The sequence below is a fragment of the Delphinus delphis genome, chromosome 13, assembly GCF_949987515.2.
Source record: "Delphinus delphis chromosome 13, mDelDel1.2, whole genome shotgun sequence".
In the NCBI taxonomy this organism is placed as follows: Eukaryota; Metazoa; Chordata; class Mammalia; order Artiodactyla; family Delphinidae; genus Delphinus; species Delphinus delphis.
In genome coordinates, this window is record NC_082695.1 from 24,321,494 (window position 1) to 24,392,901 (window position 71,408).

General features: G+C 45.8%; 3 protein-coding genes and 1 non-coding gene across 5 annotated transcripts; 1 reads left to right on the forward strand and 3 right to left on the reverse strand.

Annotated features, from left to right (window-relative positions):
- Positions 1-12,596: 12,596 nt before the first annotated feature.
- LOC132436027 (zinc finger protein 280B) lies at positions 12,597-28,392 on the reverse strand. 2 transcript variants are annotated; one of them, XM_060028423.1, is made up of 3 exons: positions 28,342-28,392; positions 27,572-27,631; positions 12,597-16,297 (listed from the first exon to the last, which is right to left on the reverse strand). In XM_060028423.1, the coding sequence occupies exon 3, from the start codon at positions 16,226-16,228 to the stop codon at positions 14,594-14,596; it is 1,635 nt and encodes a 544-aa protein (XP_059884406.1). In that variant the 5' UTR covers positions 16,229-16,297; positions 27,572-27,631; positions 28,342-28,392; the 3' UTR covers positions 12,597-14,593. The 2 variants fall into 2 exon arrangements, with proteins under 2 accessions (XP_059884406.1, XP_059884407.1); XM_060028424.1 differs by lacking the exon at positions 28,342-28,392 and adding an exon at positions 27,728-27,909.
- Positions 26,289-26,361, forward strand: TRNAQ-CUG (transfer RNA glutamine (anticodon CUG)). The gene has a single exon. It is a non-coding gene; the product is annotated as a tRNA-Gln (tRNA).
- Positions 28,393-33,743: 5,351 nt separating the features above from the next.
- Positions 33,744-39,173, reverse strand: LOC132436537 (zinc finger protein 280A-like). Its single transcript, XM_060029458.1, has 2 exons — positions 39,047-39,173; positions 33,744-35,890 (listed from the first exon to the last, which is right to left on the reverse strand). The coding sequence occupies exon 2, from the start codon at positions 35,824-35,826 to the stop codon at positions 34,129-34,131; it is 1,698 nt and encodes a 565-aa protein (XP_059885441.1). The 5' UTR covers positions 35,827-35,890; positions 39,047-39,173; the 3' UTR covers positions 33,744-34,128.
- An 11,297-nt stretch (positions 39,174-50,470) lies between these two features.
- Positions 50,471-55,054, reverse strand: LOC132436538 (melanoma antigen preferentially expressed in tumors-like). The gene is made up of 4 exons (XM_060029459.1): positions 55,010-55,054; positions 53,481-53,800; positions 52,528-53,136; positions 50,471-51,047 (listed from the first exon to the last, which is right to left on the reverse strand). Exons 1-4 carry the CDS (start codon positions 55,052-55,054, stop codon positions 50,471-50,473), a joined length of 1,551 nt encoding a protein of 516 aa, XP_059885442.1.
- Positions 55,055-71,408: the final 16,354 nt, after the last annotated feature.

Consider the following 71,408-nt stretch of genomic DNA (forward strand, 5'->3'; position numbering starts at 1 on the left):
GTTTTCATGGAGTGAGTGGCCTCAGGCATGAACATCTGCTTGACCGGCTGGTTCCGCCCTCAGGGTATACCCATCAATTGTTCCATTTCAGTGGGCAGTTCTGCCCACGAGGGTGAAGAAAGAGTCCAGGACTAGGTGTGTGAATTCTGGGCCTAGGGAAGAATATTCGTTTTGTGCCACACTCAAAACATCTTACACCAACCAAGTCTTAAGAAGGCCTTATCAGACATGACAGTAGTCAGGGCCCATGAGTAGTTCCAAGTGTTTATTTCATTCCTTTAATCTTTCTGTATTTCTGTCACTGTCAGCAATAACAGTGTCAGCAATTTCTTTCATGGTGATAAAAATTTTTTGACAAAACTTTTTGTCAAAACAGAGATGGAGAGCACATTAGGGTTGCCAGGGGACAAGGATGGGAGGGGTGGGCAAATATAAAGGGGTAGCATGAGGTGATCCCCTTGTTATGCCGGAACAGTATCTTGACAGTGGGGATGGTTACACAAATGTAGACATGGGATAAAATTGCATAGAACTATACACATGCATACACACACACACACACACACACACACACACACACACAAATGAATGCATGTAAAATAGAGTGAAAACTGGATAAGGTCTGTAGTCTAGTTAACAATACTGTATCAATTTTGATATTGTTCTATAGATATAAGAGGTCACCATTGTGGGAAGCTGGATGAAGGGTACACAGGACTGTATGTACTATTTTTGCAACTTCCTGTGAGTCTGGTTGTTTTAAAATAATTTTTAAATAAGTATTTTTCAGGAAAATATAATCCAAAATTTGGAAATACAACAAAATATAATTGGATGATCCTGGAACATCACACTAGAGATTTTTTTAAATAGTCCCATCTGACCTTATCAGAATTTGTGACTTTGTTTGTCTAAGAATTGATTCCGGTCCAGATATTTTATAATGGGTGAATTTAGGTTAACATGTAGAAAACAGATTAGAAGTAAGTAGAAAAGATAGGCCCAAGGATTATAATTTTAGAATTTTTAACCAGCTTTGTACTTAATTTAGCAATCTACTTTACCTATCTTATTTCAACATAAGATAGCTGACTACATAAATCCTACTTCTTTACATCCTTATTGAATCAGCTTTGCCAGCCTGGTTTCTTGGGAACCTGGTTTAATGGGATACTTAAATTTGGCATGTGCCACTATTTATATGATAATTAGTTTTCAATAATATAGGAATTATGCTTTCATGGTACTTGGAGGTACCACTGAAATGTGCTCAACTCATGTTCATTCCAACTGGAATAGGCTCTATGTCAAGGAACAACATGATAAGCATACTTTCAGGATCCTTTATGTTTCCCTGAACATAAAAAATTCATGAAGTTTTTACTGAAACATAAAGAATAGTTTTCATTTTCAGAGCTTGTACATGTCTAAGACATATGCCCTAACATATACCTACTATTCAACAGAAATGTATTTATATATGCTCTCCCAGAAAGTGCCAGCTTCTGTTGTCACAGTTTAATGACTTATTGCTACATAAAAAGTAAAATTTATGTTACTAGAAACTTCCATCTTGAAAAACCATTAACATGTTACCAAGGAAAATCTATGAAATATTTTTATGTAAGGGACTAATTTCACCTAATATTCCTCAAGTTAAATCCTGAATTAAATCAGAGATTTAATTTTGGTTCCAAAAAATAGGGGGAGGGAGTATAAAAAATTAGAAAGGAAGAAATAAAAACTGTCTCAATGCTTTTAAGATATTAAATATTTCCAAATTAGTATAGACATTCAAACCAATCCCAATCAAAATTCCAGTGGGTTGGCAGAAATTACTAAATGATTTAAAGTTACTTAGAAATGTAATGCACCTAGAATAGCCCTAGTAATCTTGAAACTTTCTACAAAGCCACAGTAATTAAGACCATGTGGTACTGGTGTAAGGATAGAAAAATAAATCAGTGGAATATAATAAACAGTTCAAAAATAAACCAACATTTTATACTGTATATTTTAAATTTTCTAAGAGAGTAGATAAGTATTTTCACCACACACACACACACACACACACACACACACAAAGGACACTATGTGAGATGATGGATGTGTTAATGAACTTAATTCCGGTAATCATTTCACAGTGTATACATACAGCAAGTCATCATGAATACTGTACAATTTATTTTCTTTATTTTTTTGTTTTTGTATGTTTTAAATATATACAATTTTGTCAATTATACCTCACTAAAGCTGGAAAAAAAACCAAACACATTTATAGTCATTTGATTTTCAGCAAAGGTACCAATGAAAATCAATAGAGGAAAAAGTGCTTTTGATAAATGGTACTAGGACAACTTAATATTTATATTGGGGGAGAGCTCTGACTCCCTACCTCACACCACACACAAAATTAATTCAAGATGGTTATAGGGCTTCCCTGGTGGCGCAGTGGTTGAGAGTCCGCCTGCCAATGCAGCGGACATGGGTTCATGCCCCAGTCCGGGAGGATCTCACATGCCTCGGAGCGGCTGGGCCCGTGGGCCATGGCTGCTGGGGCTGTGCAGCCGGAGCCTGTGCTCCGCAATGGGAGGGGCGGCGGCGGTGAGAGGCCCGCGTACTGCAAAAAAAAAAAAAGCTCTATTTGGGCTTCCCTGGTGGCGCAGTGGTTGAGAATCTGCCTGCCAATGCAGGGACACGGGTTCGTGCCCCAGTCCGGGAAGATCCCACTTGCCGCGGAGCAGCTGGGCCCGTGAGCCACAATTACTGAGCCTGCGCGTCTGGAGCCTGTGCTCCGCAACAAGAGAGGCAGTGATAGTGAGAGGCCCGCGCACCGCGATGAAGAGTGGCCCCCGCTTGCCACAACTAGAGAAAGCCCTCGCACAGAAACGAAGACCCAACACAGCCATAAATTAATTAATTAATTAAATTTTAAAAAAAGATGGTTATAGAATCAGTGAAACCAAAACAAAGCTTCTAGAAAAAATAGCAATAAGAGAATAAAAATTAATAATATAATATTTCTATAATATTTGCATAGAAAAGGCACAAAAATACCAAGAATACAAGAAAAAAATTGATAAATTGGACTTCATATAATGTAAAAGCTTCTACTCATCAAAAGATACCAGTAAGAATGTGAAAGGCAAGCTACAAGTTGTAGGAAAAAATCAAAGGAATTAAAACAATATTTGTTAGTTGAATGAATGGATGATCACTCATTCTCACTAATCTCCCATTACCATTCACATTCTCTTGAAGAAGCCCCCACGAGGCACTATGCATTCCCTCAGAGGTGAGCACAGCCCGAAACAAACTCAACACTTCAAATTTAAGGGGCTCTGGACCCACTTGCTTCACCAGACAAACTTGTCTCCTGGCGAGGGAGCTGCTTTGAGAGCTGAGGACACGGTTGGGAGGAGAGTAAAGGGAGCAGATTTGCACAATGCACCACACACAGGAACTAAAGAGCCAACAGAGAGCTCAGCATCAGCTGTGGAGCCAGCAGATCCTTGGAGCATCTGCACCACGGCCTGGACCCCTCTCCTCCCACTGCTCACTCGCTACCCAGGTTCGTGGAGATTTCAGAGACTGGTCTTTGGAGTGATTCCTCTGCTTTTGTTCCTCATTCCTAAAATGGGTCTGTTTTTGGTTTCAGGGGCTAGTTCTCAGCCTCTGGTGACTCAGGAGCCCTCACTCTGGACAGTCACTCTCACCTGTGCCTCCAGCACTGGAGTGGTCCCCGGTGGTCACTATCCATTCTGGTTCCAGCAGAAACCTGGCCAAGTTCCCAGAACGCTGATTTAGGACACAAACAACAAACATAGATTCCCACCCGGTTCTCAGGCTCCCTCCGCGGGGGCAAAGCTGCCCTCACCCTCTCGCGGTCCCAGCCTATGGATGAGGTTGAGTACTACTGATGGCCGTACTAGTTAGTAGGTTTTTTATTATAAGTAGTATGAGTTAACAATTCTGAATCTATGTAATGTGCTTTCTAGAACTGAGCAAATAAGAAAATATATTGTAGTTAATAGGAGCTAGTGTTCTCACTAAAACAGAAGGGAGATATAATATGGAAAAGTAGTCTAGACTGAATCTAGGAGTGCTGGAATTAAACAGGAGGTATCAGTATAAACTCTTCCAATAGACAGGTATGGAAATACCATATGTATAGTATAACTAAAATATTGAATACAATTTAAATTTTAAAGATTAAAAATGTATATTATTCTCCAAAGTTCTATCAGTCAAAGAAGATTGAAGAAAATTATAGGTGAGAGTTGAACTGTTATAAAAAGGAAAACTTTAAGAGCAAAAGAAAGAAATAAATAATTCACAAACATTGCATATGTTTTCTCTCCTCTTATTTTGCTATTTTGCCAAATTTTAAAGATGCCTCCTATTTATTTGCTTTCTTATCTCATTTCCTTTTGCTTTTGAGTTCTAGATCTCATTATCACATGAAGCCCCTATCTTTAAATATTTTAACCACAAAGTATTAGGGGAAAATTAATAATTGTTTAATCTAATACCCTCATTTTACAAATATATGTCTTGGGCTCAAACTTTCATCCATCTATTCATCTGCCCATGCATCAATTCATTTACTCAACCATTTATTAAGGGCTACTCCTTATAAGGGCTAAACAATGTATTAGGTTGGTCTGGGAGGGTGTAAATACAAAGACAAATAAGACAGGTTTCCTTCTGTGAAGAAGATTACCCTCAAAGATATTAGAAATAAATTATAAACTCATATGCTAATTACTATTACAGAGAATTAGCTAGGATCTTTGAAACTCAACTGATAAAGCAACCACCCTTTTTCTGGACAAATCAAAGAAGAGTCCACTTAGGTAAGACATGTACGCAGGGTCTTAGAAGAGGATGGGTAGGTGAATGTCGAGAGAGTAAGGGAATCTTCAGCAGAGGGACTGTGTGATGGCTATAGAATGTATCTCTCCAAAAATTCCTATGTTGAACCCTAACCCCTAATGTGGTGGTGTTCGGAGATGGGGCCTTCAGTAAATAATTAGGCTTAGATGAGGGTAGAATCCCTATGATGGGATTAGTGTTCTTATAAGAAGAGAAAGTGACTAGAGCAAGTGCTCTCTCTCGCTCCCTCTGCCTGTGAGAGGATCCAGCCATGTGAGGCAGGCAGCCATCTGTAAGCAAGGAAGAGTGCCCTCACCAAGAACCAAATCTGCTGGCACCTTGATCTTGGAATTCCTAACCACCAGAACTATGAGAAATAAATGTCTGTTGTTTAAATCACTCATTCTATGGTAATCTGTTATAAGCAGCCCAAGTTAAGACAGAAATTGGTACCAAGAAGTGGATGCTGCTCTAACAAAGACCTAAAAATGTGTACGTAGCTTTGGAACTAGGTTATGAGTAGAGGCTGGAAGAGTTTTAAAATGCATGCTAGATGAAACAAATATTGACATGAAGGGACATGAAGCCCCTTTAGTGAGGGCTCAGAAAAAAAAATAGAGCAGCTATAGAGGAGGCTTCCATCTTCTTAGAAAATACATAAATAGCCATATACAGAATGTTGGTAGAAATATGACAGTAAAGGTCATTCTGATGAGGTCTCAGGGGAAAATGAGGAACATGTTAGTGGACAATGGAGAAAAGATAATCCTTGTTATCAAGTGCCAAAAAACCTGGCTGAATTGTGTTTGTGTTCCAGTATTTTGTGGAAGATAAAACTTGCAAGTGATGAAATTGGATATTTAGCTGAGGAGATTTCCAAGCAGAGTATTGAAGAAGTGGCTTGGCTCCTCCTGACTACTTAAGGTAAAATGAGAGAAAAGAGAAATAATTTCTTTTCTTTTGGCCACACCATGTTGCATGCGGGATCTTAGTTCCGTGACCAGGGATGAAACCCGCACACCCTGCAGTGTCTTAACCACTGGACCACCAGGGAAGCCATGGAAAGAGAAATAATTGAACAAAGAATTGTTAAGCAAAAAGGAAACAGAACTTAAAGATTTGGATAATTCTCAGTCTATCTATGTTGCAAAAAATGAGAAAGCATACTCCAGAGAACACTAAGGGTGCGGCCGAGCAAACATTTGATAAAATTGGTTATCACTGACTTAGTCAGCCACCCCAGCAGGAACACTGAAGGGTACGGAGATGGGACAGAATGAAGGTGCAGAAAACTTGTAATATAAATCAGTTATATTAAAAAGAGAGAGAAAAACACTAGAAATTATATAGAAGGCTAAAAAAGAACCTGAGAATGGTAGTTATAGTTTTTGATGTTTGAACAATGTGAATATATTATGTATTCCAAGTTTTAAAAATAATGTACGTACTTCTAAAAAAAAATCTCATCTCAGATTGACCAGTGTCAGCCACAATGGCAAACTGGAGAGTGGGAAAGTAACAGCATGACCATTAACTCATTTTTATCTGCATTCCTTGTAGATTCTGTGTCATATATATTTCTATGTTCCATTCTCCCTGTGGTAGCCTCAAGATGGCCTGCAAGGATTCCCCACCCTCTGGCATTCCTGCCCATATATGGTCAACTTCCATATTATATCAAGTTTGGTCTGTGTCACCGACAGTAAACAACAGAAGTGGTGGTATTTCACCTCTAAGGCGAGATTACGGCTTCTCCCATGCTCTCTCTTGGATTAGTCACTCTGCCACAGCCAGCTGACATGACACGAGAAGCACGTGACAAGGAACTGAGGCCTCCTGCCAACAGCCATGTAAATTTAGAAGTTGATTGTTTTATTCTGTTCAAGCTATTATAACAAAACACCACAGACTTGGTAGCTTGTAAACAACAGAAATTTATTGCTCTGGAGGTTGGAAGTCCAAGATCAGGGTGCCAGCATGGTCAAGTTAGGGCCTTCTCCCAGGTCACAGACTTCTTGTTGTATCCTTACATGGTGGAAGGAGCTAGGGAACTCTGTAGGAACTCTTTTATAAGAGCATTAATCCCTCTCCTGAGGGCTGCCCCCTCACAACCTAATCACCTTTCAAAGCCCCCACCTACTCAACACTATCACTTCTGGGAGATAGGATTTCAACATGAATCTGGGGGGACAAAACACTTAGACCACAGCACTGATCCTCAGCCCCAGTCAAGCCTTCAGATGACTGGAGCTCCATTTTAACATCTTAACTGTGACCTTATGAAAGAAGCTGAGCCAGAACCACTCAACTAAGCTAATTCCAAATTCCTGACTCTTGGAAACCATAAGATAATAAATGTTTGTTGTTTTAAACTGATAAGTTTGGGGTAAAATTTTATACAGCAATAGGTTACTTGGAAGGGGAGCACTGCTGTAACAAATACCTAAAATATGAGAGTGGCTTTCAAACTGGGCAGTGGACAAAAGCTGGAAGGACTTTGAGGAGAGTGTTAGTGCAAGCCTTAGTAAAAAAAACAAAAACCGAACAAAAAACCCTGGACTTTGAGAAGGCATGGGTTAAAAGGAAGTGAGGGACATGTTATTAGAAAACTGAGAAAGGGGGTATATAGCAGCAGAAAGTTTAGTAACACTACACATACAGTTCTATGACAAGTAGAAAATGTACCTACTGAGCTGAAAGGAGAAATTGTACCTAATTAAGTGAGTCATCTAGCTAAGGAGATTTCCAGCCAAACGGCTGAAAGTGCTGCCTGGTTTCTTGCTGACTATAATATAATATGAAGGGAAATAAAAAAGCTAAGGGAAAGACTATTAAACAAAAAAGGAGACAGAACTTGCTGATTTTGAAATGTTCCAGTCTTTTAAGATGGCAAAAGATGCTAAAATTAATGGCTACCAAGCAAAGATCATATCCAGGGCCCTGAAGAAAGGTGGTCTAAATATAATATTGTACATCAACTATACTTCAAATTTTTTAAATTTAAAAATTTTTAAAAAAGGTGGCCTAAAGATGAGTGTGACTGTAAAATTTTTTTTAAATTTATTTTATTTATTTTGGATCCTACTTGGCAGATGGAGAAACTGATGCTCAGAGAAGGGACTGACCTGCCCTGAGCTAGAGGCAGACTTGGAACCTGGGTATCCAGGCTCCTGCTGGCTTCACTTCCCACTGCTCACATTTGGGTTGTTTTAGGTCTTCGTTGCTGCACGCGGGCTTTCTCTAGTTGTGGAGAGTGGGGGCTACTCTTCGTTGCGGTGCACAGGCTTCTCATTGCGGTGGCTTCTCTTGTTGCAGAGCACGGGCTCTAGGTGCACGGGCTTCAGTAGTTGCGGCACATGGGCTTCAGTAGTTGTGGCGCATGGGCTTAGTTGCTCAGCAGCATGTGAGATCTTCCAGGACCAGGGATTGAACCCGTGTCCCCTGCATTGGCAGGAGGTTTCTTAACCACTGCACCACCAGGGAAGCCCAAAAATAGCTTTTAACCAGAGGAAAGGGAGCCTGGCCTTCTTGGAGGAATGGAAGGAGAAGCAGATGGCTGGAACAGAGGTTCAAGAGAGAAGGTGGGTTCTAAAATTCTTTGTTAAGCCTCAGAAAGATTGAAGGTGATGCTTCACAGCATCATTTAGTCAGGCCAAGGCCCTCCAAAGAGTTAGGGGTGTGACTCAGCGGTCATCTCAATCACACAATACGACTTCTACAAAGCTTAAGGGTGTTATCCCTCAGCTATCTCAGGAGAAAACTAAGATAGAGTAGGCCTTATCTTGAAGAGATGTGTGGTTGTGGCTTTGGAGTGGAGTTCTTTGGCATGAACACCAATAAGATTAACAGGAGAAACACCAAGTTTTTAAGAGAATATATTTAAGAAATGCCTCTAGCTTGTACTGAAAGGACCAGAAATAGTACAAAATAGAGAGCTTTGGACTTCTGCCTTCTACAAGCAGGAACCAGGCTAGGCAAAGACTATTTCACTGTAACCATGTATTACCTACCTTTCATAAAATGGAAGCATGTCAGAGGGCAGAATCAAGAATCCAGAGATTGAAGCCCAGAAAGTTTCCAGGTCTTGAATCCTAGTCAATGAACTGCCAACATGTACCTGGTGGGATTTCAGAATTGCTACTGACTATTGACTCCCATCTCCCCTCCCCTTTTGGAACAGGAGTATCTATGAAGGTTATCTATGCCATCCCACCACTGTATGTTGGCTGTGGAAGTGGACAGATTAACTCATCTCTTTTGTTCACAGGTCTTCAGATCTAAAGGAACTATACTTGAGATGCTGCACAACTGGACCCTGATCCATATCTGGACCTGATTTAGATAAGATTTTGGACTTCAAGTTGGAGTCTTTGGGGGGAAAATGGATTTTGCACATAGGAGGTATGTAAACAATTTGTGGCCAAGTGTGTACCCTGGTGGTTTTAAATTATGTCCACAAATTCTTTCCTTCAAGGGTGGGCTGGATTTAGTGGCTCACTTCTAATGAATAGAATATTGTAGAAATGACAGTGAAATGTCTGAGAGGCATAGGTCATAAAAGGCATTGCAGCCTCCTTGCTCACTCTCTCTAGAAGCCAGCTTACTCATATCTTGAGTAAGGTCATAAAAGGCATTGCAGCCTCCTTGCTCACTCTCTCTAGAAGCCAGCTTACTCATATCTTGAGAACACCCAGGTAGCCCACTAGAGAGGCCACAAAAGGCATTGCAGCCTCCTTGCTCACTCTCTCTAGAAGCCAGCTTACTCATATCTTGAGAACACCCAGGTAGCCCAGTAGAGAGGCCCACATGGAATTATGGAGGCTTTCTCCCAACAGCCAGCAAGGAAACTGGAGTTTCAACAGCTATGTAAGTAAGCCATCTTGGAGGGAAAGCCACCAGCCCCTGTCAAGCCTTCAGATGACTGCAACCTCATGAAACCCTGAGCCAGAACCACCCAGCTGAATTGCTCCTGGATTCACAACTCTCAGAACCAGTGTGAGATAATAGTTTTTAAGCTGTTAGTTTTGTAGTAATCTCTTATGCACCAATAGTTAATTAATACACTGCCAACTTTGGGCTATGTCTTTATCCAGGGGCTCTGCCCATTTAGTCCAATTTTAGTAAGAATCCTGCTGAGTTAGTCCAGGAAAAATCCCCCACCCTTGATCTGACCACCCTTGATATCAAATTCCTCTCCCCTCACCTAAATATCTCATCACCCTGGCCTGGCCTCAGCAATGATCCCATCAGTGGGTTTAGCTAGAATCCACCCTTACCCCTGATGCTTCCTCTCAGCAAGTTTCCAGGCACTGACACCCACTCTGATCCTTGGCTATAAATCCCAACTTTGTCCTTGCTGGAGTCAGAGTTAAGCTCAATCTCTCTCCCCTATTACAAAACCCCATTGTAGTAGTCTTCCCTTGAATAAAGGTTTTCTTACCACCTTTAATAGGGGTTATGAATAATTTTTAACATTTCCAAGTTTTGTTACTAGGAATTACTTTCAAATGAATATTTTCATGCCTTTACCTTTTATACTATATTCATTTAGGGGGAATAGATTTCTAGAATTAAAACATTTCACGTTTTTACCAAACAGAAAATATCTTTTTAAAAAATAACCCATATAGTAATCTGAAAAGGATGTGTATATAAACATGTCAGTGTACATACACACAAACACTCAGAGCTCCAAGGAAAACTTAATTCTCAGTAAACTATAAATTAAGACTAAAACATTCAGCCTGCAAATTCTGAAATCTTTGGAATTAACTTACAAAAAACATACAGAGAATGAAAATTTTAATAAAAAAAATATATATGCATCAAAATATTTGGGATTCAGACAAAACTGTTATTTAAATAAAGGTAGGTAAAGTCCTAATCCTTTATTAAATAAAAAAATACTCAATATCTTGTAATAACCTATAATGGAAAACTAAAAAAGGATATATACGCATAACTGAATCACTTTGATGTACACCTGGAACTAACACAACATTGTAAATCAATTTTCATAAAAATTTTTAAAAAGAAAAAAAGAAAGCTTTTAAAATGCAAGGTTATAAAAAAGAACAATCATAAAGAAAGTAGAAGGTATATAATGAATTGAGACAAAAATAGATTACAGATAAAACTTGTTGGGATAATAAAGCAAGGGTTGCTTCTTGGAAAAAGTAAATCAGAAACATTGATAAAACTGTGGCAAATCTAGTAAGGGGAAGAGGAAATTAATTCCAATACTAGAAATGAGAAATGGAATGAGATTCTGAGAGGATAATATTCAACCCCAAGTGGAATTATTTTTGTTTCACGAAAGAAAGTTTCTAATAGAAAAGTTGTGAATCCAGCCAAGCAAAACCTTGGGTTAGTGAAAGAAAGGAAAGAAAGGGAAGGAAAGAAAGGCAGGGAAGGAAAGGAAAAGAGGGAAGGGAAGGGAAGGGGAGGGGAGGGGAGGGAAGGAAGGAAGGAAAATGACTGTCTCAACGGATGTTGTAAACTATCCAATAAAACAATTCTCTTTAAATTTTAAAGATAGAAATAGAAATTCATTAAGCCATATACTCATTACCTCTGATGGTAAAGCATTTCTAATTAAACCAAGAAGAAGAAAGCCCATTTACACATCATTGTTTAGAAGTCCTGGCCAATGCAATAAGATTACAAATACAACTAAAAATATGCCACATTACTGGTGAAAAGACAACATAGTGAAAACACTTTTTCAAAAAAACATTTTATTTCTATAATTGCTAATTTTACTTACAATTTTTGGCAACATTAATAAAATAATAAATTTTATCTGAAAGAACAAGCAAAATAGACAAGGAAATTCACAAAGGGCAATAACAAAATAGTAATCTTGACAGATATTCAATATATTTGTAAACAAAACAAAGTGACATTCCTTAAAAAAATATAGAGGTATCAATAGAAAAACAGAGAAAGTTCTTCAAAGAACTCAACTCACTATTAATTGTCTTCTATTTGCAGGCACAGAAACTGACTCAAGCAAACTCAATTCTAAGAGAGAAGCAAAGCCCTTGATAATTATCTCTTCCCAGCTTTTTGTGAAAACCTAGGAAATTTAGACTGATAGGGAAGAAGAGTGTGGAGACTTAAAGTGCGTTTAAGAGGAGGAAAAAAAGGGGGGTGGGTTGGAGACTTCACTGTGTGATTGTAACAACACTGGTGAAGCTCAATATACCAAAGGAAGTGTCAAACAATTAAGCGAGGTAGCAAGCCATGCAGGCCTAGGGGAAGAGCATTCCAAGAAGGAGAACAGCAGTTACAAGTCTTTGGATCGAGAAGAAATGGAATTTGCTTGAGGAAAAGCAAGGCCAGTGTGTCAAAAATAGTGCACCAGTGGGGAAAATGGCAGAGTAGCACGACAGAGAATGGAAGAGAGGAGGTAGTCAGGGGCCATATCACCAGAACCTTAGTTGGCAATAAATAACAACTTGTACTCCTTAGGAGCATACTTTAGAGCAAACAACAGTAACAGGGTTGATAACACTGAGCAACCACAAACACAAAGAACTAAAACATTTCATATTTTTACCACAGAAACAGAATAAGGGAGATAAGTATGCAAAAGTATGCACATTTATTTATATATAGAAGTTTCCACCTGAGACCAGAACACACACACACACACACACACACACACTCTCTCTCTCTCTCTCTTTCTACACCTAACGAAAGGGGTTCAACCTGAAATTTTACCAAAGTGCTTTGGCCCAAGCAAACTAACTAGAAAGGCCTAGTAAAATATTCAAAGTGCAAATCAATCAATCAAGCATTGAGCAAATAAATACAACAGAATCTACAGTCAGGAAATTAAAATATGGATGATATACTCACAACAACTTTGTTATCTGTAGTCCTTCCTCCTCAATTCTAAGAGGGATGCTAACCCCTTGATGATTATACCTTTCCAGCATTTTGAGAAGGCTTAGAAAATTTAACTAGATTGAGGAGGGGGCAAAAGGAGTGGGGAGAGATAAAGTACCTTTAAAGAGGAGGAGAAAGCAACAGAAAAAGGGAGAGATTTCTCCTGGAACAGGTCTACAGCCAGGATCCCAGATTCCTTGAGTGGTGCACAGAGGCTGCTAGGTACCTGGGCTGGAGGTGGAGTGAGAAGGGATGGCACTTAAACATGCCTAGAGAGACTCAACTCCAGGAGCCCACAGAGGTAACCAAGGCTGCTGATGTTCAGGAACCAATACTTAGAGGGTACCCCAGTTCTGTGAAAGAGCCCTTGGAGATGGCAAGGAAAAAGGTTCCGGCAAGTATAATCACAGATTAGACAGCTGATAGATCAAATGAAGGATAATAACCCTATGACCTGATAATTACTGAAATAAATGAGACATTTCTGGCACATTGGAGTATGTCAAGTAAGACCCAAACTCAGTATTAGTTTAAAAAATGGGAAATTATACACACAAAGAATTAACTGTTAACTGTAATACATTCATGTCCAAGGCAAGATACAAAATTGCAAACTTCACATGTTCAATTAGGGTAAGACATATGTAATTGGAAATGTTAGGAAAAGTCCTATAATGGGTTTAATCACTCTTAACTATTTTTATCCACTATTCCTACTTTTCTTGGACAACCCCATTCCAGCTTAAGGGTAAGAGAACTAAACTTAGCTCAATTCATAAACTGGACAGATTCCATGTGTTTGGCCCTTTTCAGTTAAAACTATGGGTCCAGTACAGATCAAACTATGGATGTCAGGGATTTTTTTCCTTGGGAACGTTAACTTGCTTTACTGCTGTGACTGAGAGAGATATGGCTAGTTCATTCTGACTAAAGGCCAGCCAGATGGGAGAGGTGAGAGAACAAATTCCCCTTTTGATCAGTCAAAAGGAGGCCCCCTGGCACCAGGTCCCATTCTATTAATTATCTCTACTTCCCCATCTGAAGCCAATGATACACAGTACCTGCTTGATGCCTGCAGGGGCCCCTCACTAAACACAGGCATTTTATTTTAATGGTTTGGCTTCCTTGGATGTCCTTGGGCTAGGTAAGGACAGTCCGAGACAGTGTTCCTTCTGCCTTGGCTCCAAGCCTGGAGTGAATGTGTGCCCCTTCCTCAACTGGGACAAGCCACTGCTCTCCACTGACTGAATTCCCTGTTTCTGGTCCCCATTCACACCACAGGGTCTCCGTCAACTTCTCCACACCAAGGCTTTCAGAGCCAGGTTATTTTAGATCAGCACAACAGAGGCACTTCTGAGAGTTCAGCAGCAAACGGGACCATGCCATAACAAAGCCATTTCAGTCTGGCTATAGTTAATACTGAAATATTCAAGGCATGGAAAAAGTTGAAAATAAAATTAAGTTGTTAAAAAATTCTACAGATTATATGTATAGCAGAGCTTTCAAACTTACAAATAACACGAAATACCAAAATAATAGAGGTTTTCACTTTTCTCTTTCTCTCTCTTCCCCCCATTCACACACACACACACACCTTTTATGTAAGCCAGATAGTTATATGAAAATCAGGTAATATATTTTTTAATAATATCTCAAAATTCAGATCAAACAATATTGTACTTCATGAGTTTTTAGAAAAACCTCATAAATGATCCATTGGTTTCACTATATTTGATGTTATTGAATAATGTTATGATTTGGATTTTTTGTTTTTAGTGGGGTTTTTAACTTTGAAGTATTTGCTTCAGATTTACTGAAAGTAGAATTAATGGGGTCTTTTTGAAATTCTACTTTTAGACCTGGGGGGTGAAGGTTCAGAATCAGATGTGTTCACAGTAATGGATGCTAATTCCACTGATCCTGGTTTAAGAGGTCCCAGTGACACCTGGATAACAACTTTTGTTTCAGGAGGCAATCCTTCTAGTTGCTTAGGCTTCTTAAACATTTGATGACACTGGGTCTTGTGCTCCATTTTCTCCTTGAAAGTTAAAAACTGTAGCCGGCATTTGGAACACTGGTGAACATTCTTTTCCCAGTGTCCTCTATAATGACACATGTATGGTGTTGCAGTTTTGAAAATTTTGAGACAAAATGGGCAAAGCAAATTCTTAGTGTTTTTGTGGTATGTTCTGAAATGTGTTTCTACATCAGCAAAGGCTGACGATCTGTAATTGCAAACCTGGCACACATAGGGCATTTCGCCAGGCTTATGATTGTCCTTCATGTGCTGTAAGAGAACCTGATCTGTTTCAAAAGACAACTCACAGATTTTACAGACTGCAGAGGGCTCCTGGAAAGTATGGACACTTTCAATGTGACACTGCAGCTGGAAGGGGGTGGGAAACTGGCGGTGGCAGTGCTGGCAGGTAGTATGGTTTTTCCAGCTGTCACCCCTCTGCTTTTCAAGTTCCAAATGGTGCTTCATGTGATTCATAAACTTGACATTTTTTAGAACTTTCAAGCAGCTGAGGCATTTAAAGGCTGTGTGAGTCTTCTGTTCTGGCTGCCCATCTCCTGTATGCTGTCCATAGTAAAAGTCATGAAGTAACACGATCAGATTTCCTTTCGTGGGATCAACAGTCTTGTTTTGACTTGTTGGACTCGAAAAGTCTGTTTTTGCCAGTCCATTTTCCCCAAAAGGACTTATAGGCTTGCAATGAACACTGTCCTTTGGAAAAGCTGTTGGACAAGGTTCTCCATTCTGAACATGGCTTAATGAGGTATGAACACTGTCTGAGGGTGTGCTTTGCTGAGCTGTCATTGTATGAAAGATACCTGAAGGGGCCAGAGCTAAAGAGTGTCCCCCTATGATTCCATTACTGAGTTTAGGCCTTTGGGGATTTGTGCTATTTGTTTCAGAAGTGGAAAGTCGTTTTGTTACACGAGGACTTTTATTCATACCTCCTATAGAAAGTGCTGCTCCTACTGGATGCTGCAATGAACTTGTGAAGGTAATCAAAGGAGGAGAACATGACTCTGAAGAGCTAATAGGCACGACTTGTAGTAAATTATTTTTATAATCAGGTTTAGACAAAGGCTCAATAATAATAGGACTATCTGTTGATCTTGACTCAGAGTCAGAAACTGGTAAGACAGTCATTGCTTCTGATGTAGGCATCACATGACTTACAGGCCGCAATTTGTGAGCATTATCTTTTCTGACGTGACCAGACTGTCTTCTCCTTGAACACGAACCTGGGGTAACTCTATTCAATATGTTTGAAACGACTGGTTTTGAATTTGAGGTCATCCCAACAAAGATCAGCTCAGCATCTTCATTTACATGTTCCACCCCAACGAAGATCAGTTCAGCATCTTCATCGTCTACTTGTTTGGTTTCTTGTATGCTTTTCTGCGGTTCTGACTCTTGTTCTTCACATAACATACATGGTGGTTCCATTTTCTAAATTTTTTTATTCTTGAAGGGTGTGGCCACAGGTCCCAGTGCTTCCTTTATATAAACTGCCACCTAAGTATAAACATACCACACATCAGTTAAGTACAGAAAAATACGTTACTTATTTCTCTCCAGAACTCTAGGGTATTTATAAACATCCTTATTTTACAGATAAGGACACTGAGAGTTAAAGAGGATAAATGACAGCTTAAAAACCTATGATTACAAGTCTGTACGACTCTAGAATCATAGCTTTGCCCTATGCTGATTTTGATCTCTCCTATTAAAAAAAGAAAACCCAAAACTCCAACAACTAATCACTAGGTGAAATCACATGTAAAGTATGAGTATTTTTACAAAAGCACCATTGTGCAGTGTTTAGAAACATGGGGTCCGGAGTCAAAGAAGATTAAGCTGGAATTCTAACCAGCTACATTTTTTTTTTTTGTGGTATGCGGGCCTCTCACTGTTGTGGCCTCTCCCGTTGCGGAGCACAGGCTCCGGACGCGCAGGCTCAGCGGCCATGGCTCACGGGCCCAGCAGCTCCGCGGCATGTGGGATCTTCCCGGACCGGGGCACGAACCCGTGTCCCCTGCATCAGCAGGCAGACACTCAACCACTGCGCCACCAGGGAAGCCCAGCTACATCTTTTTTGGAAAATTTATAACTTTTAAATGTGTTTCTGTATCTTAAAGGCAAAAATCCTTATTTCTTAGACTTAAAGTAACAGCTCTTTTTAAAAAGCATCGGGACTTCCCTGGTGGCGCAGTGGTTAAGAATCCGCCTGCCAACGCAGGGGACACGGGTTCAAGCCCTGGTCCAGGAAGATCCCACATGCCGTGGAGCAACTAAGCCTGTGTGCCACAACTACTGAGCCTGTGCTCTAGAGCACGTGAGCCACAACTACTGAACCCACGTGTCACAACTACTGAAGCCCGTGTGCCTATGCTCTGCAACAAGAGAAGTTACCTCATTGAGAAGCCTGCACACCGCAACAAAGAGTAGCCCCCCTTGACGCAACTAGAGAAAGCCGCGCAACAAAGACCCAACGTAGCCAAAAAATAAATAAATAAATTTTAAAAAAAGAAAAAGCATCAAATATTCAATGGCATCTTGTTTTGTACTAGAATTGGAAGAAAATTTATATTAAATGCACATATATAAATTGATTCACACATACTGATTTCATATATGTTAATATAGAAAAGAAGTGTCAACTTCAAAGAATAGAATAAGAGTATCCACATATGGTCAACAAATAGCATAATTCAATGTCAAGCGCTTAGCACAGGCCTAGCAAATTGGGAATGAACTCTCTTGACAATCTCACCCCAACTCAACACTGATGTCTCCTAAATTTCTTCCTCTAATCCTGACTTCCCTACTAAACTTAAATCCAACAGTGCTTTGTGCCTCACTCCACCTGTCTCTTCACATAGCAGGCAAAGTAATGCTGTTCAAACAAATTAGACTGCATCACTGCTCAGCTCAAAACCTTCCAATGCCTTTCTGGTTCACTCAGTAAAAGGCCAAGTCCTTCCAATGCCTGTAAGACCACACTTCCAACCCTACATACTGTCCCCTGCAATTATCTCATACTCCTCTCCCCCATCCACTTCACTTTAACCACACTAACCTCCTTGCTATTTCTTGAACAAACTAAACACTTTACCTTACTTAGAGTCTTTATATTTGTTGTCCCTCTAATATGAATGCTCATCATTCAGATACCTACATGGCTGGCCCCTCACCACCTTCAGGGCTCTGTTCCAAGCCTTCTTCTCAGAGAGGTTCTCAAATACTCCAACCAACCTCTAATTCACATTCCCAATTTCTCTTCCCTTCTCTTCCACCTATAAGCATTTATCACCACCTAATATATTATAAACATTATTTATCTTGATTATTTTCTATTGTCTATCCAGTAAAATGTAAACTCCAAAGGGCAGGAATTGTCTTTTGTTGACTGCTGGATCACCAGCACAAAGAACATTGCCTAGCATAGCATGGGAGCTCAACAAATACAGAATTTGTTAAATGAATTAATAAATAGTAACTCTCATCAATATGAACCTTTATTTGTAGAGCAGAGTGTGCTCCATTAATTCCATGTTTTCTATCAATTTACTCTGAGAACCTTGTCTGAATCAGAAATTCACGTGTTGAAGCCCTAACCCCCAATGTGATGGTATTTGAAGATGGGGTTTTTGGGGGATAATTAGGTTTAGATAAGGTCATGAGGGCCCTCATGACTGGACTAGTGCCTAGAAGAGACATCACAGAGCTTGCTTCCTCTCTATTTCCCCCAACACCCCCCCAAATGTGAAGACACAGGAAGAAGGTGAAAGAGAGCCCTCAGTGGGGAACCAAATCAGCCAGCACCTTGATCTTGGACTTTCCAGCCTTCAAAACTGTGGGAATAAATTTGTTGTTTTTAAAAAATAAAAATAAACTGGGTTCCAATAACATTGTTGAACTTTCACCTAACTGATCTTCGTAGAATTTTTAGCTGTTGACCATACTGATTAACTTTTCATCCAACCAATCATCCGAGATGAAAAGTTAATTAAGAGTGGAGAAAGAATGATACATAAAACAAACAAGTTAACGAATGCGTTCATTTAGAACAAGAGTAACAACAGACCATGGGAATTTTCTTATCACTTCTCCTCTAGTGTCCTTATTTTCTACAATTACCAGAAACTTGAGAATTCGGGGTAGGGAGGTTGGACATGCCAAGACCTGCTAGATCTAAGGGATGAGTCCTCAAAAATCACTTCATTTCCCCCACCAACAAAGTTGCCAAGGGCTGTCCAAGGAGCCAATGAGAGGTTTCACTCCAAAAATAGCTGAGAGAACAGTGGGTGATGACCCACCTCCCAGGTTATTCCTGTGCATTTCAACAACGGCCCTTTAAATGGGTTTTGTTATAGCCACACAACAGATTTTTTCAGGCATCAGTCCCTCTTAAGTAACTTCCTGAGATTACACCACTAGGACTCCTCTGGTACCTACCCTCACCATTTTCCCTTGCCCGTGACTCTTTTCACCCATTACTGCTCCTCCAGATTCTTGTCCCAACCCTGTCACTCTCTCTCCACCACAGCACTCAAGTCCCTTCTCCACCACTCCTTCTTCCCGCTACTCCATTAACCCCACACAGTTGCTGCCTTAGAATTTAACATCCATTAAACACAGACCCTTGGGGGAAATGGGGGTTTCACAGGATCCTTAAAACTGCCATAAACATTTGGATTCTATCCTAGGGCAACTGAGCAAAACAAAAGTAATTTTTTCATAAATATTTTTTAACAAATATTTTTTCACAAATAAGCTCAGGATGATAAAGGAATGCAAAAATAGAGTCTAATCTAGCCTGGGAGTCGAGGAGGAGAACAACTATTAAGCCAAGGTTGTTCATGGTCAAAAAACAAGACTATTTCTATAGAATGGACTGAGAGAAAAAGTAAGGATTTACAGACTCTCACCACCACTTCCACTCTTCTTTTTTTACTTTATTTTTGAGGTCGCCCTGACATAAACCCCTTCCTTCGCCTGAGGGCTTCTCTCTTTCAAAAATTTTATTTATTTATGGCTGTGTTGGGTCTTCATTGCTGCACACAGGCTTTCTCTAGTTGCCGTGAGCGGGGGCTACTCTTCGTTGCGGTGCACATGCTCTTCATTGCGGTAGCTTCTCTTGTTGTGGAGCATGGGCTCTAGGAGCGCGGGCTTCAGTAGTTGTGGCATGCGGGCTCAGGAGTTGTGGCTCACGGGCTCTAGAGCACAGGCTCAGTAGTTGTGGCGCACAGGCTTAGTTGCTCCGTGGCATGTGGGATCTTCCCGAACCAGAGTTCGAACCCGTGTCCCCTGCATTGGCAGGTGGATTACTTAACCATTGTGCCACCAGGGAAGTCCCACCATTTCCACTCTTGCTACCTCTCTGACCTCTCCTCTCTCTACTCTAACATTCATTCACTCCAATCCAGCTACAGTGGCTTCCTTGCTGCTCCCTTCGAAGTCTCCACCTGAAATTCTTGTCTTCCAGATATCCCCATGGCTAACACTTCTACCTCCTTCAAGTCCATGTCCAAACCTACCTATTCCAAGAGACTTACTCTGACCACCTTATCTAAAATCACAACACTCCTACCTACCCAACATTCAATCCTATGACCCTACTCTATTATATTTTTCCTAATTTCATAACATCACCTTTTATTTCACAAGAGAATGTACATATTTATAATACTATCTTTCTTCTTCCACTGAACTGTTAGTTCCTTCCACGGGAGAAATTCTGTTTTGTTTTTTAGTTTGTTTTTGTCTGTTTTGTTCACTGATTTCTCCCAAGGGCCAAAAGCAGTCCTGGCATACAATAAGCACTCCAATATTCATTAAAAGAAAATAATTATCTCGAAGGGGATAAAAATAATTCAACAAAAGAAGGTAGGGTGATGGAAAAGGTAGGAAATGTTCAAACTTGGGATATAACCAATTTTCTTCAAGTCTGGGAGCCACTGAGGTGCACTGTTATACCAAATGTGAGAGCCCTGCAATCCTGGGATTCAGGAGGATGACTGGCCAGATCTCATCATGGGGACCAACAGTTTGGGGAAGCCTTTTCTTAGAACAGTATGGTTAGAGTACTACATTTCACCCAGGCAGGCAGGAGAGAAATTCAGCCACTTTCCCTTTTCCTTCCTTTCCTCCCAAGAGCAGCATCTTAGAAGAATCCACAAAGGAGATATGAGCAGGGTAGGAGTTCAACCTAAAAGTGGCCTGTTAGTTCTGAGGCAATTCCTTTCACTAAGACTAAGAATTTGGAGAGGGTTTGGAAGTATCAGGTGAGTGGAGAATGATATAAAGAGAGGGGCTGTGGAGGACCACAAAAAAGACACCTTAAAAAAAAATGGGGCTTCCCTGTTGGCGCAGTGGTTGAGAGTCCGCCTGTTGATGCAGGGGACACGGGTTCGTGCCCCAGTCCAGGAAGATCCCACGTGCCGTGGAGTGGCTGGGCCCGTGAGCCATGGCCGCTGAGCCTGCACGTCCGGAGCCTGTGCTCCGCAACGGGAGAGGCCACAACAGTGAGAGGCCCGTGTACCGCAAAAAAAAAAAAAAAAAAAAAAAAAAAGACATCTGCCTGCAGAAAAAGCATTTGACTAAATCTAGCACTTTTTCATGATGAAAAACAAACAAACAAAAAACCCTCAACAATTAGGAACAGAAGAGAACTTTCTCAAGCAAAGGGTACCTGTAAAACACCCACAGCTAGCATCATACTTAGTCGTGAAAGACTGAAAGCTTTCCCTCTAAGATTGGGAACAAGACAAGGATGTCTACTACTGCACTTTGAATCAATATTATACCTGAAGTTCTATAACCAGGACAATCAGGCAAGAAAAAGGAGTTAAAAAAAAAAAAAAAAAGAAGTAGCAGCATTCAGAATGGAAAAGGAAAAAGTAAAACTATATTGGAGATGACATGATTTTGTATATACAAAATCCTGAGGAATCCACATAACAAGTATTAGAATTAAAAGGTTGCAGAATACAAGATCAATATAAAAAAATCAATTATGTTTCTATATAGTAGCAATAAATGTTCTGAAAATGAACGTAAATAAACACTTCCATTTACACAGTTACAAAGAATACTTATCAGAAAGAGAAAGACAAATATCATTATGATATTACTTATATGTGGAATCTAAAATAAGACACAATTGAACTTATCTATGAAACAGAAACAGACTCACAGACACAGAAAACAGACTTGTGGTTGCCAAGGATTGTGGGGAGGGATGGATTGGGAGTTTGGGATTAGCAGATGCAAACTATTACATATAGAACGGATAAACAACAAGATCCTACTGTATAGCACAGGGAACTATATTCAATATCTTGTGATAAACCATAATGGAAAAGAATATGAAAAAGAATGTATATGTACAACTGAATCACTCTGCTGTACAGAGGAAATTAGCACAACACTGTAGATCAACTATACTTCAATAAAATAAATTTTTGAAAAAAGAATACTTAGGAATAAATTTAATAGAAATGCAGCACTTTTTTATTCTGAAAACATTGAATTATACTAAATACATTGTTGAAGCAATTAAAGACCTAAATAAATGTAAAGACATCCCACATTCATGGATCAGAAGATTTAATATTGTTAAAATGGCAAGACTCCCACAACTGATCTATCAAAATCTTGGCTAGCCTTCTCACAGAATTGAAACTCATATGAAAATTCAAGGAACTCAGAATAACCAAAACAATCTTGAAAAAGAAAAAACTGAAAGATTCAGACTTTCTGATTTCAAAACTTACTACAAAGCTATAGTAATCAAGAAATGTGGCACTGGCATAAGGATAGAAACAGATCAATGGAATAGATCAATGGAATAGAATTCAAGAGTCCAGAAAAAAACCCATGCATTAATGGTGAACTGATTTTCAGCAAGATTACCAAAATAATCAGTGGGGAACAGATAAATCTTTTCAACAAATGTTGATGGAACAACTGGACATCCATATGTCAAAGAATGAATGAAGTTGGGCCCCTGCTCACACCATACATATAAAAAATAACTCAAAATGGATTGTGAAACTAAAAGTACAGCTAAAACTAAAAAAAACTCTTTAAAGAAAATTGGAGTAAATGGTTTCTTAGAGAAGACACCAAAAGAATAAATGACAAAGGAAAAAATAACAGGACTTCATCAAATTGACAACTTTTGGACTTCAAAGGACACCGTCATGAAAGTAAAAAGATAACTCACAGAATGGGAGAAAAATATCTGTAAATCATATATGTGACTAGGAACACATATATATATGATACATATACATTGATATGTTACAAGGGACACATATAGATACTAACATATGTGATATAAGAATATATAAAGATCTTTTATAACAGAAGAATAAAAAAACAACTCAATTAAAAAATCAGCAGAGGACCTGAATAGATAATTCTCCAAAGATGATATAAAATGGCTAGCAAGTATATGAAAAGATGCTCAACATACTAATCATCAGAGAAATGTGAATGTAAACCACAGTGAAAGATCACCTAACACCCATCAGGATGGCTACTATAAGGAAGGAAGGAAGGAAGGAAGGAAGAAAGGGAGGGAAGGAGGGAAGGAAGGCAGGAGAAAGGAAGGGGAGGGGAGGGGAGGGAAACTGTTGGCAAGCATGTACACAAACTGTATCCTTGTGTGCTATGGATGGATTGTAAATAGTGCAAATGCTGTGGAAAACAGTATAAATGCTCCTCAAAAAGTTAAAAATAGAACTACCATATGATCCAGCAATTCCACTTTTGGATATAGATCCAAAAGAAATGAAAGTGGGGTCTCTAAGAGATATGTGCACATCCATGCTCACAGCAGCACTATTCACAATAACTAAGAGGTGGAAGCAACCTAAATGTCCATCAACTGATGAATGAATTTTTAAAATGTGATATACACATACAACGGAACATTATTTAGCCATAAAAAAGAAATTCTGCCACATGCTACAATATGCATGATCCTTGAAGACATCATACATCATGCTAAATGAAATAGCCAGTCATAAAGATAAGGTCATGAGGGCCCTCATGACTGGATTAGTGCCAAGAAGAGACATCACAGAGCTTGCTTACATACAAATACTGCATGCTTCCACTTATGTGAAGTATCCAAAGTAGTCAAAGCAATAGAAAAGAAACATAAAGGAGAATGGTGGATACTATGGTCTAGCAGGAGAGGGAAAAGTTTCTTGTTTAATGGGATGGGTAGTTTCAATTTTGCAAGATGAAAAAGTCTAGAGATCTAAAAGTCTAGAGATCATTTCAAAACAATGTAAATGGGGAATTCCCTGACGGTCCAGTTGTTAGGCGCTTTTACTGCAGGGAGCCTGGGTTCGATCCCTGGTCGGGAACTATCCTGCAAGCCGTGCAGCGTGGCAAAAACAAAAAAACAAAAAAGAAAAAAACAATGTGAATATACTTAACACTTAAAAATGGTTAAGATGGGGCTTCCCTGGTGGTGCAGTGGCTAAGAATCTGCCTGCCAATGCAGAAAACACGGTTCGAGCCCTGATCCGGGAAGATCCCACATGCCACAGAGCAACTAAGCCCGTGTGCCACAGCTACTGAGCCTGCGCTCTAAAGCCCGTGAGCCACAACTACTGAAGCCCACGTGCCTAGAGCCCGTGCTCCGCAACAAGAGAAGCCACTGCAGTGAGAAGCCCACACACCACAACAAAGAGTAGCCCCATTAGCTGCAACTAGAGAAAGCATGTGCCCAGCAACAAAGACCCAACGCAGCCAAAAATAAAATAAATGAATTTTTAAAAAATGGTTAAGATGGTAAAATTTATGTTATATGTTTTTTACAACAATAAAAAAACCTTTTTTAAACAGGCAAAGGATTCGAAGAGACATTTCACCAAAGAAGATGCTATACAAATGTCCAATAAGCACAGGAAATACTGCTTAACATGATTAGGAAAATGTAAATCAATCACAATGAGATACTCCTTCACACTCACTAGATTGGCTATAATCAAAAAGAGAAACAATAACAAGTGCTGCAGAGGATGTGGAGAAATTGGAATCCTCATATATTGCTGGTGCAATTGCTACAAAGTGCTACAACCACTTTGGAAAACAGTTTGGCAATACCTCAAAAATTAAATATAGAGTTACCATATGATCCAGCAACTTCACTCTTAGATATATACCCATAAAAACTGAAAACATTAAGTCCACGCAAGAACAATGTTAACAGCAGCATTCCTCACAATAGCCACAAAGAGCACACAATCCAAATGTCCACTAACTGATGAATGGATAAACAAAACTGTGGTGTATGCTTACAGTGGAATACTATTCAGCCATAAAAACAAAGCACTGCTGTGTATCTATGACATGGATGAACCTGAAAACATGCTAATTGAATAAAGCCAGACACCAAAGGTCACATATTGTATGTGAGAGAATTGTATGTAGAGGAGAATCAAGAAAGAGAAGCATCCTGTAATCTAAATGAAAATTTTTTTCAGGGAGGAGGAAATGAACTACTTTGATAAATGCTGCCAATAAATCAAATAAAATAAAAACTAAAAATTGACCATTGAGTTAAACATTGTGGAATTCATTAGTGACCTTGACAAGAGTGGATTTAAAAGAAAACAAGAGACTTGGAGATAACAAGTATGGCCAACTCTGTAGAAGTTTTCCTATAACTAGCAAGTATGAAATAAAACAAGCAGAAGGGGGATGTGCCATCAAAAGATGGATTTTTTAATGAGAGGTGACATTATAATCAGCCTGTCTGCTGATGGGAACCGTCCAGATAAACAGAAAACTTAATCTGAAGAAGAGACTTGCTAGAATATCCTTGAACAAACAGGAATTGATTGGATCTAGTATACAAGAAGTGTACACAAGCCAAATAATTCACTCATAGTAACAGACCTGACACCATATGAAGAAAGGCTGGCATGGTGGATTAATGAGTATGGTAGCCAGCCTCCAAGATGGCCCCAAATGAATCCCGCCTCCTGGTATTCCCAATCCTGTGTAGCTCTCCCTCACACTATCACAGGGTTGACTGTGAGACTAAGCAAAGACGGAAGTGAAGGTGTGTAACTTCTGAAAAAGACTCTGCACTTCATCTTAGGTGCAAATTCTCTCCTGAATCACTCGCTCTGGGGGAAGCCAGCAGCCATGACATGAGCAGCCCCATGGAGAGACTCAGAGAGGGAGGAACTGAGGCCCCTTGCTAACAGCCAAGTGAGTGAAGTTAGATTCAACAAAAGTCATGGAGAGACCCTGAGGCAAAACCACCCAGCTAAGCCACTCTTGGATTCTAGACCATGAGATAGTATGTTTTTTCAAGCTATTAAGTTGTGAGATAATGTGTACAACACAGATATTTCAAGTTACCATATCACTCACATGTCGTACTTGCAACTCTGAACTGTCATACACAGAATAGCTCTCTTATAAGTACAGCAAAATTTAAAAAACAAGCAAACGAAAAAAACAAAACAGGAATTCCCTGGCAGTCCAGTGGTTAGGACTTAGCACTCTGACTGCTGGCGCCCCAGGTTCAATCCCTGGTTGGGGAACTAAAATCCCATAAGCCACGCGGCGCAGCCAAAACAAAACAAAACATGGCAAAATTGACATGCCATGAAGCTTGTATAGTCAAATCAAACTTGTATAGTCAAGCCAAGGACTCAAAGTTGCACCAGCGACAGATAAGTAACTATACAACAGAGCTGTATGCACAAGTTGCTGGGCATAAAAACTTGTTTACTGACATGAAGTGAACACAGATACCCCGCCCATCCAGTCACATTCAATTACTTCATGAAATAAAACCCTTAAGGAAAAGGGTACAGAAATGAACAAACTAATCCCATGGAATCATGTTAAATCACAACACATTTACTCTGAATGAACCACTTTATTTATTTATTTATTTATTTGGCCGTGCCACGTGGCTTGTGGGATCCCAGTTCCTCGAACAGGGACTGAACCCGGGCTACTGCAGTGCAAGTCCAGAATCCTAACCCGGAGGCCACCAGGGGGCTCCCATCACTTTATTATTTTAATACATTAGCTGAAACCTTAGGCCACGTGCATCAGCCCACATTAGCCTCACTGCGTGGTAGAAGTCAGCTTTACACAACTTAAAAATCCATGGTGGTCTTACTTTTTTCCCTTTCAAAACAGCAGGTGAAAGCCGGCCCCCAGCCCCCTGCCCCTTTTTAAGGCCGCAACTTAGAGGTCTCCAGAATGAGCTGAACCAATGAGTGCCCTGAAGTCGTCACACACATTCTGGGTCGGCTCCCACCCGCGCAGGAGAACGCTCTCTGGGCAGCAACGTGTTAGCCCGGGAGAGAAGAAAAACGCTAAGGGTAAAAAAGATACCACTCTGGGGGCTTCTCTGGTGGTGCAGTGGTTAAGAATCCGCCTGCCAATGCAGGAGACACGGGTTCGAGCCCCGATCCAGGAAGATCCCACATGCCACGGAGCAACTATGCCCGTGCGCCACAGCTACTGAGTCTGTGCTCTAGGGCCCGAAAGCCACAGCTACTGAGCCCGTGCGCTGCAACTACTGAAGCCCGTGCACCCTAGAGCCCGTGCTCCACAACGAGAGGCCACCGCAATGAGAAGCCCGCGCACCATAACGAAGAGTAGCCCCCGCTCGCCACAACAAGAGAAGGCCCATGTGCAGCAACAAAGACCCAACACAGCCATAAATAGATAAATAGATAGATAGATAGATAGATACCACTCTGGTTCTCATTAGAAAGACGTCTGTCACCTTACCTCAGGCGCGCACTGAAAACCTGGGGGCTTGAGATTTTCCAGGCAGGAGCAGGTCGCATCCTAGAGACCAGCAGAGAAAAGGGTGAGGGTGAGTCACGTGTTACAGGATAATCCTATCCCCCAGGCCCTAGCCGGTCCTGCCCTGAGCATGTTTACCAGGCGTCTCACACTGAACCAGAGAACAGAATCGCGAACAAGCCTCCTCCTCCAACCTCCCCTCTCTCAGTAAAAACCACCTCATCTGCCACCTGCCCAAACCAAAAGCCTGGACCTCGGGCGCCCAGGAGGGCTCCCACAGGGGGCCCAGGCGCAGCGGCAGGGGAGAAGCCACCAGATCGATTTGTTTTTTGGTTTTTTTTTAGCTGCGCCCTCCTGACAGCGCCTGGACCCACGGCTCTCCAGAACCCCGCCGGGCCTGCGTCACAGAACTGCCCTGACGTTGGTTTGTGTTGTAACGTATTAGGAGACCTCGGCGGGGGCCGGGGGCCTGATACGCCCTTCCCCCGAGGCCAGCTCGGCCCACCCCTGGGGGAGGGAGGCTGACGGAGAGCGGCGCCCGCCCAGATTGGGGAAGGGAGAGGGTGAAAGGGATGTCAGGGCCTGGGCCTCACCCTCCCTCCTGAGGGCCCGCGGCCCCACACAGGCCGCCAGGGCCGTGCCAGGCTCGGCGCTCGTGAGAACCCGAGAAACCCTCCCCTCGGCCCTCAGGGACCGCTCCGGCCGCGCCACGGTCCCCGTCGACGGCGGGGCCAGAAAGTCCGGCGGCTCACCGGCCCCGAGGCGCTCCCCTGGCGAAGCCTGAGGCGACTACGCCTCCTCAGGCCCCGGGCGCCGCAGACGCCGCCAACGCCCACGCCCCGGCTCGCGCGCCCGCTGTCACCTGTGATTGGCTGCCAGGTGCCGGCGCGAGGTCGGGCGCTGTGGTCTGATTGGCAGCGAGTCCGGGTGGGCGCATGCGCGCTCTCTAGCGCCCAGGCAGTTGCAACCGTTGGGAGCGGGGTCAGGCTGAACCTGTGTCTCAAAGGTCTTGGGCTGGCAAGACGCCAGAGTTCGCCAGGGCTCAGGGTAAAGAGCGGGCTCCCAGTCCCTCAGGGGAGTCCAGCTCTTGCAATCCTCAGGTGTGATCCCTCTCCCATAAAAGCACTATCTGCCGGCCCCTTGCTTAAGGAACTTTGCAACTGGGTGTTGAAGCCCGTCTTCTTGGACTTGCATTTGGGGCCAATCCAGTGCAGCCTGCCTCCTGTTTTTGTACAGCCTGCAGCGAGCTAAAAAAAGAGCTTTACAATAAAAAAAAATTCTTTTTATTTTAGAGCTTTACATTTTTTAATGGCTGGGGAAAACCACAAAGAGAATATTATTTTGTGACAAGTGAAAATTATATGAAATTCAATTATCAGAGTCCTTAAAGTTGGAACAGGGACTTGCTTGTTCCTTTAGTTATCATCTATGGCTGCAAAGTAGATTAATTGCCAGAGATCATATTCTCAAGCCTAAAGTATTATTTGGTCCTTTACAGAATCTTTTTTTTGAAAATTAATTTATTTATGGCTGTATTGGGTCTTCGTTTCTGTGCGAGGGCTTTCTCTAGTTGTGGCAAGCGGAAGCCACTCTTCATCGCGGTGCGCGGGCCTCTCACTATCGCGGCCTCTCTTGTTGCGGAGCACAGGCTCCAGACGCGCAGGCTCAGTAATTGTGGCTCACGGGCCCAGTTGCTCCGCGGCATATGGGATCTTCCCAGACCAGGGCTCGCACCCGTGTCCACTGCATTGGCAGGCAGATTCTCAACCACTGTGCCACCAGGGAAGCCCCTACAGAATCTTTTTTAAGTGCCCTGTTTTGCTGGAATCTCCTAGTAATCGTTTGAAAAAAAAAAAAAGTTTTTGGTTTAATCTATAATGCTATATTCTTCTCTATTATATTCATTTTCCATTCTTTATTATTTCCTTCCTTCTTATTACTATAGGTTTGTTCTGTTGCTCTCCTTTACAACTTTTTGAGATAAATGCCTAACTCATTTATTTGTAACTGATTTCTCTTGTATGTAATGCTATAAATTTACCTTAATTTACTAAAGTACAGATTTAACTGTGTCCCACAATTTTTGCTTAATAATGTGTTTGTTCATTATCATTCACTTCCAAGTATATCCTAATTTCCATGTATATCCTAATATCCTAATATTCTCTTCTTAAAACAAGGATTATGTATTATATACTAATATATTTATTTTCCAAATCTATGGGATTTTAAAAGCTGTTTCTTTATGAATTTCTCATTTTGTTGCATTATGGTCAGATCACACAGTTTAAATATTATTGATCCTTTGAAGATTTCCATTCAGTGAAGTATACCATAGTCAAAATGAAGAGGATGTAATGTAGAGAAAATATTTGCAATGTCTAAAATGTGTATATGTGAAATGACCTCCTTTAGGCCTCACAATTACTCCAATACCTTTCAGTAAACTACCATCAACTAAGCTCCAGGCTTTATTCAAATTTCACTAGTTTTCCCACAAATGTCCTTTTTCTGTTCCAGATTGCCATATAGGATACCGAATCACATTTAATTGTAGCACCTCCTTAGCTTACTCTGGTCTATGGCAGTTTCTTAAACTTTCCTTGCTTTTCATGACTTTTGACAATTTTCAGGAATCCTTAAGTGTCGGGTATTTTGCCAAATGATTCTCGGTTTGAGTTTGATGTGTTTCTCCCGGTTACACGGGTTTATAGGTTTTTAGAACTATACCGCAGAGGTGAGGTATCCTTCTCATCACTTCCCATCAGGAATACATACTATCAATATGACTTACCACTAGTTTCTCCACTGTAAAGTTACTTTTCTCCCCCAGCCATATTCTATTCATTGGAAACAAGTCACTAAATCCAAACTACACTTAGGGAGGGGCAAGGAAGCTCATTGAGGGGAAACATCTATGAGAAACACAAATTATCAAGTACACAAATTAATTGGAACTCATTTGTAAGGAAGATCTGTTTCTTCTAGCTTTACCTTTTAATTTTAAATTAATCAAATTGAATAAAATTAAAAATTTAATATCTCAGTCTACACACTAGCTACATTTCACCAGCTCCGTAGTCACATGTGGCATATTGGACGGAGCAGATACAGAACATTTCCATCTGAAATTTCCAGTGGTTAGGACTCCACACTTCCACTGCAGGAAGTACAGATTCGATCCCTGGTCAGGGAGCTAAGATCCCACAAGCCTCGCAGCATGGCCAAAAAGAAAATTCTACAAGATGAATACTCCAACCAAAAAATGGGCAAATGATATGAACAGGTCACCTCACAGAAGAGAAAAATACACATTTATACATGTGAAAAGCTGATCATCCTTATTAGGAAATAAATGTTACATTACATTTTAGGAAATAAATGTAACAATAACATTAAAAAAAATTCCATCACTGCAGAAACTTCTGTGGACAGCACTGACTTAGATCATTCTTCTTTTAAAACATAATGCACTTAAACATACGAATTTCTTCTAAGAACTGCTTTAGCTCTGTCCCATAAATTTTGCTGTTTTCAATATCATTCAATTCAAATATTTTCATTTTTTCCATAGTGATTTCTCATAGGAGCTACAAGTTATTTAGAATCAGAACCAGGACTAGGGTGAGCCTCAGACCACAACATTAAAGAGGCTTGTGAAACACAGGCATGGCACGTTTGCGCTTTGGGCTCCTGGCAACACTTACTCTGGCCCCAGCCCTGTCTGCTTCATTATATTGCTTCATTTCAAAATTTTGGGGTTTTTTTCCTTAATTATCTTTCTGGTTGGTTTTTTTGTTTGTTGTTTTGTTTTGGTTTTGGCCATGCCTCAAGACTTTTGGGATCTTAGTTCCCTGACCAGGGATTGAACCCTAGCCCTCAGCAGTGAAAGTGCCAAGTCCTAACCACTGGACTGCCAGGAATTCCCATATCTTTCTGTTATTGATTTGCAGCTCAATCTTCCTGCAATCAGTGGGTAGTTACAAAAAGCCCTATAACTCATGTCACAATTGATGAACTACAGTACACAATGAACTACAGTGTCTTGAGAACAAGATAAGAATGTTCACTATAACCACTGCAGTACAACAAAACACCTGGAATAGCCAAGATAATTTCAACACCAAAGCTGGAGAACTTAAACTCCCAGATATCTGTGTTAGGGTTCTCCAGAGAAATGCAACCAATAGGATATATACATGAGGAGGTATGTTATGGGAATTGGCTTATGTTAAGTCCCACCATATGCTGCCTGCAAACTGGAGAACCAGGAAAGCCAGTGATATAACTCAGTTCCAATCTGAAAGCCCAAGAACCAGGAGCCTTGATGTCCAAAGGAGAGATGGATGTCCCTTCCTTCCCCTTTGTTCTCTTAGCAATGAACCCACATCCCATCTTAGGGATCATCCACATTCTCCTGGATGATGCCAACCCACATTGCTGAGGATTTATATTTTTACTCATTCTACTGATTCAAATGCTAATCTCTTCTGAAAACACCTCACAGATATACCCAGAAATAATGTTTCACTAGCTATCTGAGCATCCCTTAGCCCAATCAAGTCGATAAAAAAAATTAACCATCACACAAACTTAGGCAGAACCCCAGTAATTAAGAGCTATAATAATTGTGGCATTAGCACAAGACTAGAGCACTGGACAAATGGAATGGAGTCCAGAAATACATATACAGCCATCTCCCTGATTTACACAGAGCTTCCACCGCAATACAGTGGCATGGTCTTTTTAGTAAATGGTGGTTGATTTGAATACACATATGAAAAAACTAACATTGATACCTTGATTTATCACACCATAAATAAAAAAAAAATACATTTGAGCTAGATCAGACCTAACTGTGAAAAGCTATACCGTAAAATTTCCAGAAGAAAACATGAGAGGAATATGTCCTTGGCAGACAATTTCTTAAACAGAACATTCCATGAAGCACCACTCTTTGTACATATGTACACCCATGAAATCACCATCGAGGCCAAAATAAGGGACGTTTTCAGGGTCCCAAAAGTTCCCTAATGCCCTTCCCAGTTGACAGTCTATAGTTTTGTTTTGTTTTTTAAGAGGAGGAGCAAGACTTGAATAGGCACTTAATAAAAGAGAGTAATATTCGAGTGGACAATAAGCATGTGAAAAAAATTCTCAAAATCATTACTCATCAGGAAAATGCAGATGCAACTACAATGCGATACCACTACAACGTCAAGAGAATAGCACTAATTGTTCCTGAACAAAACTTGAGTCTGCTTTACCGAGCGCAGTAAAGCAAATCTACTAACACCATGTTGTGATGAAGGAAAGTACTGTGTTTATTGCAAGCCATCCAAAATGGGACCAAGCAAGAACAGGCAGCTCATGCTCAAAAGACCCAAACTCTGGGATGGCTTTCAGGGAAGGGTTTTTAAATACAACGTGAGGGAGAGGGTGGCAGGGTGTGTGATCGGCTCATGCACAATTATTATGACCATGGGTTGGTGGTGAGGTAACCAAGGTTGTATTTCAGGAGTCAACATCATCAACCTTCTGGTTCCAGCTGGTCTGGGGTCTACATGCTGGTGGGCAGCATACAGTTAACTTCTTCTGTCTTCTGGGGGTTTTAGTTTCTGCAAAACAACTCAAGGATATGGCTCAGGATATTATCTATAGCCCCTGAGGAGAAATTAAAGATCCTTGACTTTGTTTTATGGCTAAACTATTATTGTTTTGTCTTGCTTGCTTGATTGTTTTCTTTTGTTTCTGCATTTTCTCACTTCTCTAGTTAAATTCACTCTTTGGAACATGGGGAAGGCCTAGGACCTAAAGCTTTTCTACAAATAAGAGGCAGGGACATGGGGGTGGGGGGGGGGTCTGTCCCTGGGAAGGCCCTGCAGGGTCCTGCTCAGTTATATACTGAAAAGGACTGACAGTACCAAGTGTTGGAGCTGTAGAAATGGAATTCACAGTACTGTTGGTGGAAATACACATTGTTTCAATCACTTTGAAAAAGTGTTTGGCCAGAAAGCTAAATCTATGCAGTTTCAGAACTTCTCATATCTATATTTAGATGTATAGATATAGATATCCTAAAGAAATTACTATGAAAGACAGACACACGCTCATAGCAGCTTTATGCAAAATAGCAAAATTATGAGCCTCAAAGTTCAGGAACAATAAAATGGATACATAAACTCTGCCATATTCATTCAAGGGAATTCTACTCGGCAATGAAAAAGAATGTGCCACAGCGACACACAACAAGAATGTATCTCACTTATTTAAAAGAAAACAAAGACCAGACCAAAAAGAATCTATTGTGTGATTCTATTTACTTAAAATTTAGAAACAGGAAAACTAATCCCTGGTGGTTGAAGTCAGAAAAGTGGTTACTTTGGGAAGGAGAGGGTGGCTGGGAAGGAGCATGGAGACTTCGGAGTTACTTGACAGTGGAGAGATGAAGCAGGTACAACCTCAGTCACCGTAAAGCCAGACAGGCGCTGACACTGCTTGCTGGCATCTACGAGCCACTATGTACAGCTGGCCTAGCCTCAATTCAGCTTTTTGGGATTTCCGGAGGTGGGTAGAACATAATTTTTAGCCAGAACCCCTGCTGCAATACGTCTGGAATATCTAGTGTTCATAGCCACCCTCTTGGTAGTTTTTTCAGGTGACACTCGGGATTCAGTGCTGGTCACAATCATGGGTGCTGCCTCTCTTGGTCCTGGTTGAACTGAAGTTTGGATCTTGACCTCTGTTTCAGGAGGCAGCCCTTCCAGTTGCTCTGGTTTTTTAAATGGTTGATGATTCTTGGTTTGGTGCTCCATTTTCTCCTTCAAAGTCAAAAACTGTAGCCGGCACTTGGAACATTGAAAGACCCTCTTGTTCCAGTGCCTCCAAGCATGATTTACGTAGGATGTCGTCACTTTGAAAATTTTGAGGCAAAACAGACAAAGCAAACTGTTTGTGTTTTCATGCCATGTTCTGAAATGTGCTTCCACATCAGCAAAGGCTGACGATCTGTAATTGCAAACCTGGCACACGTAGGGCATTTCGCCAGGTTTATGATTGACCTTCATGTGCTGTAAGAGAACCTGATCTGTTTCGAAGGACAATTCACAGATTTTACAGACCACAGAGGGCTCCTGGGAAGTGTGGACACTTTCAATGTGACACTGCAGCTGGAAGGGGGTGGGAAACTGGCGGTGGCAGTGCCGGCAGGTGGTGTGGATTTCCCAGCCGTCATCCCTCTGCTTCTCAAATTCCAAATGGTTCTTCACGTGGGTCATAAACTTGATATTTTTGAGGACTTTTAAGCAGCTGAGGCATTTGAAGGCTGCGTGGGTCTTCCATTCTGGCTGCCTGTCTCCTGGATGCCGTCCGTAGTAAAAATCATCAAGTAACATGATCAGATTTCCTTTCTTGGGATCAACAGTCTTGTTTTGAGTTGCTAGACTCGAATAGTCTGTTTTTGCCAGCCTTTCCAAGCTACGTGCTCCATCTGGATCCATAACATGGTAACGTGCCTGGTTATATGCATGAGCCCATGGAAATGATGCCCCATTGTGAACATGGCTTGACGAGGTCGGGATACCTTCCGGGGTCATACTCGTGTTCTTTGTAGGAAGGATACCTGGAGAGGCCACAGCTAAGGCCTGTCCCCCTGGGATTCCATGGCTGACTTTAGGTCTTTTGGGATTCCCACTGTATATATCCATATCTGAAGTGGGACGTCGCTTTGAATCACGAGGACTTTTATCCTTGCCTCCTACCGAGAATGCAGCTCCAGGTAGACAATGAGGCCATGGAGAGAGCAACTCTGAGGAATTGTGAAGCACGACTTGCAGAGAGCTCATTTTATAATCAGGTTTAGACGAAGGCTCAAAAATAATAGGACTATCTGCGTCTCCCCATTCAGATTGAAAAGCCGGTGAAATGGCTGCTGCCTTTGACATCGGGGTCCTGCAATTTGAAGGCTGCAATGTGTAAGTCGTATCTTGACTCACGTGACCCTTCTTTCTTGTTGAGGATGAGTCCCTGGTCACTCTGTTCAAAATGTTAGAAATGACCGGCTTTGAATTTGAAATCACTCTGACAAAGAGGGTTTCAGCATCTTCATTGACATGCTCCACTCCAACAAAGATCACCTCAGCACTGTCATCGTCCTCGTCTCTGGGTCTGGACCCTCCCATCTTCTTCTTTGGTCGTTCTGGTGCTTGTGCTTCCTCACGCAGAAAGGCGTGTGCCATTTTACAACCGCTTTTTGCTTGAAGTGGTCCCTTCTTCTACTGCTTTCTTTTGGCAAACTCCCACCTAAAGGCAACCACATGACACGGTCAGTACAGTTGTCCCCCCAGATCCGAGTTTTCGCTCTCTGGGGTTTCAGTGAACTCTCGGTTGTTACCTGAAAATATTAAATGGAAAATTCCAGAAATAAATAACTCATAAGTTTTAAATTGCACACCATTCTGAGGAGTGTGATGGGAGTCTCGCACCGTCCTGCTTCCTCCCACCTGGGACACTCGGTTATCAGATTGTCAAGGTATCACAGTGCTCGTGTCCAAGTCATGCTTATTTTACTTAATAATGGCCCCAAAGCACAAGCAGAGTGATGCTGGCAATTCAAATATGACAGAGAGAATCCATAAAATGCTACCTTTAGGTAAAAAGGCAAAAGTTCTCAGTTTGATTAAAAAAAAAGAAGAAAAAATTGTACGCTGATGTTGCTAAGGTCTATGGTAAGAATGAATCTTCTATCTGGGAAATTGTGAAGAAGGAAACGTGCTCGTATTGCTGTCACATTTCAAACTGCAAAAGTTATGGCCTCAGTGCATGGTAAGTGCTTAGCTGAGATGGAAGAAACATCAAATTAGTACAATAATATTTTTGACACAGAGACCACATTCACAAAACTTTTATAACAGTGTATTGTTATAATTGTTCTATTTTATTCTTAGTTACTGTTGTCAATCTCTTACTGTGCTTTTTTTTTTTTTTTTTTTTTTTTTGCGGTACGCGGGCCTCTCACTGCTGTGGCCTCTCCCGCCGTGGAGCACAGGCTCCGGACACGCAGGCTCAGCGGCCATGGCTCACGGGCCCAGCCGCTCGGCGGCACGTGGGATCCTCCCGGACCGGGGCACGAACCCGTGTCCCCTGCATCGGCAGGCGGACTCCCAACCACCGAGCCACCAGGGAAGCCCTCTTACTGTGCTTTTATAAATTAAACTGCATCGTAGGTACGTTTGCATAGGAAAAAACATTGTGTATATAGGGTTCGATACTATCCATGGTAGCAGACATCCACTGAGGGTCTTGGAACGCATCCCCCCCTCCCCATCGTGGATAAGGGGGGATTATTGTATTTATTTCAAAAGACAAAACTGGTGCCTTATTTAATCATCAGCTGAAACATTGAGATAACTATTAACAGCCTTATTTTATACGTGAGGAAACAGGCTCAAACTCAGTTAAGTAACATGATAATTGTAAACTTACCACTCTGGCCCCCAGCCCCCACTTTTGCCTTATCTCCCCAGGGCGGCCCCAATGCTCCCATTAAACTCTGCAGGAGAGCTGGCATGCACCCTTTTGCTTATAGATCTCCAATCTCACTCAGAAATGCCAACCAACATGAAAGGTCCAAAAGAGCCCTAGGCTATCGCCCGGGATGCCCCTCCCTCCCTCCACTCTGTGAGTGTGGAAGGCACCAGATCCTGTACACCGATCAAAAAAAATTTTTTATTTTGGTTGCACTGCATGGCATGCCGGATCTTAGTTCACCGACCAGGGACGGAACCCTCGTCTCCTGCAGTGGAAGTCTTAACCATTGGACCATCAGAGAAGGCCTCGGATCAAATTTTTTTTTTAAATTCCAGGAAGATCTTAAAAGCAAAACTTGAAGTTGCCTTGTGCTGGCAACTATATATATAGCATTACACTGTACTTAGAACTATTTACACAGCATCAACATTGTATTAGGTATTATAATGAATCCAGAGATGATTTAAAGCATATGGGAGGATCTATCAGTTTATATGCAAATACTACACCATTTTATATAAGGGACTCGGGCATCCATGGCTTTTGGTATCTTCGGGGTGGGGAGTCCAATCTCCCACGGATACCGAGGAAGGACGGTACTTTCTCAGGACTTCTGTTGCTCCCCCTGATTTGGATGCTCTTTCTCAGGTACCCTCATCCCAGCTCCTGACCTGCTTCAGGTCCACAGCTTCTCTGCAAGACTTCCCTGACCACACTTTCAAAAATCACAACCTCCCCCAACTCACATGCTATATTCAACTCCGAAGCTATTTTTCAACAGCGTTTATCACCTGCCTAACACACAAGTATAAAATACATCTTGCTTCTTTTGTCTCCACCCACTAGACTATGAGCTACACACACGAGGGCAGAGAGTTGTATTTTGTTCACTGCTGTATTCTTTGTTTCTAGAGCAACATCTGGCATGCTGTCAATGCTACATGTTTGCTACATAAATATAAAGTAACTGTTAGTAATATGATCATTTACCTGTACAACAGGCCCGAACCCACCAATTCCAGGCTCCCCAAGCACTTACACTTGATCTTAGCCAAAAGGCTGAGAAGTGATTTTCCAAGCATTTAATTAAATCCAAATCCTAATGATTTAACAGCATCATACAAGGGAGGAAATCAGCCTGTATGTAGTTGGGTGTGGGGAGGGGTGACTATTGAAATAAAAGTTTTGTAACGTAGTTCTCTCCCTACAATAGATTTGCTGATAGCTTCCATGCCATTAACACATGCATTGACACTAAGGGACATTCTAATGTTGACATTTGACCATTTCTGTTATCTTGCATTTCATCAGTAGCACTTTATAAGTTTGTTTGGCTATATATATATATATATATATATATATATTTTATAGTGGTATCAGAAATAATGTTGTATCTTACAGTTGATGGCATCTTAGATTCAATGAAAAATTCTATTTCTTTTCATAAGCTGAATCCAGCCTACTAAATTGACTTCACAAGTCACTAATGGGATGCTAGCTGCATTCTATAGGCAAATGGTTTAAACAGGGATTGGCAAATTGGCTTGCCCCCTGTTTTTGTTTTTGTTTTTTTATTGCCCAGCCACCAAGCTAAGAATGTTTTTTATATTTTTTAAGGTTTTTTTTTAACTTTTAAGAATATATTTAATTTTTTTTTAATTTGGGGGAAAAAAAACGAAGGAATATTTTGTGACATGTGAAAATTACATGATATTCAAATTTCAGTGTCCACAAATAAAGTTTACTGGAACACAGCCACGATCACTTGCTGTTGCTGGAGGCTGTTTTGCACTACTAGGGCAGAGTCAAGCCACTGCAAGCGACCACATGGCCCTTAATGCCTAGTTACTATCTAGCCCTTTACGGAGAAAGTTTGCAGACTCATGGCTTCAGAGAACAAAATGGAGCATACCAAACTCCATAGCTCACCAGCTCCTGAAGTCCAGATGATTCAGTGAACTCTGAGCCCGAGCGAAGGGTGAAGCTGGAACGTCCTGGTCTCCATATCCAGGAGAGATTTCTCTCAAGTTCACCAGCGCTACTTCCTGAGTCCTCTGTTCCTGGAACTCCTACCTGGCTCTCCTCAGTGACGCTGAATCAGAAGATTCCATGCCTTTTAAAGCCCATTATAATCCAATCCCTAGCATCCAAACAGGGCTCCAATCATGTCCCTGAACCAGTTTATCCTGATTGGATATTCAGCTAGAAACCTTTCACCCAAATTGCCAGTGAAAGGAAAGAATGTGGGTGGGGCTTCAGGGCCAGGCCCAGAAGCTGCCTTCCTGGTCCCCAAGGCAGGAGTCCCCACTGCTCTCTCTGGCGTCCACAGGCTCACCACCTCATCTCTAATTTACCTGCATTTTAAGCTATTGGGGATCAGCAGGGGCAGGGGAATGTGGTCCACACAGATATTCCAACAGAACCCAGGCTGAGGTCAGGAACCTGAAAGGACAGAGGTCCTTTTCCAACGCCAGAAAATTCTCCATCTGCAGAGAGCAAACCCCTGCTCTCCTCCTGTCCCTGGGGGATCCAGGGGGCAGGGCTCACTCCCAAGTGGTCTGCACTTGAAGACTCAGCACCCATGGGACTCCCGGGGTCCTCATTGTAGGTCTTCAGGCTGAAGCCCAGGAGCTTTTTCTAAGCAGGGGCTCATTCTTTCTTAAACCAGTTCCAGGGGTGACAGCTCATACCCTGGTCTCCCTCTCTCTCCCCTCCTCCCTCCCTCCTCCTCCTTCACTCTCCCTTCCCTCCTCACCACCTAGATTACATCTGAAACTTTCCCTCCCACTGCCTTTACAGCCCTCTGCATACAGATTCTTGGAGATAGGGAGGGCTTCTAACAACTCCTCACTGGCAAGAATTATTTGTATTTCCACTCCTAATGCAACAGAGTCACTGAATTAGAACAAAAATGAAGTTCACTAAAGAAAGCATACTGAAGTGCCATAACCTGATATAACATCAAAAATACCTTTCTGGGACTTCCCTGGCCGTCCAGTGGTTAAGACCTCGTGCTTCCACTGCAGGGGGTGCGTGTTTGATCCCTGGTTGGGGAACTAAGATCCCACATGTCAGGCAGAGCAGCAAAACAAACAAACAAAAACCTTTCTTGAGCTTCCCTGGTGGCCCAGAGGTTGAGAGTCTGCCTGCCGATGCAGGGGACACGGGTTCGTGCCCCGGTCCGGGAAGATCCCACATGCCACGGAGCGGCTGGTCCCGTGAGCCATGGCTGCTGAGCCTGTGCGTCCGGAGCCTGTGCTCCGCAACGGGAGAGGCCACGACAGTGAGAGGCCTGCGTACCACACAAAAAACAAAACGAAAGAAAAAAAACCTTTCTTATCAAATCAACATGCTATACACCTTAAATTCACACCATATATGTCAATTATATCTCTCTGAAGCTGGAAAAATAAGTATAAATGATCTGACCATTAGAAAGAGCTCATTTTATACTTTTTAAAACGGATGGTGGTGAGTATCAAAACCCTATGCTATTTACATTCTTTTGGATACGTTTAAAAGCATGATAGTAACAGTTTTATTTCCCTTTTTTTTTGGCCACGCTGCGCGGCTTCCTGTAGGATCTTATTTCCCTGACCAGGGATTGAACCCCGGCCCTTGGCAGTGAAATCGCCACCAGTTTTATTTACTTAAAGGGCCTATTTTTATTATACGCCAGAAGCTACATCCTTTGCAGTGTTTACACTTATGATGAAAACATTTTTTTTTTTTTTGCGGTACGCGGGCCTCTCACTGCTGTGGCCTCTCCCGTTGCGGAGCACAGGCTCCGGACGCGCGGGCTCAGCAGCCATGGCTCACGGGCCCAGCCGCTCCGCGGCATGTGGGATCCTCCCGGACCGGGGCACGAACCCGTGCCCCCTGCATCGGCAGGCGGACTCCCAACCACTGCGCCACCAGGGAAGCCCGATGAAAACATTGTTGATGTCAACTTTAAAATGTTTGCAAAAAGTTAGGGGAAAAGAAGGAAAACTTTGACTATTTGATACGTTTATAAAGATTGCTCAAATTTCAGAATCACCTGGGACATTGTGAAACATACAGATTCCAGGGCTGCATCTCACACCTGGGAAACTCAAATTACCAGGGCAGGGGCCTGGGAATCTGAATGTTCAATGTTTGCCCCATTTGATTCTGAAGTGAAGGGTGGCCCAAGGTGGAAAATCCTCCAATACTTTGGGAAACACTGATCTCTCCTATGATTAAAATACCCACGAGTCCACTCCTTCAAGGGAGCCTGAGGATGGGTTGAGGGTCAGGAATTCATTTCTCTTTCATTTGACACACTGAGCACCTGCCTTGGGATGAGCATTTTATTGGTGACTCAAGAAACCAATCAGGGACTTCCGTGGTGGCCCAGTGGTTAAGACTCCACACTCCGAATGCAGGGGGCCCGGGTTCGATCCCTGGTCAGGCAACTAGATCCCGCATGCCGAAACTAAAAAATAAAATAAAATCAGAAACATCCCACATGCTGCAACTAAGACCTGGCACAGCCAAGTCAATGAATGAATGAATATTAGAAAAATATAAAAAATAAACCTATCAGAGGCTGGAGCTTGAGCTGGGTGCCTCCCCCTCCCCATCAGAGATTCTAGGACCCCCACCTGGGATATGTAAGCAAAGCCCAGAGATCAGGAGTCAGTTCGGGCTGCACTTCTGAATCACCTGGATTGTGCTTCTTAACCCTCAGTGAATCTAAGGAATCAGCTACACGGTCTTGTGAAAATGCACATTGTGGTCCTGCAGTTCTGGGTAGAGCCTAAGAGTCTGAGTTTCTCACAAGCTCCAGGTGATGCCCAGGCCACTTGGCCAAGAACCAAATATTAACCAGTAAATACTAGGGAGCTATTGAAAAGTACTTATGTCCTGGTTGATTCTGCCCATCTTACTCCAAACCAACAGAATCAGTATCTTCAGAAATGGGACCAGGGAGTCTGTATTATTAAAGGTCCCAGGTCTTTCTAAGGAGCAGGTGGGGTACAAATCCCCTGCTTCAGATGATGACAGCATCTGTGCAGCATTCACCAGGTGAATCACCCCTACCATCACCCCCTGTTTTGGGCTTCATTGTGTCCTGCAAAATTCATATGTTGAAGTCCTAACCCCCAGCATTTCAGAATGTAACCGTATTTGGAGATAATACTCTTAAAGAGGTGATTAAGTTAAAACGAGGTTATTAGGGTGGCCCCTAATCCGATCTGATGGGTCTCTGTATAAAAAGAGGGAGGGGACTTCCCTGGCGGTCCAGTGGTTAGGGCTCCGTGCTTTCACTGCCGAGGACCTGGGTTCAATCCCTGGTTGGGGGACTGAGATCCCAGAAGCCACGCAGCGTGGCAAAAAGGGAATTGGGACACACAAGACATCAGGGATGCTTGGACATAGAGGAACACAGGGACACAACAAGAACACTCTCTCCATCTGCACGCCAAAGAGAGAGGCCTCAGGAGAAGCCACCCTGCCAACACCTTGATCTTGGACCTCTAGCCTCCAGAACTGGGAGACAATAATTTCCTGTTGTTTAAGCTCTCCCCCACCCCCAGTCTGTGGTATTTGTTATGGCCGCCCTAGCACTCTTACACACTCTTTAGATCAGGAGCCCATGGAGAGGGCTCACCTCAGGTATCGGTAGGGGGTATGCAGGTGATAGCTCAGCTCCCAGGTGACTGCCGGCCATCAACAAATGCCCAAGCACCCTGATTTTTCAGGAAGCAGTCTTCCTCTTGTGGATTACTTCCTGAAGACCACTGCTGCTAGGGGCCCCACTCAATTCTCTTTCTGGCCCCAACTCTTTTACTTCTCACTCTAGACTGTGATGGACAGAACCTTGAGGACAGAGCGAGTCCCATTCTCATACCTTCCTGAATGTGAGGGGAAGTATCTGTTTTGGCCAAGAAAAGGAAGAAAAACAAACCACAGCTATAGAACAGAATGGGATCTTAGTTCCCGGACCAGGGATCGAACCCACGTCCCCTGCTGTGGAAGCACGGAGTCTTAACCACTGGGCCCCCAGGGAATTCTCAGAAACTACTTTTCAATTAAAAATCATACTTATGCAGAGTTAACAATAAAACCTAACCACGCAAAAGAGCATTCACCCACTGTACAGCAAGTCTCACTCCTGCCCCAGACCACAGGTATCTGTCTCTGTTCCCAAAATAAACTGTTGTTGAGAATTTCTCAAGTGTCCTTCCTTGCATGTCTTCCTCATCCACAAGCACACACCCCTCTTCCCCTGCTTTTATGTAAATGGTGTATATTATTTGCATACTCCGCAAATTTAAGTTGTGTTTTATTAACATAATTTTACTGAGTGACTTTAACTTGGATGGGGAGAAATCGATCAGGGAGTTGGATGATTATCCTCATTTGATTTCAAATGATCAGAAGCAAACAAGAATGCATCTTCTGTGGAGGATGTGAGGGAAGGACCACAAAGGGGGGCATGAGATGCTTCGTGAACACAAAGGCATGGGCGTCCCAAATTCAAAGTCGAAGCAACTTACAGATAAATGTCAGAGAGTGCTCTTTGGACATATCTGTGTTTTCTGGTTGCATGTTTCTACTAGAAAAGATCCCAAGCCTTTTCCAATGGTGGCTTAAAATGCCACTAGGTTCTATCTTTACCCTGAAAACGACTGAGTCACTGAAAGCCTCACCGGAAGCGGGAGCTATTGTTGGGAATAATAATACCAATAACAGCAATTAATGTTTATTTAGCACTGACGATGAGCCAGGCCCTGTTCCTGGAGCTCTATGTCTTTTATTGCATTTAATCAAAGTTATGGGACTTCCCTGGTGGCATACTGGTTAAGAATCTGCCTGTCAATGTAGGGGACACCGGTTCGATCCCTGGTCTGGGAAGATCCCACATGCCGCGCCACAACTACTGAGTCTGCGCTCTAGAGCCCACAAGCCACAAGTACTAAGCCCGAACGCCTAGAGCCTGTGCTCCACAACAAGAGAAGCCACCACAATGAGAAGCCTGCGCACTGCATTGAAGAGTAGCTCCAACTAGAGAAAGCCCGCGTGCAGCAACGAAGATGCAACGAATCCAAAAATTAATTAATTAAAAAAACCAAAGTTATGAGAAGGTATGTATATATTATTATTATATCTAATTATTACAATATGATATACTATAGTACAGATTTTTTTTTTCATGGAAAGGCATTTTCTTTTAAATACTGTAGTGTGTACATGTCAATTCCAAACTCCCAATCTATCCCTCCCCCCAGTCTTTCCCCCTTTAACCATAAGCTCGTTCTCCAAGTCTGTGAGTCTCTTTCTGTTTTGTAAATAAGTTCATTTGTATCTTTTTTTTTAGATTCTGCATATAAGCGATATCATATGATATTTGTCTTTCTCTGTCTGACTTATTTCACTTAGTGTGATAATCTCCAGGTCCATCCATGTTGCTGCAAATGGCATTATTTTATTCTTTTTAATGGCCGAGTAATATTTCATTGTATATATGTACTACATCTTCTTTATCCACTTCTCTGTTGATGGACTTTTAAGTTGTTTCCATGTCTTGGCTGTTGTAAACAGCACTGCAATAAACATTAGGGTGCATGTATCCTTTAGAACCACGTTTTTCACTGGATATATGCCCAAGAATGGGATTGCTGGATCATAAGGTAGCTCTATTTTTAGGTGTTGGGTTTTTTTTTTTACCATCTTTATTGGAGTCTAATTGCTTTACAATGTTGTGTTAGTTTCTGCTGTATAACAAAGTGAATCAGCTATATGTATACATATATCCCCATATCCCCTCCTTCTTGAGCCTCCCTCCCACCCTCCCTATTGCCACCCCTCTAGGTGGTCACAAAGCATGGAGCTGATCTCCCTGTGCTATGCAGCTGCTTCCCACTAGCTATCTATTTTACATTTGGTAGTGTAGATATGTCCATGCTGTTTTCTCGCTTCACCCCAGCTTACCCTTCTCCCTCCCCGTGTCCTGAAGTCCATTCTCTATGTCTGTGTCTTTATTCCTCTCCTGCCCCTAGGTTCATCAGAACCATTTTTTTTTTAGATTCCATATATACATGTTAGCATGCGGTATTTGTTTTTCTCTTTCTGACTTACTTCACTCTGTATGACAGACTCTAGTTCCATCCACCTCACTACAAATAACTCAGTTTCGTTCCTTTTTATGGCTGAGTAATATTGCATTGTATATATGTGCCACATCTTCTTTATCCATTCATCTGTCAGTGGACACTTCGGTTGCTTCCATGTCCTGGCTATTGTAAATAGAGCTGCAATGAACATTGTGGTACATGACTCTCTTTAAATTATGGTTTTCTCAGGGTATATGCCCAGTAGTGGGATTGCTGGGTCATATGGCAGTTCTATTTTTAGATTTTTAAGCACATCCATACTGTTCTCCATAGTGGCTGTATTAATTTACATTCCCACCAACAGTGCAAGAGGGTTCCCTTTTCTCCACACCCTCTCCAGCATTTATTGCTTGCAGATCTTTTGATGATGGCCATTCTGACTGGTGTGAGGTGATACCTCATCATAGTTTTGATTTGCATTTCTCTAACAATTAGTGATATTGAGCGTCTTTTCATGTGCCTCTTGGCCATCTGAGATATTAAGAAACTTGCTCACTGTCCCAAAATAAATCGCATCCCAGGCCTGGACCTTGGCAATGGGTCTATAGATCCTGAGCTCTTAATCCCTCACGTGCATCTCTCTTTCAATAAAGTCTCAAGTGTCCGGGGTCTGCCAGACATGACGCCAGGTTCTGGAGCACAGAATTAAATGGTAACTACCTCCCTGGATCGTTATGACTATTAAATAAAATAATGCCTGCAAATAATTTGGTACTATTGTGAAACCCAGCCTTCAAGATGGCCCTCGGTGATCCCTGCACCCTGGTCTTCACACCCTTGTATCGTGACCTCTCACAAGGAGCAGGGCACCAGCAGGATACTGTGGAGTGCTAGTGTGTGATTTCCAAGATTAGATCACAATGGACATTCTGCCTTGCTCTCTTGAATCACCCGCTCTGGCGGAAGCCAGCCAGCAGCCATGTCATGGGAACACTCCGGCAGCCCTCTGGGGAAGTCCACGTGGGGAGGCACTGAGGCCTCCAGCCAAAAGCCAAGGGAGACAGCCATCCTGGGGGAGGATTCTCCAGCACAAGTCAAGTCTGTCAAGTCTTCAGACGAATAAGCCGATTAAGCCAGTATTTTGAGTCGACCCTCACAAGAGACTCTGAGCCAGAAACACCCGGCTAAGCCACAGTAACTGTGCAACAGGAAACAGTTATTGTTTTAAGCCCCTACGTTTTGGGATCATTTATCTTGTAGCCACATCATTGGCCATATGGGGGGTAAACTCAACCTCCAGCCCCTCTCTCCTCCCTGGAGGTCATCGGGCTGGGACTGATTGTTTCAACCCTCTAATCACAGGATTGGCCCCACTGACAACCACCCCCCAGCCTTAGGCACTTTCCTGAAGTCACCTCATTAACAAAAGACACCTTGATCACTCTCATCACTTAGGTAATGCCAAAGGTTTTAGGAGGCAGTCAGGTTTCATCTCTGTCCTGAACCGTTTCGGTCCATTTAAGGGATTGCGTGGAAGCACTTCTCTACCTGTCAACTAAAACACTGGGGGAACTGAGCTGGAAGAAAGAAGCAAGTGGAGCTGGATCTTCACCAACGAGTGAAGTGAGGATAACATGGGTCCATCTCCTCAAAGGAAGATAAGATATTGAATATCCTGTGGACAAGAACAAAGCCATGCAGGTGCCCAACGGGGCCATGAGTGTGGGGAGTATGTAGAGGTCGGACCCCGGGCCCCACTGGGCACTTGTGCTTCTCACACGAACCTCACTCTGGCACTTTTGGGTCCACATGGCACCCACCACTGCATTTCTGCAGTTCAAAGTATCCCACGACACAGACTCAGCGTCTCCAACTCCCCTCCAACTTTGTGTCAGCTGCAGAGTCTAGGCTATTTCTCTCGGAACCTAGTTGCATAAGCCCCCTTATTACTACCTCAGTGTAGTTTTGATTTGCATTTCTCTAATAATCAGTACTGTTGGGCATCTTTTCATGTACCTATCGGCCATCTGGATGTCTTCTTTGGAGAAATGTCTATTTAGCTCTTCTGCCCATTTTTCAATTGGGTTTTGTTTTGGTTAGTGAATTGTAGGAGCTGTTTGTATATTTGGGAAATTAAGCCCTTGTTGTTCGCATCATTTGCAAATATTTTCTCCCAGTCCGTAGGCTGTCTTTTCATTTTGTTTACGGTTTCCTTTGCTGTGCAAAAGTTTTGCTATGCAGTAACTTTGATTAGGTCCTGTTTGTTTTTGTTTTTCTTTCTATTGCTTTGGGAGACTGACCTAAGAAAACATTGGTACGAGACTTATGTCAGAGAATGTTTTGTGTGGCCTTTTTTTTTTTTGGCCGTGCTGCACAGTTTGCAGGATCTTAGTTCCCAGACCAGGGATGCAATCCAGGCCAAGGCAGTGAAAGCGCCGAGTCCTAATCACTGGACTGCCAGGGAGCTCCCATGTCAGGCCTTCTTTTGGTCTTGTTTCTGCCCGTGGCTATTTCCCTGTGTTAGATCGCTCTCTGGCTCTTTCCTATTCAGCTTCACCCCTCTCACATCCTATCCCTCAGCTGCCCTAACCCTCCTGCCTGTCTGACGTGCAGCTGGGGCTGCTCCTGGGTAAATGGTTACTTCCAATCATCCCACCCTATGTGCCATACTCTCCCTGCCTGCTTCCCAACAGCTGCAGACCCCGATCCCCCTGCCCACACACACACAGGGCCTCCATCCACATGGCCCCCGGGCCCCTGGGCCCCCAGCGGTCACTACCTCCCCATGCCCCATCCTTACGGATGAGCTTCCTCTCCAGCCAAACTTGACTTTGAGAACCTCACTGCATTGATAGCATATGCCTCTTTGAACATGTTGATGACAAAATCTAAATTCTGAACAAAGACTCTTGTAAGATTTCTTTCTCAAGTGTGGTCTCTGGGCCAAATAAAGTCCCAAGTGCAGGGCACCCTGCTTGAGAAGCAAGAGGCAGTGTTCACTTTTGCTTTTCTTCCTTTACTTGCATCGGGCAGCTAATAATCACCACTGTCCTATATGGGGCCATCCATGACCGGGGCAAGTGCCTTCCGTAGGTTAGCCCTGTGGGTGACCTCACTGCAATGTCACGAGGCCAGTGTGATTATGTTTTGCGGCTGAGGAATCTGGCACTGAGATCACACGATCTCTGCCTCTGTCCTTCCTCGTGGAGAACCTGCTCGTCCTGTATACTTTTCCTCATATCCCAGAGGTGCCAGTTCCCGTTCCGGAAAATACGGTCTGTAACTTAGGGATGCTTGGGGATGCTGAGACTGGGTGCGCACTGGGGAAAAGTAAGAGAGATCTTTTTCTGACTCCCTTCTTCCCAGCACACCATCACTTATACAGATTTCTGCATTCTCTCTTCTTTCAGAAATGGCAAAGCATGTCCACAAGCCGAGGGGTCCATTTCTTGTTCTTTCTTACGGGGCATAGGGTAGGAGGCTGGCAGGGGTGGGGCAGAAGAAAAGAGGGTGCCTGCTAGGGGAAGAGGATAGAGAAGGGCCAGTGGCTGTGCGGCAGGATAAGGGATTGCTGACAGTTGGCCACACCACATAGGCGGTGGAGGATGGCTCATGGTCAGGGACATGCAGACGAGCCCTGCCCCGGCCTTGGTGTGTGGCCTTCTCCCCAGCTCGTGTGTGGGAAGCCGGGTAAGGCAGCCCAGGGCTACAGGGCGGACCCCACTGCATGACATGTCCCTTTTTTTTTTTTTGTAAATTTATTTATTTACTTATTTTTGGCTGTGTTGGATCTTTTTTGCTGCGCACGGACTCTCTAGTTGCGGCGAGCGGGGGCTGCCCTTCATTGTGGTGTACGGGCTTCTCACTGCGGTGGCTTGTTTCGGGGCATGGGCTCTAGGCACGCAGGCATCAGTAGCTGTAGCGTGCAGGCTCAGTAGTTGTGGCGCACGGGCTTAGTTGCGCTGCGGCATGCAGGATCTTCCCGGACCAGGGCTCGAACCCGTGTCCCCTGCATTGGTAGGTGGATTCTTAACCATTGCGCCCCCAGGGAAGCTCGTGTCCCTTTCATTTGGATGGGCTGTCTTGGGGCGTCGCACGGGGTGGCCCCACCACACCCCCAAACCAAATCTGACGTTCACCTGCTCTATCCGAGTGCTCCCAAGACCTGGCGTGGGTTTGTTCTCTCTTGGGACCCAGAATCCAGGGCATCAGAGCTGGCTTATCACCTCCTCGACAGGGAAGAAGGGGGGTCTTCCCGGAAGAAGGGCATTCTCACCCTGGTGTGACCTACCTCCGCACAAAACGATGAACTCTTTTCAATGTGGGAAACGAATAGTAAACAAACGTTCTTTGTCTATGTGAGCTTACTAGTATTTTGCTAGCAGGAATTAGGATGTTTTTACAGGACACAGCTAACTGAATTCAAGGGGCTGGACGCAGTGGGAAGGCGGGTATGGGCTGGTGAGTCCCAGAGGCTCCAGATGGTCTGTGGGTAGATTTTCCTCCCAGGACTCGGGGCCTGACTTTGCACATTGAAGCCCTATCCTGGCACCACCCAGGGCCAGGGATGGAGGCTCTGCATCTGCTGGATCCACTGGGGAGGGTGCTAGAGTCCAGGGCCTGGGTGGAGCTGGCAGCGAGGGTCCCTTGGAAGAATGTTTCCTCCAGTGGTGCTCACTATTGGACACTTAGTACATTCCAGGCCCTGAGGACGCACCTTGTGTGCAATGATAGACTGAACAGCCACAGAAGTAAGTGAGGACCTAACAGGTGATCCAGAAACAAGACCAAAGGGAGGGAGAAATGGTGCTGTTAACTCTTGGGGCCGAACCTCGTCCAGCCGAGGCTGCCTGGGCCTCACACAGGCTGGCTTCTTACTTAATCACTCACAGGAGATTACTGAGGTTTAAACGGGAGAATCACGGTCACAGATCACAGCGAACACCAGGTGAATGACACTGAGGTTCCCTTTATTTCTGACCATTTCTTTATGACTATCCACGTAGGGGTAACGCCCCCATCTACTTCTCAAGCCTGAATCCCCCTCTAGAAATTTAGATTCACATTTCTAACTCTACAAGATGCATCTCCCCGAAGATCCCATCAACTCCCCAAGTCACCATCCCCCCCGCCCAGCTCTGAATCACCTTTCCTTTTCCCGCTAACAATGAACAACTGTCTGAAACTATAGCTTGTGTTTCTTCGAGATGCGCTGACGTCTGAGCGGCAGTGTCCGCGTGCCCGCGACAAAGCCTGCGGCTCGTTCGCTGGGCTAGGCGGCCATGTAACAGGGGCACAGGATGGGCTCTGGGTTGTAGAAGGTCCTGTCGCCACAGTGCGGACAGGGGTCGCCGCTGAACCAGACCATACTGGGAAGCCCCAACTCCTGCAGCACCTGCTTGAGCCGGGCGTGCAGGTGCGCCAGGCGGCCCAGGTGGACGGTGCCGTGCACGTCCTCGTAGCTCTCCAAGGGCGCGGGGTACAGCACGAGGCTCAGCTTGCTCAGCCCCACGGTGTGGCGCAGCAGGCTCTCCAGCACAGCCATCGAGATGGGGTTGCCGCAGAAGCTGAAGGTGGTGAGCTGGGAGCAGTGGCTCAGGGCGGGCAGGAGGGCGCTGAACTGGGAGTCCATGATGCCACACTCGTCCAGGTCCAGGTCCTGGAGGGTGGCTGAGGCCTTCTCGATCAGGACCCAGAGGGGCTTGGAGCTTATGCTGGTCAGGTTGACCCCGCTAAGGCTCAGATCCTTCAGCTGGCTGACGCTCGGCCACTGCGACAGATGCATCAGGTCTGCCTCTGAAATCAGGCACTTGGTAATCGACAAGGTCTCCAGGGGGTTCTTCAGACACCTGGAGAGAGACAGAGCAGTCAGGCCCGGGAGGATGGAGGTGGTGGGCGGAGGGATGTGGGGTGGCCCAGGCCTCAAGGGAAGAGAGGCCCATTTCACCAGATCCCAGTCTTCCGGAGGAGGCTGCATGGTCAAAGGAGAGGTGCCAGGTCAGCCCAAGGTTGAGCGGGGTCCTTCCCCATCCCTTATCTGCCGTGTGACGGGGTCGAGGGAAGGAATCCTCAAGTGCTCCCTGTGCTCACCCGTCAAGTGGGGGACGACATACCCCTGCCAGGTGTTGTGAGCACAGGTAAGGTAACAATGGTAGGTGCCCACCGGGGAGCCTGACCCCATGTCCCAAGTGAGAGAGGGGATCAGCAAACTACAGTATTGGGAGACATGACCTAAACTGCTTTTAACTCGGGCTTCCTTCCTGCCGCCTCCTGGACCCCATCACCTGTTTCTCTGTTCCCAGTGAGAGTACTGGGATCTGTGCTTAAAGGGCTAAGCCAGGCAAGGTCTGGCAACGTGCACAGGGGTCCAGCCGGCAGGGGCTAACTCTGGTCGCTGTATCAGCCACACACCATCCCTCACTTTCCACAACTCTTTTGTTTGTTGTTGTCCTTGTGTCATGAACACGTTTATTCTTAATGCTTTGAGTTTGCAGTCGCCAGAAAGGAAATCAATCCAACTCTTTCACACAAATAAATCGGGCTGCATTCTCTCCTCTTTCATCATTGTGTCCCAGGTAAAGCTATGATTCTATTTTAAGAATGAAGAACACATTTCTAGAAGAAATCATCTGTTACTGAAGAATTCCTATATAATCAGAAGCCTTAGAAGCAAACAATAGCTGTAATTTGGACTCGAGATTGGAGCCACTTCAATAATGATACTCATTTGACTTTTTGTTTCTCTTCTCTGGACTATTTAGGAGCAATAACTGCTAACGTCCTGATGGACGCCACAACTCTTCACTCCTGCTCCCTCCCCGTCATTTCCAGAATCACCCATTTCCCACGTCACACCTCACTTGGAGCCTAAAGCAATCCGGGACAGACAGGAAAGTGGGATAGGTGGGAGGGACAGGCTCACGTGGACCAGCTGCTCAGCACAGAGCTTTCGATTTGAAACCTCACGTTGGATGGGCTTTCCCCTGGTTAATGTCCTCCTGCTTAGTTATTTTCCATCATCTCAGCTTAGACATCACTCTCTCAGGAAGAATTCCCAAAGCCACCCTCACCTGGCCCAAAGCCCCCACGATGCAGATTCCCAGCAAAGAGCCCCCTTTGACAGGCATCTAACTGAAGCCACACCTCTGACCCTAACCTGGGAGGCTATGTGACAAGATGCCGGGGGACGGACTGGCGGCATCGTGTGGACCTCTGAGTGGCCCGTGCACCCTGGCACCATCCATGGCAGGCAGACAGTAGACAGACACCCCACGGATAACGAAACGGGAGAGGCCTGCCCTGGTCTGCAGAGACAGCGCCACGCCTCACCTGAGCACCTGGTCCAGGCGGCCCTCAAGGAAGGAGATGGAATCCAGGTAGAGCTCCTGCAGGTGCTGCAGGCTGGAAAACTGGCAGGCGAGCTGGCTGACGCAACGCTCCTCCATGCCGGGGGCGGCGAGCGGTGTCATGTGGATGTGCGAGAGGAGCAGCCGGCGCAGGTTGACCATCTGGCCCAGGTGCGGCGCGAACCTGCCCAGGGTGGCCAGCTTCCAGGTGCAGTTCACCTCCAGGTCCTGGACAGAGTCGAGCTGCACCAGCTTCAGGATCTTCCTGATGTTCTGCATCGGCATGGAGAAGACCCTCAGCTTCTGACAGCACAGGCGGAGTGAGCCCCTCCTCTGCTTGACCTTCTTCAGGAGGTAGCTTAGGGACGCATCGGGGGTGCCCTCCTTGAGGCACAGGTCTATGAGCACCTCCACGGGGGCCGAGGTCTGCTTCGACCACGCCCTTGCACCTTCCACCCGGCGCCTCTTCCTCACGGGCCGGGCCACCTCAGGCTCCAGCAGTGAGCACACACCAGCCCTGGTGCCGGAACACACGGTCCAGAAGTCCTGGTGGGCGTTCCGGCGCAAATCCAGCACCTGCAGCTTCCACCGCCTGCGGGACAACGGGAGACACACTGAGCTGTGCGGAGACCCACGGGGACCAGGACCGCACGGCTCAGAACCCAGCCAAGGGTGCTACACCCCAGACACCAGCTGCTCCTCGAGCTTCCGGGGCCCCTCCTGGTCCCCACTTTAAGCGCCACGAGGAGGGGGTGAGCCCACGTGCCTTTTGTCACCTCTGCACCTTAAGTAGCCCTGCACGCCCGAAAGCCTATTCCCAGAGTGGCCCCGCCACGGCCCCAAGGCCTCCCCGCGGCCCCGCACCACACCCCACCCGATGCCAGCTGCGTCTTGCTCAGACCCCCAGGCCCCACCCGCCTGCTGGGGCGCCCTCACCTGGGGCGGACCTCCTGGGCAAGCAGGACGTCCAGGCCGTCGATTGCAGCTTGGAAGGTCTCCAGGTGAGGCTTGTGCTCCTTCATCAGGGACCCCAGCGGGAGGCAGGGGAAGGGCCAGGCCTGCACCATCGCCTTCACGGCCTGGCCGTGCATCCCGGCAAAGGCCGCGGAGAACAGGGGTGGGAAGAGCTCAGCGGGCAGCTCCTCCAGAGCGGCGATGGCCAAGGCCTCATCCCTCAGCAGGCTCTGGACGGCCAGTTCCAGGAGTTTCGGCGGGGCCCGGATGCCCACCCTGAAGAATCTGCTCAAGAGTGAGTACTGGAGGGACACCAGAGAGCAAGGGGTGGGTCCTTCTCCGGCCAAGGACCGGCGACCCTGCCGTCCCTCCACCCTCTAGGGGACCCAACGCAGGGCCAAAGACACCCCTCTGGCCACAAGGCCACAGCTCTGGCCCTGCTGGCGCCAGCCCCAATGAGGGGACGAGGTGACCTCTCGCCCTATCCCATATCCACCCATGCTGCATTTAATCCCAGCCCCTCTGAAAGGTGGGTACCTAGAAGCCTGACAGCTGACCCCACCCTCTCCGGAGAAAAGCTTCTGATTATCACTCAAGGACTGAAAACAACAGGAATAAGGAGTTTAGCCCAACACGGTCTCTTCCTAAACTCCAACAAATAACCCAGATGGGAAAGGTGGAGGAGTACCACACAGTGGGTACTGTTACCCCATTTAAAAATCTTTAAATCAGAAACCATAAAGCAGCATGACAGTATTTGATAGCATGTGATGTTAGAGATTAAGAAAAATAAAAACTGATTCCAAGATGTACCTATGAGTATTATTATTATGGAATTTTTTTTTATTCCATGGAATTAAAAAAAAAAACTTTTCATTTCTAAAATGAAAACAAACCGAAAAAGCCCTTTAAACTAGTAAAAATCACAAAACCATAAATGATATGAACTATAATTACTAGTCACAAACCAAATATGTAACATGTCATCCAAAAATTCCAACTAATTAGATGTCTTACATCAATAAAAGAAAAAAAATCTATTTGGTTAAGAAATACTGTAACTGTCTATGAGTGGCATAACCAGAGCAGAAATCAAAACGTTTGGGATTAAGGCAAAACTTCACATAGAAGCAAAAGCAAAGCCTGCTACTGCAAACGTGTACAAAAGGCGAAGAAAAATTCTCTACAGGACCTTGGCCTGCATGGCCTGTCCTGTGGAGACCCTGGCTGGGGCAGTGGTCAGGGCCCGAGGCCCCAGATGCCAGGGCGGGTGTGGTGCAAGGAGCAATGTGCTCAGGCCTCTGAGTCCCTCCTCTGGCTCCTGAGGAGCCATGAGAGGCCTTCCTGGCCACACTTTTCAGATCCCAGCTGAAATTTCCATTTCAAATGGAAAGCGGAATCTTACTACTGGAAATCCATCCAGCTAACACTGATTTGACTTTCTCCTTACACACAACTGATAGGATCCTCTGTCCACTCGTGAAAGCGAAAGATAAAAGAAGAAAACCAACCTGCAAGCATATTTGTTCGAGGAGCATGGGCCACATCAAAACCATCCCAATGTCTGAGTTAAGACAGCTTTGTGCAGACCTAGTGGTGTCACCCCAAAGGGAAAAGAAATATAACACAATTCCTGAGAACCACACAGTCACTTATACGTAACCTACAACTGCAAAATGTGTGCCCGTTCATGGGGGAACAGAGGTAACACTGAGGGATGGCGGGTCCTCCAGATTTTGAGGCTTAAGGCTTCCCCAAAGGAGCTCAGGTCGAAATGACAACTAGGAGCTGGCTGGGAAAAGGGAGGGGCTGGGCGTTTGTAATGAGACCAAGGAAATTACCCAAGACCAGGGAAAGTGTGTTGTGTTTGGAGGAATTCAGAGACCTTTGTCAGGATGGGCCTGAGAAATTGCCAGCAGGAGTGGCTACGGGGGGACCTGGTGGATCCCTTAAAGCCAAGGCAAACCCAAGACTCAATCTTCCTCCCTCTGGCCCTGGAGCAAAGGGTGTTTCCTCCCAGAAGCGGGGATATGCAAATTGGCTTGACAAGATGAAATGTAGGCATGTGGGCTGGGAGAGGCCGGAACTGTGCTGGTGGCCACACCTGGGACACACCTTATCCAGCCTGAAAGCCACTGAGGGGGTCAGGGCTGTGGGCTCTTTGGGCTCTTGGAGGCAGGGAGGGAAACAAACGTGGGCCAAGCACACATATCGGTGTCAGCAAAGGGCTGCAACCAGAAGAGGACTTGCCCCGAGGCTCAGGCGTCCTCTTCCACATCCCAGCCCAGGCTCTGTCCAGCAGCTTCAACCCTCATCATGACCTTCAAAGGCCCCTTCCCAGTGTTTGTGGATAACTTAACATTTCCTCAATCCTAGGAAACAAGTAATGCAAAGAGGCTTCAAAAAGCCCCCCGACCCCTCCCCTAAGGCTTTCACTTACAGGGTTTCTGATGCGAGAGCACCATTAGGCCCACAAACAAAATTCAGCTTTTCTCTTGCTCTGCGTTAAGCACAGCTACTCTAACACCGAACTGCTCCTCAGGGGACGTGAAGCTCTGTTCAGTATTGAAAGGTTTGGGGGCGATGCCCCTGCTGGGCTGGCTCACACGTTGGTTCTGTTGAGGTTTCAGAATACAGGCTGACGGAACCTCTCCACCCCCTGCATTGTGACGCCCCGACAATTCTATTCTGTGGGCGAGGTGGCAGCATTCTCTGAAGGATGCTCTCTGGTTTGGTAATTTCCCAGAGACTGCTTTCTCCACATTTCTACCGTCCCTATCAGCAGTTTGCCTAAAACAGGGTTAAGCTAGAATGTGCTCTATGGACACTCAATTCCCAGACCATCACCTGGACTGATCAGCTGCAGGAAGTCGAGATTAGTAAGTTAAGCAGAATGTTCCTGATTCTGGAGCAGCCACTGAGTGGTGCTCGCACTTGTCATCCAGCGCCGCAAATAACCTTCAGAGAAAAGCTGAAATTCAGTTAGTTTCCTTTTCAGCCTGGTGAGCCGGGGACTTGGCCAGGGGTGGACACTGCCATGCTCCACTCAGGGAGTAACCAGAAGACCTGCTTGGGGGAGGGGTGTGGATGGATCTGCCGCACAGAGCGTTAGGAAGAGATGACTGACTTCACGTGGACCTCGGGGAAACAGGAAATGGCAGACGTCCAAGCCTGGGATGTTTCCATGGGAACCCAGCATCCAGGAGATCCAAGGAGGCAGGAGGGACCACTGCCTTCGAATGATGTAAAAATGGGAAGTATAAGCCGAACATTCTTCCCCAGCGAGGCAGGGGACCCCCCAGTGTCCACCTCCACCTCCATGCAGAGCCTGTTTGTCCGGAGGCAGAAGGACCAGGGGCACAGCTGCAGGAAGACCTGTCCTTCCTGCCCAGTGTCAGGACTGGCCCAGGACGACTCCCAAGGCCCAGGCATGAGTCAATTGGGGGGACGTTTCTACCACATCCTGGTCACCTGTTCTCATGATGCACAGGCCAGAGCAGCCTCTGAGCTCATGGTGGGGGTGTGTCCTGTCCCCCTTCCCGTCTCCAGTCACAGAATTTCTACTGGGAACGCAAAGCATCTGCCCCCAGGGCCTTCCTGCGGTCTTTAGAATGCATTGTGTCCCCAGGTTCCTGCTCCTGGCCTGTGCTGACGGCGCAGCCCCCTCTTTCTGCATCCCTGGCAAGTCAGCCCACCTCCCCCAGAGCCTGGGGTGTGGACACGATGCGGGGAGGGTGAGGGACCGGACATCCTTCCACTGGCATCAACAGAAATCACGATTTCTCCCCAATTCTTCTGACGTAACGAGTGTAGAAGAAGGTAAAGAAAAGGCCAGCTGCTTTTCTGCATTCAAAGAAGCACCAGAAATGCTGGAAGATGACCCTTCCTGGCTTCCAGAGGAAGACCCCAACCCTGCTGGTCTTCAGAGGTGCCAGGCTGACAGAGGCCCTGGGTGCCAGGCCGATGGTGGCTTCTGCTCCTTCGGCTCTCTTGACCCAGCCTTGAGCAGACAAGATCCCACCCCGGATCTGGTACGTCTCCTTTCCCTCTGCAGTCAGATCTCTTCTTGCCCTGGAACATTTTGCCCTCTGGGCCTTTTGAAAAATCGAAGGTCTCTGTCAGCCCTCTCTGCCTCTTCCTGCATTTGGCAAGATGTGGTTCCACTTCACATCCAATGACATCTAGACCGAAACAAGCAAGTCTCCCCACTTCTTCCTCCCCAGTGAGGACACGTCTGACATCCAGGTCACCCTGGGTCCAGCCAGTTAATCCTGAGGGAAGTGCTTCTAGAGGCAAGTAGGGGTGCGGGAGGCTGAGGGCCCACTCCAGGCTGGTTGGGCGGGGATGGCCCAGGACGAGGGCGGAGGAGGGAAATGGCAGCAGAGCCGGCGGCCTGGTTTCCTGGCTCTCAGAAATGTGTCCCTTATATGCTGAAGCCATGTCTGGGACCACTAAGGGCACTTGGGGACTGGGAGTGTCCCCAGGATCTGGCTCTGTTGGCCTTGGCCTGGGGGAGGTGCCACTGGCTGTCCCCACTGCCAACTCCAAGGGACAGAGAGGGAGCACTGACCCTAGACACAAAGATGAGAGAGGTTCAGAGAGAAGGGGAGGCTCCAGTCTTGGCCTTTGGCCCCGGAGAGGATGCTTCTCAGGACTTTGCACGGTCAACCTCGGTATTGCCTGAGATGGTGGGAACTGTGCTTTTGGACAGAGGAGGAGAGAAGAGGGGTCTGGTGTTCATCCCTGTCATCCAACTGACCCCGACTCTCCAACACCAAGCCATAAGGTTACTGTGGCTCAGAGTGACACCAGGTGCGTTAGGCTGTCCAGCCCTTTGCACTGGACTTCTTTCCACTGGAGGAGGGTCAGTGAGCCTCAGGACTCGGGGAGCACTGGCTCCACCTTTGAGGGGACAGCCCACCCTGTGCTGAGGGCTGGCAGGAGATACCAGGCAGAGGGGACACGCTCACAGGGAGGTCTCCCGCCCAGCTGGTCCCCTCGCCCCCATACCCAGACTCCCCCTCTATCGGCAACCCTCGATTTACTCAAAACATTTACAGAGTGCCTGGAGCAGACCATCCACTGCTGTTCTGGGGAGGAACAGCCCAGTGAAAATGTCATGTCGTCTTCTAGTTAGAAGTACATACTAGGGAGATGATATACAACAGGGTAAGTATAACTGACACTGTTGTAGGTTATGTATGAAAGTCATTGAGAGAGTAAATCCGAAGAGTTCTCATCACAGGGAAAAACGTGTTTTCTGTATAATTTTGTATCCATATGAGATGATGCATGTTAAGTCAACTCATGATGCTGCACCCTTTAAACTTATACAGGGCTGTATGTCAATTCTATCTCAGTAAGACTGGAAGAAAGAAAATGTCATGGTCTTCACTCAGGGTGTCTCTGAGGCACGGACCTTGCATTCAACTAAGCAGACAAATGAAAAACAAGCAAGTCGAAAAAATAATGACAGGCAGACTTGGCCTGCATGGTGGGCCAGGGCCACCAAGGCGACCAAAGCCAACCTTCATAATCTAAGGCAAAACATGACTTTTCCTGCAGCCGTTACATATTTTTTGAAAACGTTAAGAACCCTCTTAACACGATCCACTGTAATGTTTAGAAAAGTAACAATAGTAAAGCTATTTTTTTTTTTTTTTTTTGCGGTACGCGGGCCTCTCACTGTTGTGGCCTCTCCCATTGCAGAGGACAGGCTCCGGACGCGCAGGCTCAGCGGCCATGGCTCACGGGCCCAGCCGCTCCGCAGCATGTGGGATCCTCCTGGACCCGGGCACGAACCCGTGTCCCCTGCATCGGCAGGCGGACTCTCAACCACTGCGCCACCAGGGAAGCCCAGTAAAGCTATTTTTTTTAGTACACTGTGATTTTAAGCACTGAGAAAAAGTGTTTTGTTTCATTGCAAAAAACTCATCAAGAATCCTCTCAACACTGCTTCCCTGCTTCTCATCACATAACTTGCAGTCGGGGCTGAGTGTCCTTCCTACGCCCGGGCAACCTATCACTCTGCCTTTTTATTTTAAATTTATTTATTTACTTTTGGCTGCATTGGGTTTTCGTTGCTGCATGCGGGCTCTCTCTAGGTGCATCGAGCGGGGGCTACTTTTCGTTGTGGTGCGTGGGCTTCTCATTGCGGTGTCACTCTGCTTTCTAAGCCTGGATCTGCTTCCAACATTTCACCCTTTGTGTTTTCAGGGCCTGACATTATCTCCAAGTTCCTTTACTGTGAAGATGTTTGCTGGCATCACCGCCTCTGGGACATCTTCATTTTTTTGTCACAACCATGCCCTTCATTGAAGCTTCTCCACGAGATGGGGACAAGGAGCCTGAAGCTGGATTCTGAATCAGAATGACGAGTCAGTCAACAATTCCTCGTGTTTGGTAGAGCTTAAATCACCAAAGCGTTTCACTCTCCTAGCCTCGGGTTCTCCCTCAAGATCTGAAATGTCGGCAGGGGCCTTAAATTGCTTTTTCCTTTCCCGGTGCAGTGGCTGAGGCTCAAAAGGGCGAGTCCTTTGCACCTGTGTCACAGAGCCAGCCACGAGAGGGTGACACGGGAACGAGGCCCCTGGCTCCTGGTCCAGGGCTCGCTAAGCCATCAACGTGCCAGCCCAGTGGGAGTGTGCCCGGGGAAGTCGCCTGCGGATGGGAACAGCCCACTCTGTTCGTGGACAGTGGACAAGGTCGGGGACGAGAGCGGAGGACAGGAGCCTCCATTCCGGGGACATCACCCACCACAGTCTAGGCACTCAGCAGCTCTGTGGGTCCTGCCAGGTCTTCCAGGAAGATGGGGGGAGGGGCGATATATCGGGGAGAAATCCAGAAAGGCCTGCACTCACTGGTACCTCGGCTCAGCAGCCGTACCCCGGGAGCTCAGGCTCCAGGAAACCTCCCAGCACTGCTTGCCCTCGGCAGGACGAAGGAAGCAGATTCGCTGATACGGTGTCGCCTGAAGGATTTGGGAAGCAGCTGTGCACAGAGGTCCCTCCCACACGTGAGGCAGGGGCTAAGAAAGGTGTGGGGAGCCCAGCCTGGCGCCATGGCTGCAGAAGTGCTCGTGGGGGTCTCCGCCATGGCTTGGGGTCTGCTCATGGTCTGTCTGCACAGGTGAGAGGCACTAAGGAGGGGACCATCTGGCAGCCCAGGGCTGACCCTCTTTTCTCCCTCCACCCTGAACATCTCCGGAGTGATGACCTTGACCTCTCCCCTTTGCACATCCTGCTCCTCTCTGGGTCCCGAGCCCAGTCTGTCCTGACAACCACTCAGTGTCTGTGTTTAATACAGGGCTGTGGCTCTGGGACAGAGAGGCCACATTTCCTGCTCTGGAGGCAGCAGTGATACTGGGGGTTACAGCCCGGGGTGCTGGTATCAACAGCACCCATGTGCTGCCCAGCACCCCCAGTGCACGAGCTCGTCCTCGCTCCTGGGGTCCCTCTCCATCCTCCAGCTCCAGGTCCGCCTCCCTGGCCACCTTGGGCTGCAGCTGGAGGACTCGTTGTGCCCTCTGGGTGCTTTCTTTCCGGGACCGCCCCTAGGCCCAGGGGTCCTAGCCCACCGCTTAGGGAGACCAAAACCTCCCTGGGCTCACCCACCCTGCCCCTGACCAACACCACACAGGAGTCAAGTCTCTGGGGGCTGATGCCAGCCCTGCTCCTTCGCCCCAAGCACAGGTTCTGAACGTAACCGTGGCTTCGGGAATGGGACCCCAACACATTGCAGCTGCTTCTTCTAAGAAGGCAGCAGGATGAAAGCTCTCTTGGGAAAATGACTTGGAAAACTAAAGGCTGCTCATCCTCCTCCCGCTGTGAGGGCTTCAGGATGCAGATTGCATGCAGCTCCACGATTAACAGCACTGAGGGGGCAACAGGACATCCTGGGACATGATGAGGTGCAGGGGACCAGTTTACCTGAAGATGTCTTCCGCCACGCTGGTCCAGCTCACGCTGGCCTCAGGTCCTCCGACACCTGGTCTCCCTGGTTTCCTACCGTCTCAGTCACCCGTCTCCACCCAAGTCTGAGAATAAGAACCCAAATTCTCGGGCTTCCCTCGTGGCGCAGTGGTTGGGAGTCCGCCTGCCGATGTAGGGGACATCGGCAGGGTTCGTGCCCCGGTCCGGGAAGAGCCCACATGCCGCGGAGCGGCTGGGCCCGTGAGCCATGGCCGTTGAGCCTGCGCGTCCGGAGCCTGTGCTTCCCAATGGGAGAGGCCACAACAGTGAGAGGCCCACATACCGCAAAAAAAACTCAAGAAAAACAACAAAAAAACAAGAACCCGAATTCTCCAAAAAACAAAGACACGGTGTGTTCACACGTGTAGTTATGAAGCCACAGTGAGAACTCTGCTGGGCGAACTGAAAACCGGAGCCCCGACCCTGCCGTTTCAGTGAGAATCTCTTCGTATCTCCAAACCCGAGAAATTTCTCATCGGCTGAAGCAGCAGACAGTCGAAGGAAAGACCTGATGCTCGGGTCAAAGGGACCTTCCTCTAAGGGCACTAACCGCCGTCCTGCAGCCCCAGTTCTGTCCCTTTCTCTGGCCCCCACACCCTGGCACCTCCCGAGGGAACCCCATTTCCAGCGCAAAGCAGCGCCCAATGAGCTCCGGCCATCCCCGCAGACCCGGGTGCCCTGGATTATTACGTCCCCCAAACGGCGCTGCGGCCTCTTCACGGGGCACGTGGCCCGGGTAGGCCCAAGGCGGCCCCCCACCGCCTGTGGCCTCCACTCCAGCCCCAGGTCGTGAGAGCTCGTTCTCGGCTGGAGAACAGGAGCGGGGGCCCGCTGGGGGCCCCGGGGACTAAATCAAGGTCACCCCACGGGAACGCGGGGGCACCAGGACGGGAACTTACCTTTCGTGCCGCAGCGCCACGCCACACGATCCCCCGCTTGGGCTCTGCAGACAAAGAACCGCGAACTCAGCAGCGCCCCGCCCGGAAACCACGCGGCCCGACCAATCCTGCTTTCTGTTTCCTCCTGGGGCAAATCTCACGAGATCCTGGGATCGCGAGTGGGGTCTTCCAGGCAGTCTAGAAGGGGTTCCGTTTAGTAGGCGGGGAGGGAGTGCGGAGAGGGGGAGGGGTGGCGTCTGTGGCCATGCCCACTGGACGGCCGGGTGGTGAGAGTGGGGATGGGGTGGGTCAGGGGTGGGATGGGGGAAAGGTAGGGTTAGGGGGATGGGGAGGAGATGGGGGGATGGGTGAAGTGGGGGGAGGAGATGGGATGGAATGGAAGTGAGGTGGGGGAGGGAGGAATCGTGGAATGGGGGAAGGGAATGGGGTAGGATGGAGAACGGGGTGAGGTGGGGATGGGGTGGGGGTAGGTGGGGGGGTGGGGAGGGGTGGGCGTGGGCTGGGATGAAGGGGCTCTTGAGATCCGGAGGGAGGGGTCGAGGCTTAGAACCCCCCACCTCCAACTCCTCCCCCACCCCCACCTCCAACTCCTCCCCCACCCCCACCTCTGGGCCTGTCTTCCGCAACCCCTTCCTCTCTGTGGGGCGTGGGGTGCCAGGGCCGGCTCCGGGGCCCTCGCCCCACTCCCACCTCCCTCTTGTCGATAAGATGTCCCTGCCCTTGGCCAGGCCATTGGCCCCTACTCTCTCGACTTTACCACTTATGTGACCCCTGGGGCAGCGGAGACCCCAGCCAGGGTTTGACTAGATAGTCCTCCCTCCAGACTGTGCTTCCCACCCCCCCAGCCCCCCATATAGTTTTTCAGAAGCCAAACAGTTGCTGTGTCTGCTCTCTTCACCTCCGTCTGACCTCCGCAGCCCCTCTGATGGCCTCAGCTTGTGCTGGTCCTGAGTGCAGGGTTCACCTCTTTTCACCAACGGACCCCTTCGGACAAAGTCAGGAAGGGGCCTGGAAAAGGAAGTGTGGGCGGGGCGGGGCGGGGCGGGAGCCTCCCAAGCGGTGCCCCTCAACCCTGGGGATGTCGCGTCCGGGCCACCAGGGGGCACTGGAGACATGGAATCCAGGACGGTTTTGGCACCTCCTTCCTCCCAGCCCCTCTAGGGGAGAAAGTCGGGCTTCTGGAGAGATGGTGAGAGCCAGGTGGGTGAGGATTCTTGCCTGGAGGGGTTAAGAGCAAAGCGGAACTCCAGCCCTGTCACTAACGCTGGCCTGGGGGACCTCCTTTGGGTCCTTTGAATTCAGCTTCCTCACTCAAGCCCAGTAAGTGTGAGGCTGTGTCCTTGTGGTCCAGGTGACCCTAAATCTTTAACCACAGGCCACCGGAAGGTAGTGGTGGCCAAGAATAACAGGCAGGGCAGTAGTGATGGCTATCTTTCGTGGCTCAACCCTGCCATTCCCCCACACATCCCCCGTGCCTGTGAGCTAACAGAGCTTAAGGTGTCCAGCTACACCCATGGTGGGATGGATGGATGAATGAATACATAGGTACATACAAATGAGGGAATTGTGTTGATCCCCCTGGACCTGGGATTGTTACCTGGAACAGGGCTGGTAAAACCTCAATTTTTTCACTTTGGAACTGGAGACTCAGCCTCCCCCTCCTTCCTCTTGTCCAGACTCATTCAACAAACATTTGTCCTTGAGAGGCTGCTGCTGCAACCCTCAAGGAGATAGTGCTCATAAGTTTTAGGATGGAACCAGAAAAAAACCAAACCAAAACAAGAAGACCATTGTTTTAAAGTGGCAGGTTGTAACTAATTCTCTGAGAGGGCAAAGGATGCATCTGTGGGACTTGGAATGGAAAGGGGATCCCTTTGAAGATTGCCGAACGTTATTTTCATGATTCGATGGCTGATTTAAGGCCTGATTTCAGGTTGACACAGTGAAAAGATGACGTCGGAGATATTTGAAAGCAAAGGTCACAGGATTGCTTATATTGTATGATATAGTCCTATTCATGTACAAGTAAACATGAAAGTAACATTCATTCATTTCATTGCTTCAAGTAATGCTCACAATGTTTACTATGTTCCTGGGGCTAGACTAGGCCTGGAGTAGAAGAAGCAGTGAAAGTTACAGGGACCCCCCCCCCCCTCCTGGAATACATGTAATTCTTTTTCCTGAACATTGTACTTAAGCATGTCAAGATGTCCAGAAGATGGTCACTAAAACGATAACGCTGGCCATGGTCAAATAATTTTCTATATTTTGGGGTGTTTTAGCTTGTTTTTTGTGGTTTTGTTTTGCTTTTTGGGCTCGCCACACAGCACGTGGGATCTTAGTTCCCCGCCACCCAGGGATCGAACCACGCCCCCTGCAGTGGAAGCTCAGAGTTCTGACCACTAGACGGCCAGGGAATTCCCAACTTTTCTATATTTGGGAGTAAACTTTTCCATCATAAATGTTTTCCTTGACCAGTGATTTATTTTGGAGATATGAAGAAATTCAGTCACCCCACACAGCCTCTAGTCCCCCAGTCTGCTGCAAGATTAAGCTGACAAGGAAGGTCTTGGAGAGAATCCAGGATGGCTGGTCTGCGTTCCTAAGGCCGTATGTCCTGATTTGGGGGAACCACCACTTTTGAAAACCCTTTTGGGGGACTCTCCTGGCGGTACAGTGGTTAAGACTTTGCCTTCCAATGCAGGGGGTGTGGGTTTGATCCCTGGTTGGGGAGCTAAGATCCCACATGCCTCGTGGCCAAAAAACCAAAACATAAAACAGAAGCAGTATTGTAACAAATTCAATAAAGACTTTAAAAATGGTCCACATCAAAAAAAAAAAGAAAGAAAGAAAATCCTTTTGGGGTAGCTATGAATGAGCTCAGAGGGAAAGGCAGGAGCCTTCAGGTAGAGGGCAGCATCCTTCCATCCCAGACTCAAACTCAGGCCTCCTGCAGTCAAGGGCCTTGCAGATGCAGAGGGCAGGAAGCCCCTCCCCAGGTGTGTGTGTGGTGGAAGGGGGAGATCAGGTGTGTGGGGAGGGGAACTCATCAGAAGGCCAGGTGCTCCGTGTCCCTCAGAACCAGCTTCAGAACAACTTCTTGGGAAGAAGATATCCTCCCCTCCGCCCCTTCCTGGCTGGGCCAGGGCATCTGCCCGCTCCCCTGCGTGCCAAGCCTCAGTGCTTGGAGCAAAGGAGGAACTGAGAAGCATCCAGTCCTTTGAGGGTCTGGATAGAACACGAGCAGAGGAAGGAGGAATTTGCCCCTTTCCTATCTCGCTGTTGAGCGGGGACATCTCATCTCATTTTCCTCCGTCCTGAGCAACTTCGGTATCAGGTCTTAGGACTTGGTCTGAATCACACCAACAGCTTTCCTGAGTCTGCAACTTGCAGACTGTGGGACTTAGTCTTATCTTTAATAACAGACTTTATTATTTTAACCAGTGTGTAAAATAAAAACGCACAAACATGTTCAAAACACACTTAAGCAATAGTCATGAGTCAAAACTGATTGCTTCGCCCAAACATCTTTCTCCTTTTCCCTCAATCCCCAAGGCAAGCCTTTAGCTTTCCCCACCATTGGCCATAGAGTCACCTCTCTTGGGCTCCTGAAATGTCTGTCATTTGGTATGAAGGGCTGCCTCACAGGCATAACCTGGTACCAAGGCTGTGGTGGGGTGGGCTAAATAGTCCTGGGGTGAGGGTCCAGGCCACCTGGTGTGGCAGGTGACACATCCCATCGTGGAGGGAGTTAATGGACAAAGGGAAATGAGGTTAGAGGGGATGGAAGGGATCGGGGGCCTGGTGCTGAGCTTGATGGGGAAGGAGGGAGGAGGGGAGGGCGATGCAAGAGGGATTTCCAGCCCCCACTCAGCTGCCTCCCAGGGGCTTGGTTGGCACCGTCTGCAGCCACCAGGGGCAGCAAGGGCCAGGATTTGGGGAAGGTACTTGAGGGTTACACTGTCCTGCATGAAGTTTCAAGAGGGGCTCCCCACGGAACACTTCTTATGTCCCAAAGCATTTGTACCCCAACAAATCATCTTAAAAAGTGCTAATAAATGACCCAGGGCTCAGGCTCGGGCCTCAGACTCAGAGCACTGCAGAGACAGAGGCTGGAGGGGAACGTGAGGACCCTCCAAACTGAGGGGGATAAGAAGGAGTTGGGGGGTGGGGGAGGGATGGATTGGGAGCTTGGGACCAGCAGATGCAAACTATTATATATAAGATGGATAAACATCAAGGACCTATGGTATAGCACAGGGGACTGTATTCAATATCCTCTGATGAACCATAATGGAAAAGAATATGAAAAAATGTATATAGAGTATAACTGAATCACTTTATTGAACAGCAGGAATTCACACAGCATTGTAACTTAAGCACACTTCAATAAAAATGTTCAGTTTCTTGGTTATTTTCTTTCTTTTTCTTCTGTTTTTCATTTTTCGCAGCACTATGCGGCATGCAGGATTGGAGCTCCCCGACCAGGGATCAAACCTGCACCCCCTGCAGTGGAAGCACAGAGTGTTAACCACTGGACTGCCATGGAAGTCCCTTCAATAAAACGTTTTTAAAAAAGAGGGAGTTGAGGGGTTACTGTCCCGAGCTCTGCCTCTGACTCCTGGAAAGTGGGGCAGATGTATCTTTCAGCTGCCTGGGCTCATGGCCTCTCCTTTGTCCCAAGAGCACAGAGGGGACCTTCTGGGATTCCTCCCCCAGGAACCATGATGACTCTCACACCAGGAGAGACAGGAAATCCCGGGCTGGATTCCTTTCCCACATCCTGTCATGGACTCGTTCTGTCCTTACAAACCATGTGAAGGAGTTAATTCTCCAGGATTGTCTGCTGTCCAGGGATGTAGAAGAATCTAGAACAAACCATGTCAGACGGGGTGAGAAGAAGGGGTGAGGACAGGCAGGTGCAGGAAGCAGATTTGCATGGAAGCCCCTCCCTCCTCTGGGGGGGAGCGGATAAGAGAGTTCTGGGGGACCAGGCCGAGGGCTGGGGGCTCAGAAGGCAGCATCTGGGGCGTCTCCACCATGGCCTGGGCTCTGCTTCTTGTCACCCTCCTCACTCAGGACACAGGTGAGGCCTCCAGGGAAGGGACCCCAGGGACGTCTGACTGATCTTTGTGTCTTTGGGTGACAGAACTGACTAGAGTGTGTTTCTCCTCTTTCCAGGGTCCTGGGCCCAGTCTGGCCTGACTCAGCCTCCCTCAGTGTCCGGGAATCTGGGACAGACGGTCACCATCTCTTGTGCTGGAACCAGCAGTGACATCGGGTATTATAATTCTGTCAGCTGGTACCAACAGCTCCCAGGCACGGCCCCCAAAACCCTGATTTATGAGGTCAATAAACGACCCTCAGGGATCCCTGATCGCTTCTCTGGCTCCAAGTCTGGCAACACGGCCTCCCTGACCATCTCTGGGCTCCAGGCTGAGGACGAGGCTGATTATTACTGTAGCTCAGCTTCAAGTAGTAGCCCTTGGCACAGTGGTCCAAGGTCATGGGGAGGTGAGACCAAAACCTCCCTTTAGCTCCCTCCAGCCCCTTCACTCTTAAATACAGGATTTCAGTTGTTGCTTGTTTGTTATTATTTTATTTGCCAATAATTACAAACTTAAATGAATTTGAAGATTTCATAAAGAACTGCTTCATACCTTTTTCCCAGATCCATCATTTTTCACTATTGCCATCTTCGCTTTTCATTATATCAGCTTATCTCTCATTTTCTCTCTCTGCCTATATATGTGTGTGTGTGTGTGTGTGTGTGTGTGTGTGTATGTATTTGGATGTGTATCCATATATAAACATCGATAAATATACATACTCAACACACCCACACACGTAAACAAAACATTCATTTTCTGAACCACTGGGAATAGGTTTCATCCATCAGCATCTAAGACTGAATACATTTCTTTTAGACAGAGTTCACATGAAATCACAGTCATCATTTAAGGTGTAGAATCAGGATTTTTAATGTATTGACAAGTTAGTCCATCCATGATCACTCCAGAGTCCAGATGCTTCCTGCCCCTCAAGATACACGTCATCGACCTGCAGTCACTCCCTGTCCCCCTCGGACCTTTGTGCCAGGATCCCCCCACATAGCCTAATGTTTCCAGGCTCATTCCTGTGGAAGCATATTCACTACTTCCCCCTTCTTACAGCCGGATAATACTGCATTATAAGGATGTACTTCATCTGATGGATCAAGTAATCAATTCACAGATTCACATTCATTTTTTCTCTCTCCTGTCACAACCCATTTCAGAGTGATCCTTTCGGGGCCTGGGAAATGAAAATTCTAGGTTGACCTCACTTCCCAAGGTGAAATGAAATCACGACATTCCCCTCAGGGACATCTTCAGGAGGCAGTCAAGGCTTCCTCTTCTCTCCTTCTCAGAGCCTCCTAAGGATCCCAGGTGGGGGCGTCTCCCATTTCCTCTAGGTGCTCTTTGCATGTGTCCTGGATGAGCTGGAGGGGCAGGGAGGGGGCACGGTCTCAGCTGCATCAAACAGCCTGAGACGGTGTTTGTCCCGACGATGACTCTCTTTTCCTCTCCACTTTTTTCAAATGTTCCAGGTGCCTGTTTCTACCATCTGTAAGGCTTCAAGGGCAGGTTTTCATCTTACACTTGCAGTTTTTCGTGAAAATTTCCTCCATGTCTGAGTCCTGGTCTATGTAGCTAAGCAGAGGAAAAGTAGTCATGTCTCTTTCAGCGTATTTTGCACAATTCCTTTGATTATGAAATGCAGCATTCCTGAAGAAGAAGCATTCCTGAAGAAGAATGTGTGAAATGCACACTCACAATTTAAGGAGGAATCATAAACAGAAACCACATAACCCCAGAGGAAATCTACCCCCCAAAGCACATCTGTCTACCCCACTCCCCGATTACCTGGTTTGCTGACTCCAGGGTTAATCATTCCATGGCCTTTCTTTACATTCCTGCCCCAGCCTTCCTAGGTATGCATCCCCCAAACAACATAGTTTGAAACAGTGGGTACAAGCATCCAACCCGCTGAGTGAGGAAAGGGTAGTGTGTCTACAGGTGAGGCCCCAAGAGACATGGATCCTAACAGGCGCTCAGCTTGGTCCTGGGCGGGGCTTCCCTGGATTTTCTGGAGCCCGTCCTGAAGACGGCAGACAGGGTCCCAGAGGAAAGACAAGGAAGCCTAGAGTCAGGCATCTGGCCTTGTGGGATGTGGGTGGGTCCTGTATTCCTAAGGCGAATATTGTCAGGGTATCAGCTGTCCCACGTTTCCTGCTGTTCAGCGGGACGTGGACTCCAGGAGTTGTCTGAGATCACTTCACTGGGAGGAAGCGAGAGAGATTGTTCCTGGCTGATCAAGACCCTAGAAAATTGTTCATGTCAAGACAATCCTAGCCAGGCATACAGTACAAATCAGAATCCGGGCGACGCGCATCCAACTTTACAGGATGGTGTCAGGTATGTCAGCACCTGGATGATGTCAGCTTCCTTGTAGGTGAATATTTCTGCCGGTTGCCCATTGGAGAAAGGCCTCCGTGGGAGATGGCCATTCCAGAGAGGTGGGCAGAGGCTACAAAACTCTGGAGGCACACAGGCTTCTCCTCCTGAGCCCCACAGAGTCAGCTCTGCCGTGCCCCCTTATCCAGGACATGTGGTTCACCCTCTCCCTAGAGCAAATCTGTCAGTGGGGTTAGTGGGCAGTGGTCTACCAGCCTCACGACTAAAAGGAGAGAAAATCTGCAGATCTACCTGCATCTGTAAGGACTCACACTCATTATAATTGTTAAGTTACCTCAGCTCATCACGACCATACTCACCACCGATCACGACCTAAGGAATGACAGGTCTGCTTAGCACCACTGCAGACCTGGGACTGGCCTTTCTCAGGAAAAAGTCAGTAAACACTCGTGGACATGCATCTTGGCTTCCATATTTGTGCTTTTCTGTACTCCTATGTTCTCTGGACTCTTCCTAAACTCTGATATATGACTCTGACTATCAGTATTGTTTGACTTGGGTTTAAAAGAAACAATCATAGTTGTGCATGTGCTCCACGCACCCACAATAACCAGAGTGAAGAACTCTGGGACAGGCGTTTGTGTCGTGAGGTTGGGGAGAGGGAGAGAGAGGAGGAAACATTGTGGTAGAATCTGCAGGGAACTGGGTTTTCTTTTTTTTTTTGACCCCACCAAGTGGCATGTGGGATCTTAGCTCCCCGAAGAAGGATGGAAACCGTGCCCCCTGCATTGGAAGCACTGCGTCTTAACCACTGGACCACCAGGGAAGTCCGGGAACTAGTTCTTTAGCTGACATTTTCCTAACATACCAATAGTCAATCAACCTGAAGAGGGGTCTCAAAATTGTCCACAGCTCAAGATTTCATCACAATGAAACTCGATGTGGTTGCCCTCTCGTTTCTACACCCTGAGGCGTGTCAGGATTCTGGATGTGAGGGTTTCTCTGTGTCTCTCTGTCTCCTCTCCTTTGGGGACTCCAATTATTTGTGTATTAGGTCAATTGAAGTTCCATAATTTGTGGATACTACTTCATTCTTTTATTTCATATTCCCCCCTTATGTTGAATAAGGGGCTGTTTCCATTGCATGACTTCAAGTCAGAAATCTTTCATTATCCAGTGCTCTGCCTGTCGTTAATCCCATCTGCTGGAATTTTCTCTGTAGTAGATTCACTGTGGTTTTTCCACCTTCTATTGCTTAGCTGAGACTTTCTTTCTTAAAAACATTTTATTGGAATATCGCAGATTTACACTGCTGTGTTAGTTTCTGCTGTCCAGCAAACTGAATCAGTTATACATATACACACATCACTCTTTGTTAGATTTTTCTCCCATATATTGGCTGACACTCTGTATCTGTCTATTGACTTCAGTAGGTTCTGTCCTTATTTCTTGCATCATTTTTCACAAACTGGATGAATATCTTTGTGACATAATTCCAGCAGATCTGTTAACAGAGACACGCTCTGTTAACTTTCCCTTCCATACAGTTGAGCTGTTCTGGTTTTCCATATGCCAAGTGATTTC

What these genes read in the sequence shown, in the direction of transcription:
- LOC132436027 (XM_060028423.1), bottom strand. Translation starts at nt 16,228, where the DNA reads ATGGAACCACCATGTATGTTATGTGAAGAACAAGAGTCAGAACCGCAG.
- LOC132436538 (XM_060029459.1), bottom strand. Translation starts at nt 55,054, where the DNA reads ATGGTTTTGATGTGGCCCATGCTCCTCGAACAAATATGCTTGCAG. An exon ending in TCGAACAAATATGCTTGCAG is followed by an intron (nt 53,801 to 55,009) that starts GTTGGTTTTCTT and finishes GTGTCCCTCCAG; the next exon opens with TACTCACTCTTGAGCAGATT. An exon ending in GCCCAGGAGGTCCGCCCCAG is followed by an intron (nt 53,137 to 53,480) that starts GTGAGGGCGCCC and finishes GTTGTCCCGCAG; the next exon opens with GCGGTGGAAGCTGCAGGTGC.
- LOC132436537 (XM_060029458.1), bottom strand. Translation starts at nt 35,826, where the DNA reads ATGGCACACGCCTTTCTGCGTGAGGAAGCACAAGCACCAGAACGACCA.